Source organism: Macrotis lagotis, chromosome 1 (assembly GCF_037893015.1).
Source record: "Macrotis lagotis isolate mMagLag1 chromosome 1, bilby.v1.9.chrom.fasta, whole genome shotgun sequence".
NCBI classification, from domain to species: domain Eukaryota; kingdom Metazoa; phylum Chordata; class Mammalia; order Peramelemorphia; family Peramelidae; genus Macrotis; species Macrotis lagotis.
Genome location: NC_133658.1, coordinates 320,181,053 through 320,253,141, shown reverse-complemented (window position 1 = coordinate 320,253,141; position 72,089 = coordinate 320,181,053). Strand labels below are relative to the sequence as shown.

General features: G+C 41.2%; 1 protein-coding gene across 4 annotated transcripts; it reads right to left on the bottom strand.

Moving 5' to 3' along the window:
- Positions 1-38,398: 38,398 nt before the first annotated feature.
- Positions 38,399-65,574, bottom strand: KCTD15 (potassium channel tetramerization domain containing 15). 4 transcript variants are annotated; one of them, XM_074211495.1, is made up of 5 exons: positions 65,509-65,574; positions 60,141-60,316; positions 51,022-51,166; positions 49,813-50,118; positions 38,399-47,099 (listed from the first exon to the last, which is right to left on the bottom strand). In XM_074211495.1, the coding sequence occupies exons 1-5, from the start codon at positions 65,515-65,517 to the stop codon at positions 46,941-46,943; spliced, it is 795 nt and encodes a 264-aa protein (XP_074067596.1). In that variant the 5' UTR covers positions 65,518-65,574; the 3' UTR covers positions 38,399-46,940. The 4 variants fall into 4 exon arrangements, with proteins under 4 accessions (XP_074067596.1, XP_074067597.1, XP_074067599.1 ...); XM_074211496.1 differs by lacking the exon at positions 65,509-65,574 and adding an exon at positions 65,240-65,308; XM_074211498.1 differs by lacking the exon at positions 65,509-65,574 and adding an exon at positions 63,691-63,851.
- Positions 65,575-72,089: the final 6,515 nt, after the last annotated feature.

Here is a 72,089-nt window from a genome sequence, read left to right as displayed (position 1 = left end):
GAGATGAATTCCTTCATGGAGTATAGATTTAGAGCTTAAAAGGACATTGAGTCCAACCCCTTCACTTTACAAATGAGGAAACTGAAGCATCTGGATGTTAAGTGACTTGCTGGGAGTCACAGAGTTAGTAAATGAGGTAGGATTTGAACCCTGGCTTTTCCTGATAGAGGCTAGTATTATATCTCTAACTCTAAGCTACTTCTCTAAATCTGTCTTTGGTGGAATTATATTTCAGAAGGTCTCCCTTCCGGTACTTTCTAAATCTCATCCTCTAGGCACCTTCATAGCCTGCCTGTGCACAGTCAGCTTGACTGGGCCGGTGAATTCTTAAGTTCTCATCAAGGAAGCCCCTCCTTTTGGCTCCCTTACTGTATTGAAGACAACTCGACAACTGGTTACATGGTGAGATTTCTTCCTTGGGGGCACATATAGACTCTGCCTTCTGGGTAAACACTGCTGTGTTTGGCCCTGAGTGCACACATTTCATATTTCCTGTCTTTGAGTAGGTTACCTTGTATATGAGTGCCTGAGGAGGGACAAGAAGTAGTTTTCCTATATCATTTTTCTGCAATTTTGTTTCTCAGTGGTTGCTGTACAAAAGTAGTTCAGACAAACTTCGCTGCCTAGAAAGCTTCCCTTTGTTTCTTTCATCCTTAGCTTCTCCAATGCTTCCCATTGACCTGGAACCCAAAGGAGAAACTATGAGATAAGTTAAGTCAAGTCAAGTCAAGCAGGTCAAACAACTGTCAATAAGCACATGCTGAACACTGGGAATACAAAGAAGGATAAGAGACAATCCCTGCTCTTGGGGGACACACAGTCCAAGGGGGTAGGCAAACAAGCAAACTACTGTATACATATAAGCAACATACAGAATAAGTGTGAACTGATTGATGGAACACATAAAATTAATGAGGAAATATTTCCTATAGAAAGTGAGATTTTAGCTGGGATTTGAAGGAAGTCAGGAAAGTCAGGGGGCAGAAATAAGAAAAAAGGACATTTCAGGCATGAGGGAAGACAATGAAAACACCCAGAGTCAAGACAGAAAGCATTTATTAAGAATCTACTGTGTACCAGACTCTGTGCTGGTGATATAGAAAAGATAAGCATCCCTGCTCTCAGGGAACTCACAATCTAATTGGGGGTAGTGCAAGTGGAGGGTATAGCATGCAAACAAGTACAAACAAAATATGTACAAAATTCATTGGAGATCATCTCAGAGGGTATAGTAGAAAGAGCTCTGAATTTAAAATTAGAAGAGTTATTTTTGAATTTGAGATCAACTCCTTTCTGCTTGTGCAACCTTGGACAAGTCCTTCACTTCTCTGCTGCAGTTTTCCCCTGGAAAATAGGAAATAACATTTATACTACTTAGCCTCAGATTGTTCTGCTATAGAATTGGGAGTTTTGTGGACATAGTAAAAGGGTGAACATGCCCTCCTAGGGGTTGCTTTGCTCTGACAGAGTCAAGTTACATACCCCACTAGCACCCAGTGCATCAGTGTTTATTGAAGTGTTACTCCTTAAAGAATCTTTTATTGAACTTTATCCCCTCTGGGATCAACCAAAATGGAGTATCTTTCTCTGACCTAATGGAGCAACAACCTATATTTATTAATAAAACTATTTCTATTGTTCTTCTGAATGCTTTACTAAGTCCAGTGTTCTTTCATCCCACTGTTTCAAATCGGGTTTTCTATCTTCTCCCCCAAATTACTTTTCTTTTCCCCCAGATTTGGTTGCCTCCATCAGCCTTCATGGCAGAAATTGTCCCTCTTTCTGCTCTCCTCCAATTAGGCCATCAAACCTCACATTTATACCAAGACCTTGTCTTGTTTGCTATCTTTGCAGCTGGGAGCATGCCTCCAGGATGAATGTGATGGTGGATTTCTATGAACCTAGATAATTTTTTTTCCAAGATGCATATTATAGGTAGCTGAAATTGTTTACATATTTCCCCCAGAGTTGGCATATTCCCAGCCCATGTTAACATGATGTTCTTTCCTGAACTTAACATGCTTTTTAAAATTTCCAAATATTTCTCTAGAAAATTCAGTGGTATTGTTCTTAAAAGGGTCCTGTTAAAAGAACACTTTATTGAACTTTATTTTTCTTTGTTAACTACACACTAATTTTAAAGGTCAGTGTGGTTAGTTACCATAGCAGTGACCTAAAAATAACCTTTCTACTGTACCTGTATATTTTTGCTCTGTAGTGTTAGCATTCAGAAATGTTTTTTCCCTTAGAGTTTCAGCAGCTAAATAAGTTGCAGCCCCTTCAGCTATACTCATAAAAATTTGCTTCCAGACAACATGGTCTGTTTATTGTGTAATAATCGAAATGGCACTAAATTGCAATGATTGCCGAACACTTAGGAATTGCATTAACCACTTAAGTGCTAAACAGTTTTCTCTTTTCTTCCTCCCTGAGAAGGATTGTATTGATTTTTTTCTTCATTAGGGCTGCTTGCTTAGCCTGGGAGGGGAACAGAATATTTGAGTTACCTTCTTCATCCAGTGACATACTGATATGTCACATACACATCAGTAAGTGACCTTGGCTTAGGATTTTATCAGGATTTTTTTCTTTTCTGTTTTTTTTAAACAGATGTGAGACAAAATAGCTTATGGTGATAAGCCTTGAATTTGCTCAGAAAATGAAAAACAAAAATAAAGCCCTGGCGGCTAAGTTGCTTTAGAAAATTGCCAATAGAAAGAAATGTTCATGCTTTTCTACATGAGCAGAGAAATGTCCTGCCCTGTGACACTCCCTGGCAAAGTCACTCCATCTCTATGGAATATGCCTTGCCTGGCTTTGAGGTATGGAGGGACGAAGTTGTTGGGAGTGGGGGTGGGGGTGGGGTCCAAAATGGACATAAATCTCTGCCTTTGGAGTGTTAGCTGAGATCCTTTTCTCCTCCCCTAGCTGTTGAATATTTTGGTCTTTCCAATGACTTGCCTTGCTCTGTAACTTGGTTTTGAAAGAAAAAGGATTGATGACTCTTGGAAACCAAACGGAACTTTAAAGAGCTAAGACAAGAGTGAGCCAGTTGCTTTGTTAGAGATGTCTTCTTTAGGAAGAAACCAAATGAACCTGATACTCTCGGTAGCAAACGGTCCAGGGGAATGAGCACCGCTCCCCCTGTGTTTGGGCTGGCATTCCAAAGCCAGCCCACGGTTTAAAATAGCTTTTGGAAAGCCTGCTCCTCCCCGAGAGCCACTGAACAGGGAGCCCGATGCTGGTAAGGAAGAGTTAACCAGAAATTGAGCGGGGCTGCTGGGGGGCAGCAGTGCTGCAGAACAGAGCAGCGTTCGTGCAAAGGCAAGTCATTTCCCGAAACACTGCAGACACATGGCCTCGGGCTGTCTAAAACCTTTGGAGACCAAAATGGCTCGCAGGAGTTAGAAGTAATAAGGTGTTTTTCCTTCTTTCTCCTTCACTGAAATTCTGTAAGGTTGCTATGCATTACCCGGGAACAATGGCACTGGTTTTTGTGTTTTATATGGGTATTAAGATCCATTACAATTTGACATTTTTAAGATTGGTTATCCTGTAGTTTGGTGTTAAATTGAAGTTGTTTGTTTTGAATTTAATTCTTTCATTTTTCAAAGGGGAAAAAAGGCAGCACTGCTGTGCTGATAGCTTACTGAAGTATGCCTGTACTTGCCGTTTGATTCAAATCTGTTTGCCATCACCAGCCCTAGACGGAATTATCTGTAAGAGAACTCTGATATATTTTTCCATTATAAAGTCTGTAAGACCCCTTCTAGATGGCTTCTTAAAAATCAGAATGGAGGAGGTAGACACTGTAGCATCTTTCAGGACGGACAGGATCTACGATTGTTTGTAACAGAGGGTTATAGATCCAATCTGTGTTATGCCTAATGCAGCCTGCATAGAATTATTCTCTCTCTCTCTCTCTCTCTCTCTCTCTCTCTCTCTCTCTCTCTCACACACACACACACACACACACACACACACACACACACACACACACACACACACACACACACACACTTCTCCTCCTCTTTCCCTGCCTCTATCCCTTTGTCTCTATTCCTTTCTCAGTCTGTCTATCTGTCTGTCTGTCTGTCTGTCTGTCTGTCTCTCTCTCTCTCTCTCTCTCCAGCAACTAAATAAACTCAACGTCCAATAAATGACCGGCAGTGGTATTAGGCCAGCAGCAATGGAAAGGACATCTGTTAACTCTTTGTCAAAAGACCTGTCCTTATTCCTTTATTCCAAATACTTCTGTTGTTAATTACTACTTGAAGTATATGACATACACAGTCCCTCAAACAGAACAGCAGAGACCTGTTTAGGAGGAAAAATCTGGCTTCAAGTAATTCCCTTCCTCCTACCTCCCTTAAAAAAAATCCATAGCAAATCATTTTAAAATAAACAGTCATGTAAATTGTGGCACCAAAATAGGCTGTTGGAATATGCTTTGATTAAATCCCAAGATTATAGGGCACTGTGCAACAGTGCTGTATCTAATAGCATCATTCTGCAGTCCTTCATGGAAAAAAAAATCACTTGAAATTCATGTTAAACCATAGAAAAGTTTCCACTCAGAATATAAGAATGGTCAAAGTTGCCTTTCGGTATTTTTTTTGGTTGGTATTTTTTCAACATTTGTGTCATATCAATTTTGAAACTTTTTTGATTACCACAATAAACATATATATATATATGTATATATATATATATGTATGGACATATACATATAATTAGCAAAACTGCATTTTACAAGTAATTTGGAATTGGAAAATGCTATTCTGATAAATAAATAAAAATGACGACTTGAAAAACTCACAACCAAGGTAATGAAAATGAAATTCTGTTTTGTTAGTCTTACAAGAGTAGTGGGAGTGGTACAGATATTCCTATAAGTATTGTATCTTCTGTAGCCTTCATTTGTCTGCAGGGCTGTGGGACACTTGAGTAGACCTTTGTTTGAATCATTTTAGTCATATTACCTTTCCTTTCATAGTGGTGAAGAACTCATAGAAGGGTTTTGTTTGAGGGCTAGAATGGTTTCATTTGTACAATACTGAGTATTGACAAGTAGGTCATTAGTAGAGTGTCTCTTTTCTCCCTTGCTAAAACCAAGGTTTCAACCAACTTCTCAATTGTGGTAGCATCTTGTTGAACTAATGATTTCAACCTGATCTTTTTGCTGATAGCCCAGTGAGTTCACTAGGAACTAGGATGACCTTTCAAATCTAAAACCAAGAACCATGGAACTTCCTAGTCACTGTCTGGACACAGATCATTACCTATATTCAAAAGGATGTATATCTCTCCCTTACCAAATTTTATGTTATCTTCTGGTTGGAGTAGATAGAGAAGGTAACCCCTTTTCCCAGGATTATAAACAAATGAGAGTTTAGGAAGAAAGTTTTAGGGACTATGAAGTCTCAATAAAGAATTTCTCTCCTCCACTTCCTCTATTCCTACCCTATAGCCAATTGTTTATATTATTATGTTACCCATAACTGATTTTGGAGCCCTATTTATAATATAGTTCTGGCTTCTCAGGCATGTCTTTGGTACCCTTCTTGACCTTTCTGATTGAGTGATTTTATCTTCTTGTTTTGAGGAAGCATGGTGTAGTGGACACAGAGTTGTTCTGATTCTAAGGAATCAGGAAAACCTGGGTTCAAATTCTGCCTTGGATATGTCCAAAAGCTGTGAGCCTAGGTAAACCACTTAACTTTGAGTCCTTTAGGCAATTCTCTGATTAGAAGTTAAGATAAGTTGACAGTCTGCATTGATAGAGGGAGTTTCCATATTGCCAATTCTTTATATAGCTGAAATCATGTGTCTGGAATTTAAAAAAAAAAACCTTCTTCCTTCCTGCCTCTGAGGGGTGGGGAACCTTCTTTTAGAAGCAGTTTACCTCCCCAACTGCTGCTGATACTTATCTAATAAGATCCCTCCTTAGTCATACCTGTTTGGAGGAAGATGGACTTTTCAGTTGCTCCAGACTAGAGAGAGCACCGAGCTAAGCAAAATGCAAGCCTGGGAAATCTCAGTGATTTGCAAAATCAACTCTCTGAAAGTACTGATTTGACTTTGGAAAAGGAGACCTGGTGAATCAGACCAAAGCATTCCTATGTAAGTGGGGAAGAAATAAACAAGAGATCATTGTGATATATCCATTAAGTCTTTCATCACTCTTCTTTCTGAGAAAACCTCAACCCCACAGTTCACCCAAATTTCCCCAGCAAGATCCCTTGAGAGTCTAACATGCACCCCAAAAGTCAAACCCTTTAAGACATAGGAGACTTACAACTGCAGAGACTGCACAGCACTGTTGAACATTTTCATCAGCAATAACCAAATAACAAATGTTTCTACTAGAAAGTTGTGGGTTAGATTTTCTGTAAACCTGTGTGTCTTTTGTTTGTGCCTTGAGATAGCATTGAATAATATTTAAGTTATTCATGTATGAGAAATCAAAATTATATCTCACAAGTTGGTTTCCTCACACATTGGGATAACATAAATCTCCCTTTTGCTTAGAAATCAAATACAAAGCATATGGTAAAGATGGTTTTTAAACTGGCTTCATTCTGGATACCAAAACAGCAGAACAGCTATTCTGTCCAAAGAGGGCATTTTTGCCTGTGGAGCTGCTGTATGGTAAGACATTAGTTTCCAGGCTGTAGCCTACTTCTGTATTAACTTATTCATTAGTGTCTTAACTGAGCATCCCAGGAAGGTTTGCAAGATAATGGGTCACCAGTAAAATGTACTAAAGTGTTATAATTCAATGTCCTGTCTGGATCCTTGAAGGGGGAGGGGAGAAATCTGCCTAAATCAGATCTCCTTTGCAATTTTTTCCCATCCTTGAAAATCAAGTCTTTCAAATAATGTTATTTGTATAAATTAAGAGTTATGTATAGTTAGAAGAATTTAGATGAAATTTTTAAGTGGCCATAATATTAATTGCATTCTTCCCTGATTTTCCCATCACCTTTTTAATTCTGTTTCCCTTCTTCTAATTATTTTCCTATTTATAGATTTTTGTATATATTTGTTTGTCTTCCCTTGTTGTCTTCCCTGTTAGATTGTGGTCTCCTTGAAGGCAGAAACTATATTATTCTTTTTTCTGTATTCCGAAATTTTAACATAGTTCCTGGTATATAGTGGGGCTTAATAATTGCTTTTTGATTGATTGACTTTCAGTCTGTACAGTTTAAAGGGGACTAATTTCACAAGTCATATTTGAATATTTGACTATAGAGCTATATAGAGCTCTATAGAGCTACACCATATATATGTACCTCATGAGTTGTTATGAGGCTCAAATAGCATAACATATATGAAGCATTTTGAAAATGTAAAAGCCTTAAAGAGTCATGTAAATGCTAGCTGTTGTTATTCTATAAAATCTGTTTTTCAAACTTTTCTTATCCACACTACAAGACAAAAAAGTCCTCAGTACAGGCTGAGTATACTCGGATTTATGGGGTTGTTTATTTTGAGGCTATTAGAATATGTGACTTGCCCGGGATTATACAGCTAGTAAGAACCTGAGATCAAATTTGAACTCAGATCCTCCTGACTCCAGGACTGGTGCTCCATCCACTGACTCACAGGTGTTTGATGTCATCCAACACTATGGAATGATAAAGGCTGATTTCACAGGATAGAAAGGGTACTCCACAATGCAGAATGATGAGGGATGGTAGATTAACTGTGTAGTTGCCTACACAGGCAGCTTCTATGCTAGGAATCAAAAAGCTACTTGAATGCTCTGAGTATTTGGAATCAGGAACTCTAGGATCAAGGCTGAAGAGAAGATACTGTATAAGGTTAAGCAGTTGCATAAACAAACATCTACCTCAGATTTCTCATACTTGCTCTACATGCTACATAGGATTTCCTATTCCCTTCTATTCTGAGGTTCAGGCCCTGAAGTCAGAAAGGCAGAAGGATAAGTCTACAATACTGAAGCTCGATGTAATCCATCCTATTAATTACATGTGAATTTACTTAGAGAGATACCTTAGCAAAAAACCAAATAAAGAAATTAAACAAAAATTAAACAGTATGTGAATGAAAAAGCTATTGAATGACTGATCCAGTCTCTCTTCTCCCCATCCCCACACTCCAGTCCATTTATCTTGCATTCACTTCCTGAGCTAATCCAGACTTTTCGAGCAGTCTTTCCAAATTGTTCTACCTTTCTCCACTCTCTCTCTCTCTCTCTCTCTGTCTCTCTTTCCTTCCCTCCCATCCCTCTTTTCTCTCTGTCTTTCTGTCTCTCTTCCTTTCCTCCTTCTCTTCTCCCCCATCTCTCTCTCTCTCTCTTTTAAACTCTTCCTTCTCCCCCCTTTTCCTCTCCCCTTTCTCCTTCCATCTGTCTCTGTATCTATTTCCTCCCATATATCATATACACATTGCCAGAATAATTCTAATAAACCCAGCTCTGAGTCAATTATATATCTGCACAAAAACCTTCAGTGACTGACTTCACTTGGCATAGAAATCTGGACTATACATCCTGGCTATATTGATTCAACAAGCATTTACTAAACTTTCTACTTATAATGTTTTGGTCTAGTAGCTTGTGAAACTAAGATGAATAATAGGACATGGCCTTTCCCCTCAAGGAGCCTATAGTTTGTTAAAAAGATGATGTTTGCACAAACATATTACAATTATGTATAATAAAATAATAATATAGCTTATTCATAGAATAGCATAATATTTCACCATATCTTAGGGAGCAATAGAAATTCATACTTGGCTTAATTTATTCTCTAGACAGCTCCATCTCCTTCCCAAACTTGTCCCATATGGGTACTACTCTTTTCCAACAGATTTGGGCATTGTCTTCATAGAGGTGATTGATAATTAAAGCTCATGGGAATAGATGAGACTGTCAAGAGACAACATATAGACAGAGAAGGGGGCTAAAGGCAAAGCCTTGGGAGACACAGTTGGAAAATAGGAAGAACATTATGAACCATAGAAGGAAATGAAGAAGTTACAAGAAAACCAAGAGAGAGAACTGAGTTTCAGAAGTCAAAGGAGGAAAAATGATTACAAAGAAGGTGGTGGCCAGTAGTGTCAAATGCTACAGAAAAATCAAGGAGGGTGATATCTGAAAATAAGTCAATGGATTAGGAGATTAGGAGATGACTTGAAGGAGAGCATGATCATAGAGTGGTGGGGATGGAAGCAAGATTAGAAAGGGTTGGGGTAGCTAGGTGGTACAGTGGATAGAGCACTGGCCCTGGAGTCAGGAGCACCTGAGTTCAAGTCCAGCCTCAGACACTTAATAATTACCTAGCTGTGTGGCCTTGGGCAAGCCACTTAACCTCATTGCCTTGCAAAAAAAAAAAACTAAAAAAAGAGATTAGAAGGGGTTGAGAAGGGAATGAATTGTGAAGAGCTGGAGAGAACAAATGTAGAGTACATTATCTAGGAGTTTGACTAAAAGAGACAAAGAGAGATAAGAGGATAACTTGAGGGAATGATAGGGTCAAGGAAGGAGCTTTTAGGATGAGGTGGGGCAGGGGGAATGAACTTGTTTAAAAGGAAATAATGAATAGGAAACTTAAGTGGAAGAGGGTCCCAGAAGAGTTGGGAGAGAGTGGAACAAATGGCATTCTGAGAGAGGTTATATAAAGTCATAGAAAGATTTTTGAGCTATGAAAGATAAGAAATGAGGGAACTCAAGTCAGATTTGTCTTTCTAGTTTTTTTCTTTTAGTACTCTCCCACCTCACTTTCTCCTACAACCAAGCTGATTTATGCAATATTCTCCAAACATGACTTGTGCTTTCCAACTTTAGTGGCTTTGCTCATTTTGTTCCTTCTGCCCAGAATATTCTGCCACTTTTTCCTTTGCTTCTCCAAATAAACTGTCTCTGGTTTTCAAGTCCATCTTAAATCCAGACTCTCTCAGAACTTTTACCTAATAAGTTTAACTCATAGTTAAATTGCCCTTTACTGTGCTCAGGTGTCAGACATTTGACCCTTACTATTTGACATTACCCATGTTTGTCAGTATGTATCGACTGCATTCCTGTGAACCACTCCCCTGCCACATCTTCTGTTTCTAAGGCCTTGCACATAGAAAGAATTCTGCAAGTTGCTTGGTTGAAAGTAGATGATCAAAAGTATTTGGGGGTTGATTGATTGAAGACATAAAGTATTATTTTGTAGGAGCAAAATATGACAGGCATCTCTAATGTGAGCAAAATCAGTAAGTACTGGAAATATAGGATGGGTCTTCTTGCAATTTTGTTTTTTAGGTTTTTTGCAAGGCAAATGGGGTTAAGTGGCTTGCCCAAGGCCACACAACTAGGTAATTATTAAGTGTCTGAGACTGGATTTGAACCCAGGTACTCCTGACTCCAAGGCCAGTGCTTTATCCACTACGCCACCTAGCTGCCCCATTCTTGCAATTTTTTAAAAGACCATCCTTTCAAAAGTGGAGATTAGGGTCAGGGATTGGACTTTATCTGGAAAAAAAACCAGGGAGTTCTTTCTGAAAGGCTGTTAGTTCTGAGATGTTCATTAACTCTCTTGAAAAAGCCTTTGTCCTTGGACATCTGCTTCTCATTAGTTAAGAAGATATAGGTATAGTCTGGGTTTTAGTTTTCTTACTGGTGTACTGGTTTCTCTTGGGTATCTTGCTTTAACATTCCTTGTTAAAGGAATTGGTACTTCATCCAGTAAAAAATCCATTCATTTCTATTTGCTCTATAAAATAATTGTGTATTTGGAGGGGAGTGTTAGTGGAAAGTTGTTTTTAAAAGGTGGAAAATCATTTGTATTATCTTCCTTTCCCTAAGAGTGCAGAAAGTCTCTAATTTGAATGAAGGGCTCAACTAGTCCCCAGTTTTTGGCAAAGAAGGTTTAAAAGTAGGAAAGGTATACAAAAAAAGCAGAATTTAAAAGTTTTAAGGGATTGTGGGGTCACCTACTCTGTACATGAAAGGATAGGATTAGTACATGCAAGCAAATACACACTCAGTAGCTTAGATACCCTAGAAAGAAACCAAGTTGTCCACCTGAAATTCTCCCAACTAAAGGAAAGCCTGGAAAGACAGAAGTCATGTAGTCTCAGAACTACCACCCAGTATGGGTCCAGACATTCAGTTGCACTTCAGTAGCATGATATATTTCTTGAAAGTATTGAAAGTGCTCTGGCCAAAGGTAAATATGGAACACACAAATCTCTGTTACTTGAAATCTTTGCTAATGAGCAAAACTTGTGTATTAATTGTTAGCTGTCCCTTTATTTTTTTTTTCAGGAGTCAATTTGTACAATATTATACTATGGAAACATGGTAGTAAATTGGAAATACTGAAAAAACTGTCACTCTCGAGGACCTCATAAGTCATCTACTTCACTCTATACCTGAGCAAAAGTCCCTCTACAGCACGTTGAAAAAGGAGCCATCCCAGTTTTCACTGAGGGAAGAGGATCCTTTTTCCCCCTGGGCAGTCCTTTCCACTTTTGGATAGTTATGTTAGCAATATTGGCATGAAGGGCCAATCTTGGTATTTACTTCCTGGTGTTTTAAAAGTAATAACAATAATATTTTATAGTTTTTGGTTTAAGATTTATAAAACTGTTTCTTCACAACAACAGCTTAATGTAAAAAACAAAAAACTTTGTTAATAGAACTATGGACTGGGTTGAACTTGATGGCTTCTGAAGTCCTTTTCAATTTGAGATTATTGATTCTGTATATAGATATAGATATAGATATAGATATAGATATAGATATGGAAACTGAGAGATGAAATATTTTGTTCACATGACTAACTTTCCTCAAAGACTAGGAACCTATTGGCTTGTTAACTGAACAATGCTTAGAAAATATCTTTTCAATATTAGCAATTCTACCAAATGGTTTGGAAAGTTAAAGTATGATCTTGTAACAAAGAGGACTCTCCTAATCTCCCTAGTTACAATTGACTGCCCCACCAAATTACCTTGTATTTTATGTTGTACAAGTTTCATTCTTACTTTGTATATAAGTGTGTGTGTGTGTATATATATATATATATATACACACACACACAAATATATAAATATTTTCTCTCCAATATAAGTTCCTCAAAGATAGGAACTGTTTCAGTTTTGTCTTTGAATCATTAGTGCCACAAACAGGGCCTGGAACATAGTAGATACTTACCAACTGATGGATTGGTTCAGTCAATCACTTAATAATGTTTGCTAACCTTAAATTGCTTGAATTAAACTATTTTGTGATTTGTATTTTAATACTAGTTTGTTTGATATTACCTTCAACATTCTGTGAGTGCATCCTTTCTTTATATGCAAGCATCTTTAGGATAATCTCTTCTTTCTTATAATCTAATTCTACAAAGCCTTCCCAAACCACAGAACTCTCTCACTCCTCTGTATTGCCTTTGCACTTGATGGTTGCATCATTCATTTGATACTTAGCACACACATAATTTGACAACTTTAGACCTTTCTGGATGCCTATATCTTATCTCCCCATCTCTATTTTAAATTTCTAAGGATTTCCTTTTTATATATGTGTATACTTATATACACACACACACATATATATATATTTATGCACATATATATTAAGGATACATATATTTTGCAGAATTCTACACATAGTAGGTGTTCAGTCTGTCTTGCTCAAATAATTGATTCTTATTTCTTAGGAATAGAAGATTAGATCATTACTTTTAGTATACTTATGCCTGTTTTTCCTTTTTCAATTTCATGATAGAAAAAAAAGCATTGAGGCCATCTTACAGAAATAGAGTAGGGACAAATGAAATATAAGGAATAAGTAATAAAACTAGGAACAACTAGTCATTGATAATACATGGTTATTTCTTTTGTGCTTCCTATACCTCTTTTTATTCTTTTCATTTAATTTTAAACATAACAACATAACATAAAACATGTTATTAGGCTCTATTAACAATGTTAAAAATTATAAAGCACCGGCCCTGGAGTCAGGAGTACCTGGGTTCAAATCTGGTCTCAGACACTTAATAATTACCTAGCTGTGTGGCCTTGGGCAAGCCACTTAACCCCATTTGCCTTGCAAAAACCTAAAAAAAATAAAAAAATAAAAAAAAGTTTTATTGATATTTTTTATCTGTATCACATACATTTAAAAAATATTCTTCTTACCTCTCTCTAACCTGTTAAGCCTTCTTTCCTAACAAATACATAAAACAAAATAAAACTGTTCATCAAAACCAACCAATACATCAATTGCATCTGACAACACAGTTTGTTCTCTCTCTAATGAAAGGAAGATGATGTTTTTTCTCCTTTCTTCTCTGGGACCAACCTTAGTCAGTATAATTTCATAATGCTATTTTGTTTTACTGTTCTTTCCTTTTTAATGTTATAGCATATATTGTTTTCCTGGTTCTGTATCAGTGCAAGAAATTCTTCCTTTGTTTCTCTGAATTCTTTATTTTTATTGCTTCTTATAGCATCGTAATATTTCATGTCATTCATGGAACACTGTTTGTTTGGGCATTTCCCAATTAAAGGATTCCTAGTTTGTTTCCAATTTGTTGCTATTACAAAAAATGCTATTATGAATGCTTTTGTTTCTGGGGGGTATTTCTTTCTGTCTTTAAAATATCTTGGGGGGATATGCCTAGTAATCAGCTATCTAAGTCAAAAGACATGGATATTTTACTCATCATTTTAGCATAATATTAAATTATTTTTTGAAATGGTTAGAACAATTCACAACTCCACCAACAATGTATTAGTGTACCCATTTCTCTGAATCAGTTCCATCATTATCTTCATCTTTTGTCACCTTTCTCAATTTCCTGGATTTGAGGTAAGATCTTAGAATGAGAATTTATCTTATTATTAGAGGTTTGGAGCTATAGCCATGAAAATATTGCAAGTTTTTGATAACTATTTATTCCTTTCCTTTGACCACTTATCCATAGAGGAATAGCTTTTAATCATATGGATTCATGATATATAGCAGACTCTTCTCAGATTTATTTAATGTAAAGATTTTTCACACTCAACAGTTTCCTGTTTTACTTCCTTTATACATTTATCTGTAGTCATATTTCTTCTATTTTTTGTTTCCTTTTTAAAGCAAGTTTATTATATGTTGAGAACAATAGCACTAAGGACTTGGTTGTGAATTCAGAAGAAAGCAAGTAAGACTTTAGAAGTATTGTAATATCAAGTCCTTAATAAAGGCACAGTCTGAATTGCTTTTAAATATTAGGCAAAATTTTAGGGATGAGGAGGCCTGCCTATAGTTGATTATTTTTCCTTAACTCTGAAAAGATAAATAAACCTTGGCTTTTCTGTGAGTATATTTTGGCCTGAATGACTTGAGTACCAGTTTACCATGTTAAATAATAGAGTACTTAGTGGTTTGTGTTATTTAAAACAAACAAAACCCAAACATTCTGGCTTAAGCCATCTTTCACTAACTTGGGGGATAGTATAGGAAAAACTCAGAATTCAAATCAGTCATCTTTCTGTAGTTGCAGAAGCTAAAAGTCAAACTTTAAAAATCATGGTGATTAGTGTCAAGTGATGATTTGAGATTATTCAGATTAGAGTTCATAAGGGAAAAAACTTTAGTTTAAAAAAGACATTAATATAGGATTCTCCCCACCCCCAACCTTCCAGTTATTCCTAAATAATATGTGCTCTATTTCTGTTTTATATTCAGAATACACAAGTCAAATATTTTAAAAAGAAACCCTCAAGAGTACCAGGCTCTAGATGGCTATAACCTTCACAAACCATCTTGAATTAAAGGACTGATGAAAAATTAGTTTTTTGTTTCTTTGTTTTTATCAGGGTTTGCTGCTGTTTCTTAAGAATCTAAGTTTATATCAGAATTTCGAAAGTGCCAAACAACAAAGGGAGTTCGTTGAATCAGAATTCTTGGACAGAGAATTGGAATGGTAGCAAAGAAGAAAAACGAAGGCAGAGAGTTGTGATTTGGAGCAGTGCTACAAACCCCGTGGGCTTGTTCATCTAGCATTCTGTAATGCTCGGCCTGGGTTGGATGGTAATGCACTTGTTTCAGCTCCAGCTTGCTATTTCTCATATCTTATCGCCATGGGTAAAACGGCCGACAACAGCATCCCACACCCATTCCAAAGCCCCAGTTTGCTGATAGAAAGCCTGGAATCGAAACTTCTTTCAAGGATCTTAGAAGAGCCTCTTATAGAATCTTAACTAAATCCAGTTGACCCATGTCACCTGTTCCATTATCCTGAAATGCTGTGGCTCTTGGACCCAGTCTGCCTTCCTAGCTTATGTGCTCCTCTGGGGCCTCTCTGAATATCTCTGTTTGGGCCAGTATTTGGGAAACCACCTTACTTGGGGGAGGCAGGAAAGGGTGGAGTAATAGTTTGCATGAGAAATTTCCACAAAGAGAGGGAAGTATCAGACTTGGACCCTCTGTGCTAGGTGAGTCTCCAGGCAAGCCTGTGGGCACCTGTTGGTCTGTGTGTTGCCTCTTGGGGGCTTGTTTACACTGACATGTCTCTATCAGTTTTAACTGTTAAGCAGATTTATTTGTTACTACTGGCTTCTTTGACTTTGATAATCTTGCTTTTATCCTCCTGGGTAACAGGAGCAGTGATGTCTGACTACGTAGTGTTTGAAACTGAGCTGTGAGAAAACACAGCCGGTACTGTTAGGTCCTTGCGGGGTTTTCCTGTTTATGCTTTGCTCCAGAACTTTGTGCTGCTGGTGTTCAGGTAAACTATTCCCTTAATTATGGTTGATCATCTTGGGGGTGATACTGAATTTAGCTTTCAAAAATAATCCTGGAGAAACTGTCTCTTTTCGAATCCCTGCTTGCATTTTACCAAAAAAGAAACCCCCTAGCATTTATGGGTATGCATTTTAACTCATTCCTTCCTTATTTGCTATGTCTTTGTTGGGTGGATCTCAGTTTTCAGAAATAATTACTATATAATTACCATATGATAATTGTTGAATTTTGGACTTTGAGGATAAAGGTTCCTTTTGGGGTTCCAGACCTTCATTGACTTCCCAGGAAGTGAGACTGAAGATTATTTGTTCTTGTTCTCCTGATATGAACTGAATCTGGGGTCTAGAAGCCCCTGAAAAGGAAATAGGAAGCAGCCTTGAGCTTCACTGCCTCAGACTACAAAAGTTCTTCCAGGTGCATAGGAGCATTGTCATCTTAGGATCTGAATGAAATAAGGAGGAAGGAGGAAATCTTTTGCAAAAGCACAGAAGGATTTCTGGCATCTCCTGATTGAAGAGTTGGTACAAAGCAAATAGGTGTGAGGTGACAGGGTCAGAGGATGCTGTAGCTGGGAAGGAACCCTGAAGGTATTTTCTGTGGTTTAGAAAAGCACATGAGCTTGTGATTTAGGAAGATGGAGTTCCCTGGAAGTGGTTCATTAAAGGAAGAATGGAATTCTGTTGTACATCCCCTTATTAATTCATGCTGCTAAGACATAGAGAGGAAAGAAAATGTGGACAATGGATCTTTTGGAGAGAAAGAACGTCTTGTGATACAGAATGCTATCTAGGATGTTAACATTCCAAAAGATAGGACATATACAGGCATACCCCTTCATTCATTGATTATTTCCCTGAAAACACAGTATTGGGTAAAGTAGCAGTTTGGGGGCTAGACTTTCATAAAACCAATGTACAATTGGTAAGCAAAGTAGCAATAGTACAAACTCTTTTTAAGAAAAATTGACACCTCCAGGACTCAGGGTTAGATGAGTTGCACACTGACTGGTGAACAGAAGGCTTTACTTTTAATATATTAATAATATTATGAATAAAAGCTCACATATATAGGGTACTTTAGAAATAACAAAGCACTTTCCTTTGAAAAATATTGCAAAGCATACTTCTGTATGCCTATAATTTTATTTACCTGAGACAATGTCTTCTCATGTGAATTATGACTTCAAACAACCCTTTATTTATATATGAGTATGAAGAGCTGTAAGCTCAATATCTAAACTTTGTATCTCTCCCAGCACCTAGAATGATTCTCTGTAGGTGTCTAGTAATAGTTGTTGAATAAAATTTAGTAAAGCTATTTATTGATAAAAACTAGGTCTGAGGTTGTGGGAGTTATAAAATTATATAGCAGGAATAAAAAGACTTTTTAAGTGACAAAAGGACATGGAATCAAGGTATAATGGAAAAAGTTTTAGATTTGTAGTCAGAAGAGATAGCAATCAAAAACTGGTTAGGGCTGGGTGCAGAACAACCCTGGAGCGGCTCCCAGATTCCAGCTATTTATCTGCCTGAACCTCTGCAGCATCAGGGACTTCTGATGTCCACCACCAAGCTGGTTCTGCCATTTGCTAGTTTTGTGACTTTGGACAAGTCATATAAACTCTCTGAACTTCAGTTTCCTCATCTATAAAATGAAGGAGTTAGGTTTGATGCTCTTTAAGGTCCCTTTGAATTCAGAATTCTATGACTCTCTAAAAAAGGTGACTTTGTAGACTAGAGGGAAGAGTGGTCAGATTTTAACATCCAGAGTCAAAGACCCCAGCTAACTTAAATCAGACTCAGAGATGTGATTTAAGCTAGCTGGTCCTTGATCAACTCATCTGATTATATCTTCGAGATTATCCTCATAAACTACACATTTTGCAGCAGTCTACTCCATTTCCTCAGCAGATATGTGATCTCATCAATAGGATATTCTTTCAACAACAAGAATTATAACCTCTCTTTGCCTGCCCACAGCCACTGGTAATGAAACTGATCCATATGCTCTCATCAGTTTGATGAGTACATTTAACATGCTGGGGGCCTTCCTTGAGTCGATGCTGCAAGGGACATCAGTGGGCATAAAGGCTGCCCATCTTTTGGTTGCTTTTCTCTTTGCTAGATAACAGGCCTGTCTTTTTTATTTTTTTTCCTGACCATACATTTATTTAATAGCATTGTTCATACCATTTTTCTGAGATAATTTCTCAGTTTGGGGAGAAATTGTGTGCAGCAATCTTCTCATACTTATTATGGATCACCCCCTTCAAAGTCCTTTAAGGTGAATTTTCATCTTGAGTTCTTCAGACAGATAGAATTAGAATACTAATTCTATGATTAGCAGTTATAAAACATTATCTGAAGAATTTAGGGAGCAGTCCAGACTAGCAAATTTATTAGTGCAGGGAAATGTTAGTGTGGAGATTTCATCCAACAATGCAAATTGGCAACTCATCTGTTTCTTATAATCCTAGAGAGTTGTTATGTTAATATAAGTAATCAGGACTTGAAATAAGTTCTTCCTGATTTGACCAAATAAGACTGTTTTTTTTAGCCATTTTAAACATCCTGCCTTTCTTGGAAGAATGTTGAAGAGATAGAGGAATAGGACATCAAAAGAACCATGTAGTATCTCATAGGCATCCAGGTCTACTCTCCTTCTGTTCAATGTTGGGCCCAGCTAATTGTCCATTTGCAGTGTTTGTCCAAGATGTATGTATTTATTTATAGATAAACTCTATATGTTTTTCATCTCATTGTATTTCATAATTCAAACAATAAGCAACTCTCATCTACTTGGAATTTCCTATGTGGATAGATAAATAGACCAAATTCTTTTAAATGACTACTTCCTTTAGTAAGCTATATCATATTCTGCAACTTGATGTAATCAGTATGTTTTCTACAAATAGGAGCTTGTGGAGGACCTCACCATACACTGGGAATCCCTTATCCATTTGGACTTTGTGTGGAATCCACTCCATGATAATCACAAATGCTTTGGCAAATATACATCTCCCTTTTAAAATTCATCATGGATACTAGTAATAATCAGTCAACAAACATTAAGCCATTAGTATGTGCTAAGTGCTGGGTCAAAAATAGTGCTTTCCCCCAAAGAGCTCACATTTTAATGTAGGAAACAATATACAAACAACAGTGCACAAATGAGATAGAAATAGGGTAAAATGGAAATATTCTCAGAGAGGACACTAACATTAAGAGGGATAGGGAAAGGCTTCTTGCAAAAGGTGGAATTTTAGTTAAGACCTGAAGAAAGTCAGGGAAACCAAGAGGTAGAGGTGAAAAAGTGTTCTAGGATTGGGGCATAGTCAAGTGAAATTTTGTGCCTCTCCAAGCATGGTGGTGAACATTGAAGTCCCTGATGCTGGGGAGGTTCAGGCTGGTGGATAGCTGGAGTCTGGGAGCAGCTCCAGGGAGGTTCTGGACCCAGCCCTAACCAGTTTTTGATTGCTAAATTTTCAGGGGAAGCATTTATACCTCAGAAATGAAGATTGCTATGAATCAGGACTTGACTTGTTTTCTTAGTTGTTCAGTCTTAAAGTGTTAATAGTGAAGATTAAATTTTAAAGTGTGTATTTATACATTATTTTTTGAGGTAGAGAGCCCAGTTGTTAAATATTTACCAGCACAACTTTGATTAGGATTAAAGCTAAATCTACTACCAATATAGAAAGGCAGGATGTTTAAAATGGCTAAAAAAACCAATCCACTAAATCTACTACCAATATAGAGAACCCTTGGAAGCAGAGCCACCAGGTTGCTTAAAGAGGGGCAACAGTATTAGAAACAAGAAGGAAGCCCCTCTCTGGGTCAAAGCATAGTTGGAAGGGAATGAAGGATAAGAAGTCTGGAAAAGTAGAAAGGGCTTTAAAAGTCAAACCAAATTTTCTCTTTGATCTTAGAAGTAATAGAGAACCAATGGAGTTTATTGATTGAGTGTAGAGATAGGGGCAAGGTGAAATGATCATACCTGAACTGGGAGACCAATCAGACGTTGGTGAGCAAAGTTATCTCTATTGTTATGTCACTTTAAGTGTGATTCTGATATTGTGCATGGTAATGCACATTCTCCTTCTTGTTGGAGCAGAACCTATAAAATTTTTTTGTCCCATCACAGAAAATGCTGGGCGCGGCTAGGTGGTGCAGTGGATGCACTGGCCCTGGAGCCAGGAGTACCTGAGTTCAAATCCAGCCTCAGACACTTAATAATTATCTAGCTGTGTGGCCTTGGGCAAGCCACTTAACCCCATTTGCCTTGCAAAAAAAAAAAAACCAACTAAAAAATGCTTTTTCCCCCCAAAGCATTTGATTTACAGACTCAGCCTACATCAGCCATAAATTCTTGGGACCTGAAAATAACTTTAGTTTAGATTTTCCAAATTCTTATACTATTGATAGAAATGTTTGGGAAAGGTTTACCCTTCTTATCTATTGAGTGTGCTGAGTCATTTTTTTTTGTTGTTGATGTTGTTGCATCCCTGAAGAAAACTTTGCAGGGTCAGTTTGTCCCTGCATTTTTTTTATTGGTCAAATATTATTGGTTAAAGCTTCAAGGTAGTGCTAACAGTCTTGTTGGTTTAAGGAAAGTCCCAGCTAGTTAGGAAGTCCTTTTGAGAGGAAGGAGGAAGGGAGAAGGAAAGGGAAGGGGCATTTATTTGGCAATGTGATAATCACTTTTACAAATAGTATTTTATTTGATTCTTATAACAACTCTATGAGGTGAGGGGCGGCTAGGTGGCGCTGTGGATAGAGCACTGGCCTTGGAGTCAGGAGTACCTGGGTTCAAATCCGACCTCAGACACTTAATAATTACCTAGCTGTGTGACCTTGGGCAAGCCACTTAACCCCACTGCCTTGAAAAAATCTAAAAAACCCCCCAACTCTATGAGGTGGCATTGTTATTTTCATTTGACAGCTGGGAAATCTGAAGCAAACAGACATGATTTGCTCAGTCTGGAGTTGAACATGGGGTCTTCTTGGTTCCAGGCCCAATAGTCTAGTTCTCATTGAGAATTCACCTAAGGGAGAATTCTCTCTCTCTCTCTCTCTCTCTCTCTTTTTTTTTTTTTTTGGCAAGGCAAATGGGATTAAGTGGCTTACCCAAGACCACACAGCTAGGTAATTATTGAGTATCTCAGGTTGGATTTGAACTCAAGTACTCCTGACTTCAGGACTGGTGCTCTATCCACTGTGCCACCTAGCTGCCCCAGAATTCTTTCTTTTTTAAATATACTTCAAAAATATTTTTTTTAAAACAGGTCACAGGGGCAGAGTACCTCCTGGAGTCAGGAGTACCTGGGTTCAAATCCCATCTCAGACACTTAATAATTACCTAGCTGTGTGGCCTTGGGCAAGCCACTTAACCCCATTTGCCTTGCAAAAGACCTAAAAAAACAAACAAACAAAAAAACAGGTCACAACACTAAACTCAATCCCATTCTGACATTGCTTAGCAGCTGAGGGGTAATCTTTAGAAGCATATTTGAAAATTGATTAAAAATACATATAAAACAGGTATTCAAACAATTTCCATAGGAAACCAAATAAGAGTGATCCATCTCTTAGTCTTCCATATTATTGCATTTATGACAACTCTAATCTTAAAACATTTTAAAACTCTAGCAGGAGTTAATGGTCCTCTCCCCCAAATTCTTTAATACAAGCTAAGCTTGCAATTAATGGCTACAAACAGCATCTCTACATTAATACTAGCTGAAGTTCGAGTTGTCAAATGATGTGCCATTCCACTTTCCCAAAATGTTGATATCCTGATCCTCTACTTCCTCAGGAAAACCTTGGTTCTTGATTTGTTGCATGCATTGCCATGCTGCCCCAGACATCACATAATAGATAGTAGGTCTCTGGAATTCAGTGAAAGTTGAAGCAGCATATAAGCGCCCATGTTTTCAAATGGGATCCAATCTTCCAAGAAAGAATTCTTAACCCAAAAAAGACTAGATATTATTCAAGAGCTAACATGGACAATTCCAGTTAAATGAAATTGAAAAGTGTTTAAACAAGCAAAATCAATGGCATTAGTGTAAGAAGAGAAGTTGTTGGTCGTGGGGAAAATCTTTGTATCAGATTTGTCTGATAAAGACAAAGATGAATGAATGGATGAAGAATGACTCACAGCCTTGAGCTGTGGTCACTAGGCAATAGTTGTTTAGTTATAGCATCATTGATATAGATAGAGGGATCTCATAAGCCATCTAAGCTAACATTCTCTTTTGGAAGGGGAGTTTTATTTTATTTTTTATTCTGAACTTCCTAAACAAAATATAATAAACATTTCCTCATGCAAGGTAGAAAAAAATTGAGTGCTATACATGAAATCACAAATCTCCATTATGTATGTTTTGCTTTTTCTTTTAAGAATATGATAATTTCAATGCTCTGCCAATTATCTGTTTCCTTCTGTCTTGTTCTCTTTCATGCATTTAAAGAAGCATTTCAAATACCCTCATTTCTTCCTTCCTTCCTTGCTTCTTTCCTTCTCTTTTCCTCTTTTCTCCCTTCATCTGCTCTATTTCTCTTCCCACCCTCCTTTCCCCAGAAATTGGGGGGGTGGTGGAAAGAAAAAGAAACAACCTTATAACAAATATGCACATTGAGCAAATATGCACAAAGCAAATTCCCATATTTCCTGTGTCTGAAAGTATACCTTATCCTGCACCTGAGGTCTATCAAAACTCTATGAGGAGACAGAGTAGTATATTTCATTATATTTATCTTCTGGAATAGTGGTTGGACAGTACATTGATCAAAGTCCTTAATCCTTTCCAAGTTGTTTTTCTTTATGATGTTGTTGTTATGGTATAAATTGTTCTCATTTAACTTACTGAATCAGTTCTTTTAACTTTTTTCCGGGTTTTTCTGAAACTATCCTGTTTGTTATTTCTCATGCATTCTATATATAATAAATATACACATACATATACACAACATATGTGTATATAATGTATATTTGTGTGTGGGGAGGTGATGTTCAGGGTAGAGTGTTGTGGGTGAGGAACATTACCTATACTGTTGGACTTAATTGAAGTACTGTTTAGTTTTCCTGAATTACTTTTTTAAGCCTCTCTTTTTTTATTCTTTATTACAACCAAGAGTTCTTTGAGTAGGAGGAATGGATATATTTGGAAAATTAAGTGATATAAAAATGAGGAGAGAGAGAGAGAGAGAGAGAGAGAGAGAGAATAAACGAGAGCAAACATGAATGTAGGTGGAGCCAGGAGCCAGCCTTAAGGAGACTCCAGCACTTAGAATTCACATTCGTTTTTTATGAACTAGACTGATGGTCCCAATGTAGATAGAACTGCATGTTCAATGTGAATAAAGATGGAGTCTAATAGTCAAGTGTACAAAATTATTTGTTTTGAAGTGTAATATTCCCCTGAAATGTAAGTTACTCTGAGAAAGCCTTCAAGTCAACAAAGAATTGGTAGGATCCACATTTCAAGAGAAACAACACCTAATCAAACATCAATAGTGCTTCCTAGTGAGGCATTTCCAGGAATGTGAAGGTGCCTCAATTGTTAAGCAGTAGATTGTGGTGAAATCAGTGTCATGAAATTAGTGTGGAGAAGAAATCACCTATATTTGAGCTATGCGTATTCCTTCTTACTTAAGATCCCATCCTAGAAGTGGAGTACTAGGAGAAAAGTTGCAACATTTGTAGGGAGGTTCAATTCTATGGAAAACATGAGGAATCCTAGTGCCAGCAAAAGCTCTGCTCTCCCCATAGACTTTCAGTGAATACCATGTGGGCAGACCAGGCATTGAGGATAGAGACACTCAGAAGAAAATGGCCATTTACATAAAGGTAGACCATTTGCTCACTGTAGCACTACCTAGGGCTAATTTGATGGATGAATTGTTTTGAATGGCCATGAATAGCCTAAAGTAACTATTAGATGAACAAGGAGAGAGGCATGAAAAAAGCATCACCTGCATAGTTGAGGATCTCAACTATGAGGATAGTATCTCTAAGAATTGGCAGGTGACATCCTTGGGGGTGCTTTTTTTTCAGACTCATAGAACAATGAGCAGGAAAAGGCTATAACACAGAGATTTGTTTGCCTATCTAGAGATACTCCAAGGAGATAATCCCAATGGATGGCATGGAATAAAAGGACCTGGGCTTTAAGAATTAAAGAAATTCTAGGGATGGCTAGGTGGCACAGTGGATAAAGCACCCGCCCTGGAGTCCAGAGTACCTGGGTTCAAATCCAGGCTCAGACACTTGATAATTACCTAGCTGTGTGGCCTTGGGCAAGCCACTTAACCCCATTTGCCTTGCAAAAGCCTAAAAAGACCCCCAAGAATTAAAAAAATTCTGTATGGGCTCTTGAAGGGCTCTGTGGAAAGAGCAGTACATGAGAGGATTAGCTGTGGGAGCTCAACTATGTTAGTTAGGTTATAGGACCTGAATATGAGGAGCAAGGAGCGAGGGAATGAAAAGTAGTGCATCTTTCACAAAAAAAAAAAATTCTGCCTGTGTCCAGATTGTGGCCATGTCAGGGACTTGGCTCAAAAACAATTTTGCCACATTGGGATCATCTGAAAAACTTGGAATTTTGTTATTGTGAATACCACAGAGTGTGTCAATTCTGAATCCTTGGGATTCCAATCTTCTCCCAAGGTGTGCTTACCAATACTGCTTGTGTTACAGTATATGTGGGTTTAGTTTCTGAACTCTACAGCAATATAGGGAATGAGGAACCTACCAGCTCCAAATTCTGGGAGTAGTTATTAAATTGCTCACAATGTCGCAATTATTTGTCATAGAACTCGTTAGTACCAGCTGAAACTTTTTTCCTTTTATTATCTTTTTTTTAAGTTTTTTTTCTTTTGCAAGGCAAATGGGGTTAAGTGGCTTTGCCCAAGGCCACACAGCTAGGTAATTATTAAGTGTCTGAGGTTGGATTTGAACCCAGGTACTCCTGACTCCAAGGCTGGTGCTTTATCCACTGCACCACCTAGCCACCCCTTTTATTATCTTCATATGACTAAGTTGCTTTATGAAATGTCCAGCAAAAAGGAACTTGGATGTTTTCTATTTCCTTCAGGGATCTGTGATTTCATCAATGATTATTCCCCAACAACCAATTCAGACTGCCTTCCTTCCTTCCTTCCTTCCTTCCTACCTTCTTTAGTTCTCATTTGAACTGGTTCTTCCCTTCTTAGGCATTTTGATGACCCTCCCATTCCCACAGGTTCATCATATTGGTGCCATGCTTAGTTCAGGCATCCAATAAACTTTAGCCCTGCTATCATTCAGAACTCCCAAACTTAATCTGCTAGCCCCAATCTACCAGCTCCAATCTAACCTAGTACCATATTTACACAAACACAATCACCCTACAGCTTTTTTCTTTACACTTTAGTTGGAAGTTTTCTTGGGTCCTTGTGGTTTAAAAAAAAGTTATCACCTGATGGGAAAGCACTGGATATAAACCAGCCTCTCCTTACTTAGCTATATGTCATAGATATATCACATGTTTATGTAAAAGTTCTGTTTAAGATGAAAAACCTCTTGTAACACACTGGTAAATTTCCTATAGGTCACCTTATCTGACCTATGAGGTAAAGAAAAAAGAGGGGGGTTGGGGTGGGGATGGGAAAGAGAATGTCTAAAATTAGACATAAATTCATGTCTTTGATTATTAGCCAAAGTCTCTTTTGCCTATTTTGGTCTTTCTGATGACTTCCTCTGTAATTTGATTTTGAGAGAAAAAGAATGAATAAGTCTTTGAAATCAAATTGAACTTTAAAAAGCTAGGATAGGAGATGTTTCTTTCTTATATTTCCTTGGGCATACTGGATGGATTAAAATGGGGAGAGATCAGAGAGAGGCAGGGAGAACAGTTTAAAATACAATTGTGTGAAAAGATGAGACCTGAATTTGGGTGTGGACAGTCAGTGTGGAAGGAGGGGAAGAGATAGATTCAAGAGAGGTTTTTAGTTAGTAGTCGATAAACATCTATTAGATGCTTTCTATGTGCTAGCTAGGCAATATGCCCAGCACTGGATATTTGAAAGAAGAATTTATAGGAACCTGGTGCCTGAAAGTAAATATGGAAGGCAAAAAAGAGGAAAGAGTAAAAGATGATTCTAAAGAGATTAGCTAGAAACAACTAAGGAAATATGGTCAGGCTTTATAGAAATGAGGAATTCTTCCAAAAATTCTTATCTTTTACACAGGATGCATTAGGATCAAAACAAGAGCAGTACCATCACCAACACAGAACAATTTTACTTTACGATTTTCACATATATTATCTTATTTGAGTCTCATAATAACTCTCAGTGGTGAGCAGGACAGAGATCATTAACCTAAGTTTAATTTTTTTTTTAATCCATTTAGGGAAAGTGAGATTCAGAGAGTTGAAATGACTTGTTTGAAACTAAGAGACTAAAAAAATGATGGCGCAATGACTAAAATTTGGATCTCCTAAATTCTAAGTAGCTGTTTTTTGTATTCACTTTCCAGGTAATTGGAGATAAAGGACTAGATCCCAGGAGGTAGGTCTGGGATAGAATTACAAACTTAGGGATCATCTGCTTATAAGAGAAAGTTGAAGATTTTTGTTAGTCTCTTAATACGTTTATGTTCCAGCTAAGCAATCTTAGTTCTGTAATACTTTCTATTTTCTCCACTATTCTGTAAATTGTTGCACATTCTATGATCTCTTAAACTATTTAAATCTTTTATTGTTATTGAATATTCAGAGTTTTTTTATATTCTTGTTTGAAATCTTTGTAAAGTGAAGGCTTTGTATCCTCACAGTACCTGAAACCTAGTAAGTCGTTATTAAGTATGTATTGGCTTAACTCCATTTGATCAAAGCATTTGGTAGATCTGGCGAGTGTTGGTGTGATTGTGAATTTGTTTTTTTCTGCATTCTTTTTCTTTTACTGATATAGACATTTAATTTTAGTTTTTAAAAATGAAAGCTACTGTTTTTGTACAAAGCTTTAATGTTTATATTTGCATTTGTTTTCATAGGTCAGGACCCACATCACCTTTTGTTTTAGTTATTAAAGGCCCATCATAAGATATCAGCTTCATAGTAGGAAAGTCAAAATAAAGGTGCTACCTAGTAATTTATCTAATCTGATCATTCACTTGTTACCAAAAATTCACAGGAGATAGAAGAAAACCCAATGGCTAGATACTTGAAAAAGAATTCCCACTTGAACATACTTATTACATGTTCATTCAGTCCCTTTTTAGCATTGCAATTCAAATACCTCATTAGAGAATTACTTGAATGCTGATTTCCTAAAAATTTGTGAAAAATAATATTTTAATTAAAATTAATTTTTGACAAAGTCAACTATAATAGTGCATTTGCTAAAAGAAGCCCATACTTGGTCCCAAAGCTGATCTTGACTATCTTCTCTTTAGCAGAGAACTCTGACAATGGATGATGTAAGGAGAAACAGTTCACCCAAGAGAAGGGAGAGCTATTAGGCTAGATTCACACTAAAGCTGTCACCATGATGGTAATGAATGAGAGAAGATTCTGAAAATGAACCCATGTAAGTCCCAGCTCCTGGGACTTAGTCCCCAGTGGATGGAAAGATGTTTTGTTGAATTAATCAATCTGGCTAGGCTTCCTTCAGGGATTTGAAGGTCAAGCTTCTCTGACCAACAGTGAAAAACTGATGGAGAGAGATGAGGCCAGAAAAAAAGTGAATAATAACCCTAACATCAACTTAGTCCAACCAAGTTTTTTCTTACTGACTCAGGAAAATGCATTATTAGTAGCTTTGACCTAGTGTTGACAAGGGTATGAAAATTTGGGATAAAAAAGAATTCATGTGATCACAGTAATTTTTTTCATCTTTGAAAACTCCAGTAATATTTGCTCACCCCAGAGTACCTGGGCTCACTTCCCACTATGGCTAGAGGCAGCTGTGACAGGCTGGGACTAATTTCTCTTCCTGATTCCTTCAGAACATGCTGTGGGTCCTGTCCCTGCCATCTGGAGAAGTGACTTAAAAAAAAAAACACAGAGGGTCCATGAGAGTAAGAGGGCTAATAAAGAATGGGACCAGAGAGAAACTTTCCCAGAAATGAGGCAAGGCCAGGTCCTGAGTATTGTGGGCCTGAATGGGAGTAGTTGCTTCTAAGTCAGGTTAGGAAAGGAGCTGGGGATTTTGCATTCCACTGTAATCTGGATAGTTGGCCCCACCTCGATGGTGACACTGTCAGAAAGAACAATGATGCTCACACTTAGCGCCACTGGCAGAATGAGGAGAAAATCCCCCAAGACCCTGACAAGTAGCAACTCTATTAGGATCAAAGGCAAAGAGAGGTGCAAAGCCAACTAGAGAACAAAGAAGTCTTTAAAAGGAAGGCGGCACTGATGACTAATTAAGCCATGGAGCAACCTAATGTAGGAGAGACTGGGCAGTGATTCCTATCTTATCGGGCCTACTGAGTTTGAGGTAATGAATAACTGAGAGAAAACTGGTCAACTGATCCACTATCAGGACTGTGTATATTCTCTTCCTTGGTGCTGGACAAAGTAAAACCACCCTCATGCATTGCTTCCAGTTTAAGTGTTTCTAGAAAGGGTTTGCCAGTACCCAACCTCAAGATCCCTTTGCTTAGGCCCTGCTGAGTAATCAGAGAAGGTATCATTATCATCCACAAGTATTTATTAAAGACCTGCCATGTGCCAGACATTGTTCTAAGTTCTGGGAATACAAAGAATAGTCCCTGTCCTCAAGAAGTTCATAATCTAATGAAGCGAGGAAGCCAACATGCAAACAACTCTACATTTAAGCAATATATTATACTATATATGTATGTATAGTCATATATGTATGTGAATATTGTATATATATATATATAGTATCTATCTCTATCTATCTATCTATCTATCTATCTATCTATCTATCCATTCATCTGTTGTTCAATTGTTTTTGACTCTATGTGACTCCATTTGAGATTATTTTAGTAAAGATACTAAAGTGTTTGCCATTTCCTTCTACAGCTCATTTTACTGGGCAAACAGGGTTAAGTGACTTACTTAGGGTTACACCGTTAGTGTCTGAGGATTTGAATCCAGGAAATCAGGAAGACTCCAGGGCTAGAACTCTCTCTGTCTCTGTCTCTGTCTCTGTCTCTGTCTCTGTCTCTGTCTCTGTCTCTGTCTCTGTCTCTCTCTGTTTCTCTCTCTGTCTTTCTGTAGCTAGATATAGAGTTAGAAAGATAGATGATAGAAAGAAAGAGAAAGATGATGGATAGGTGATAGAGAGAAAGATAGATGATAGAGAAAAAAAAGAAAGATAGATGATAGACAGACAGACAGACAGATAATCCTTTGCAGCATTCAATGGCTGCTACTGCTTTCCTTGAAAGGTCACTTCCCTTTCACAGGGCTAGTTGGAACTGCCTGGACAGAAGATAGCTTGCCTACTACCCAGGGTGTGGACAGAGGGTGTGGTGGCCCACTCAAGATACCTATAGGCTCACTCTCTCTCTCTCTCTCTCTCTCTCTCTCTCTGTCTCTCTCTCTCTCTCTCTCTCTCTCTCTTTCTCTCTCTTCCTCTCTCTTCACAGAGGTCAGGCTACTCTTGTTTTTAGAGACAAATCAGACTCATCCCTGACAAGATTCCCTAATCTCTCCCTCTCCTTGGATCCCCTCTTTCCCCAGCCCGATTAATGAGGACTTTTGCCTCCGCTTGTGGCTGTGAGCTGCTGCCTTCTGCTATTGCCTAACATTCACATTCCCAAATTACAGCGCACCCTCTGTTTGGTGTTGCAATTGTGTTGGTATTCCAGGCGCTTGTAAATACTCGTGCAAATCAGTTTTTCTGATGTTTGACTGCAGGGCGAGGTGTGTGTTTACAGGCCTCAGGAAACCAGGGAATGCTTTAGCAGCCAAAAGGGAGGAGCAAGCAAGCCAGCGCCAGCGCTGAGGAGTTAGGAGGGGTTGCGCCAGCCGACGCTGGCTCAAAATGTTTGCACATGCAAACCACAGGCTTCCTGAGATTTGTAGGATCTCCTTTAGAGTAGAAACATTCCCCATTCTGAGGCAGAGGTCAAGGCTTTGGCTGACACTTTTAGAAAGACTTTAAAGAGCAAATTTGGTTTTAAAAAAAAAAGATTGCATTGTAACCTTGGAGAGATTTTTGTGGACTCAGTACCACTCCTGGTTTCCTATGGAGTTCTTTGTTCCCTGTCACCAAACCTGTAGTGTGAATGATTCACTCTATCCCTCTGGCAGTTCCCCTTTCCCTTTGGCTTTCCCCAGGCTCCAGGGCTCCTACTGGCCATTCTCCTGGGAAGGCTCCTTCTTCTCTGCTGATGGTTCTGAGGCACCCTCTCAGACACAAAGGCCCCTCTCTGCTGCTAGTATCCTTGGCTAGGTGTCTCACTTGCCTCTGTGCAAGAAGTTCAAAGGAGAGATGTCACGAGTCAGTTGTTCTATGATAATAGGAATGAAAATAAAATATTAAATGCTGCTATTTGCCCTCTTCTTTGTATTTCTCAAAAAAGAACCTGGCAAGCCCATTTCCCAGGGTCTTTAATTGGCACTTGAAAAATGAAACAATCTCTGTTCTTCAGGGTTTTTTTTTTCGCGGGGGGGGATTTTTCTGCAGAAGCTCCAGTTTTGCTGACTGTTTCTTAATTTCAGTGTATTTTTATGATGGGATTGGGAAAATAAGTGTTTGGAATATTATAATGAACTGAAAAATTTTGAGATATACCAGATATTCAAATTTAAAATTAATATTTAGAGAATTTAGTTAGTTAGAGGTTATCTAGATCCATCCTCCTATGTTAGAGATAAAGAAACTGAGGCCCTAGGGAGAAGTGACTACCCTAAGGTCATAGAGTAAGTTAGAGGAACATCTGAGACTAGGATTCAGGGCTCCTAATCAAAGATTTCTTTCACCAAAATACACTGTTTCTAGTTTATCAACAAATATCAGTTATTAAAAATGGAATATAGGCGTTTACCTTCATAGCAGAAGATACTGATCTTTTAATTGAAACAGAGACTAATGCTGATATATACTGCTCAGAGTCTTTGTCAGTTTGTTTTGCCAAAAGCAGAATGATTACTCTTATAAATGAGTGAATCCCTCATAGCCTCCCCTCAGCATAATGGGGGAGGAGACCCAATCTCCTGAAGATGTTTATTTTGCAGTCCATAAGAAGGCCCTGGCTTTTTGGTTCATGGCAGGGGTGCACCGGTAAATATTTAACCACCAGCTCTGGGAGGAAGAGAATATACATTAGACACATTTAAATTTAACTTCATTAACATTTTCTCCATCACTTAAGTCTAGACAGTTAACAGAACAATAAATCAAGCCCTATATGTAGCACTAGCCAATTTCCAAGGTATGAATGCTTACACCAAAAATTTAACAATTGACTCTTACAACCTGGTTTGAGATGGATCCAGGACACTCCTGATTGCAGATCTCATAATTACATGCCACACTGCAAATGAGCTCTGGGCTCATACACATCTATTTACTTTATCAGACAGGAGATGGAGATCTTACTGTACTATCTCACCAATCTAAAAAATCAAACTCCCAACCCACCATCAGGAGTGGGCATGGGTAGTGCTGGGCTTTCATCTATAACATATCTCTCAGCAGCCTTGGGACCAGCAGCATGGACCTAGGGGATTAGCTAGAGATGAATCAAGATTGTGGACCATCAAATGGGATATATAGTGATGAGGGTCCCTAATTTTTGCTCCATCAATACAGTGCTCTAACTACAAAGTCAAACAGTCATAGAAAGGAGAACAATCTTTTTTAAACTTTTTTTGAAAATCTTCATTGTGCATGTGCATGTGTATATGCTCACATGTACAGAAATGGAAAAAGTTACCATCAAGAAGGGAAGACTGTAGACAGAATCTCAAATGTTCTGTGTTGATGAGAATAATAAAATGTAATTCTTACATATAAAAATCTGAGGAGGAAGCATTCCATCCTATATAACCAAGAAGAGGAGAAAGTGTTTATTTACGTATATTTTTTAAATAAAAGAAATATATTATTTATTTTGAGTTTTGCAATTTTCCCCCTAATCTTGCTTCCCTCCCCCCACCCCCCACAGAAGGCAGTCTGTTACTCTTTACATTGTTTCCATGGTATATATTGATCTAAGTTGATGAGAGAGAAATCATATCCTTAAGGAATAAAAATAATGTATAAAAGATTTTACATAATAAGATAATTTAAAAAAATTAAAAGTAACAGTCTTTGGTCTTTGTTTAAACTCTACAATTCTTTCTCCAGATACAGGTGGTATTCCCCATTGCAGATACCCCGAAACTGTGCCTGATTATTGCACTGATGAGATGAGCAAATCCATTAAGGTTGATCATCACCCCCATGTTGCTGTTAGGGTATTCAATATTCTTCTGGTTCTGCTCATCTCACTCAGCATCAGTTCATGCAAATCCTTCCAGGCTTCCCTGAAAAATTCCTCCTGATTTCTAAAAGAACAACAGTGTTCTATCACATACATATACCACAGTTTATTGAGCCATTCCCCAATTGAAGGACATTCATTTAATTTCCAATTCTTTGCCACCACAAACAGGGCTGCTATGAATATTTTTGTACAGGTGATGTTTTTACCCTTTTTTCATAATCTCTTCAGCATATAGACCCAGTAGTGGTATTGCTGCATCAAATGTATGTTTTATGTATATTTCATGTATATTTTTACTATATATATATTAAGTCACTAAAATCATAGGAATAAAAGGACTTGATCCTTAATATAATAAAAACTATCTAAAAGCAAGAGCTAACATTTTTTTAAATTGCAAAGCATTAGAGGCTTTCTTAGTAACATTGGGGTTTAAGCAAGAATATTCTTTGTCTCCACTATTATTGCAAGCTATAGTAATAAGACAAGAAAAGAAATTTAGGCACTAAGCAAAGGTAAAGAAGAAGAAAACTTTTCTCCAATTACAGGCAATATATTATGGTTATTTATTTAAGAATCCCAGAGAATCAACAACTGATCAATTGAAACAATAACTTATTAAAGTAGTAAAATGCTAAATAAGTCAGAAATCATTAGCTTTTTTATGTTTTGTTAACACATGAGAAAGAAAAAGAAATTCTATTCAATAATACATAAAATGTTTTATGAAGAGTTGATATAAATACAATTAATGAAAGAAGATTTAATTGAAGATATAGAGATGCTCATAGTTTGGTTTGGCAATGTAAAAAATGATTTTGTTATCAATTAGCATCCTAAATTAATAACAAAATTAATTGGGAAGAACATAAAAGTCTAGAATAGGGGTTCTTAATCTGGGGTTTACAGGTCTTCCAAAGGATCCATGGATAGATTTCAGGGGGTATCTGAACTTGGATAGCAAAAAAGAATATTGCTTATTTTGTTTTGTGCATTTAAAAACAATTCTAAAAAGATTTCCATAGTTTTTATTGGTCACCCAGAGGGTACATTATATAAAAATTGTTGAGTTCTAGAATCTTGAGAGAAATAATGAAAAATACAAAGATACTTGTTAAAAAAAAAGAAAAGAAAAGTCAATCCCTGGAACCAACTAGATAAGGAAGATTCAGAAACAATTAAAAACAGTAGCCTAGTATTTGATAAATGTGAAAACACAAACATTTTGGGGGAGTTTTCCTATTTAATATGAACTTTTAGGAAAACTGGGCAGCATTGGCAGAAATTCAGTTTAGATGGGTAATTTATTCCTCATGAATGTGCAACTCCAAATGAATGTGCAACTAAAATATTAAAGTTGAACCATAACAAAAATTCGGTTAGGTTGTGAGTGTGACAGACTGTATAGAGGCAACACTGGAGTTAAAAAGACTTGATTTTAAGTCCTGCTTTTAACATATTTATTGATTGTATGCTCCTGGGCAAGGAACTTAATTTCATAGTTCCCTAAATAACTCCCTAAGACTATTAAGTACAAAGCAAGTATCCATCTACATTTGATAGAGGGAACTCCTTTTTTCCCGATGTTCCCTAAGCAAAAAAAAAAAAAAAAATTAGAGTCAATTGGAAAAAGATAATGCTTCAGTATCTATGACTTGAGGTAAAATTCTTAACATGTACAAGTGATAGATTTTTTTTAACCAAAAGCTTTTGACCAAAGACAATTCAACTAGAATAAGAAGAAAACATTGTCAATGGAAGGGGGCCAAGGAAAGCTGTAATCAATTATTTTTGATCAAAGAATGATATATAGACTATAGAGAGAATTGGCACAAGTATATAAGACAAAGAACTATTCCCTAATTAATACATGGGCAAAATAAGAAGAAAACATTTTCAAAAGGAATGCAGATTATAATATGTGGGGTGGGGGGGAAACTAAATTTATGTCAATATATTAAGAAAAATATAAATTAAAATCTCTTATTCATCAAATCAACAGATGATTAAAAGACAAACATTTGAAAGAACTGATGAAAGAAAGACAGGCATATTCTAATACAATGTTGTTAGTATATGCATTGGCCTAACTGTTCTGGAAAATGATTTGGAATTATGCAACAAAAGTCACTAAACTGTTCATACCATTTAACTGGCACTCTCAATGTTGGACACATACTTATTATAGGAAGTTGATGACAGAAAAAAATCACAAAAAATCTCATAGAAGTTAAAAATAATTTTAGTAGTTTGCTAGGCAAGTCACTTAATACCAATGCCTTAAATAAATAAAAAATTTTTAAAAAGAAGCTATGAATCTAAGGAATTCAAAGAACTATGTGAAACAAAGCAAAATCAAGAAAACAATATCTAGTACACACTATGTACATGAAAACAATATTAAAAAGCTCTTAAACTTAGATTAATTACAACAAACAGTTCAGAAAACCGAGGGAGAACCATAATATCTCTCCTCCTAGGAGAGATAGTAGGTTATGGTCTCTCAAATGTGATTGTTTTGATGATCAATTTTCCTCTATCCCTTTTCTTTGTTATAAGAAAAGATTCATTTGGACTGGGAATGGTAGGTGGAGAGGGGGAAATGACCAGGTACCAGGAACTGTGATTTTCTTAATGTAATTAAAAAAATTGTTGTTGTGTTGTTCAGTCATTTCAGTCATGTTAGAATCTTTGTGACCTCATTTGGGGTTTTCTTGGCAAAAATACCAGAGTGTTTTAACATTTTCTTCTCCAACTCATTTTATAGATGAGGAAATTGAAACAAATAGGGACAAGTGACTTAACCAGAGTCAAACAGCTAATAAGTGTCTGAGGCCACATTTAAACTCAGGTATTCTTGACTCCAAGCCCAGTATTCTAACTACTATACCACCTAAAAAAAGAATACTTCTTTGTGTAGTACCCACCCAATTGGTTACACAAGTTCAGCGAGAGTTGAGAGTGGTTGAGGTTTTCTTTGGTGGACGCTTGTTAAAAAAGAAAACTTCTTTAACAATTAGCCCTATCCAGAATAGAATAGACTATCTCAGGAGGTAATGGCTTCCCTTTCACTGAAGATTTTAAAGGAAAGTCTAGATAATCACTTGTTGAGTATGTTGCAGGCTCTCCGGAGCTCAGGTGGCTAATTTACCCTCAGAGTTCTAGGGGGTAGCCCTGAGGAGTTGGGGGGTGATGGGTTTCTAATACTGTAAGTCAAAAACTGCTCACCTTGATTATTAGTCAAGCAGATTGAATCAACTTTTAGAAGTGAGTATATGCTTTGCTTTGTTTGATTTAAAAAGGTCTCTCTCCTTCACCTCACACACTCTCATAAATACAAAGAGAATCCAGGGAAAGTGGGCTCAAATGCAGACTACTTGGGGCAAAAGGGATGACTCACTACCCTTCCAAGTCCTTATACTATAGCTTTCAAGATGTTGTCCTTAGGTATGAGTTAGCTTTTCTATGGAGATCTCTATAGAGTTTTGAGCTCAGGGAAAGATCACAAGTTTGGCACAGAGAAATAATACAGTGATAGGAGACTTGAATTATCTGAACACTTTCAGAATCTTTCTCACTTCCTAAAGCATGGCAGCTTTGAGTTGAGTTGCCTTAATGATGACTTCATTTTCCAACAAAGGGAAATTTTTAATCTGCTTCCTACTAAAACAACATGGATGAATTGATTGCTGAAGAGGCAATAACAGGGACCTAGGGGAGAAGCAATCATTTTATCTTGATCTTCTTGAGAGAGGAATAGAAGAAAGCCGGGAATGCTCAGATATGACTTCAAATTTCAGGAAAAGCATATTTCAAAGGGTTCAGATGAAGGAGAGGCAGGATACCATGAACTAAAATTTTATAGGAAGATGTCAGCTTATCAGAATGGGAGATTCTCAAGAATGAAATTCCAAAGATACAAAAAGGATGGAGTTCTAATGAAGAGGAAAAGTAGAAAGTATATAAAAAGACCAATATGAATGCACACAGAACTCACCAACTACCTTAGATTTTTAGGAAGCTTAGAGACAAGAAACAAGAATAAAAGAGGATGAACAAAAAAGAATGATGGTTTTGTACAAATAGATTTAGGAATAATAAACCTCAAGACTAGCAAGGAAAGAAAAATATAAATTTTGTTTGTTTTTACCTATCTTGGGGAAAACAGTAAGATTAAAGAAGGGATCTGACCACTGCTCAGGGTGGACGGATGATTGTATCTATTGATGAACAGAATATCTCAGTTTTTCTTTTGCTTCTTTTTTTTTCAAGTAAGGAGAATGACATTTAGTCTATGAAGGACAGAATAAAAATTGGCCAGACAGAGCCACTGATACTGAGATACATAAGGAATGAGTAAGAGGACATTTGGCTAGATAGATGAAGCAGTGGATAGAATGCTGGGCCTGGAGTTAGGAAGACTCATCAACCTGAGTTCAAATGTGACATTTATTAGCTATGAGACCTTGGGCAAGTCACTTAACCCTGTTTGCCTCAATTTCCTCATCTGTAAAATGAGCTGGAGAAGGAAATGGCAAGAATCTTTGCCAAGCAAGTCCCAAATGGATTCACAAGGAGTCATATAGGACTGAAATGACTGAATAACCATCAACAAAAAGAACATTTAGTGGTCTTTGATGAATTCAAGTCATCTGAATCAGATGAACATCACCCTCAATTACTGAAAGAACAATCAGATAACAAGCAACATAGTGCAAGGGAAAATGTATTTGATCTGGAATCCAAGTTCAAATCCTAGCTCACTTTGTAACATTGGGTAGATCACTTAACCTTTTTCAGGCTCAGCTTCACCATTTGTAAAATAATAGTTGAACTATTTGACCTTTAAGATACAGTCCATCTTTAAACCTATGATCTGGTGTGATTGTTGTTTGACTATCAGTGGCTTAGATTGTGGAGAACAGGAATTAAATTTAAGAATGGAAACTGTTTCCTGATTAAAACGAATAAACAAACAAACAAAACAGGGAAAGATAATTTTTTTTGAAGACCATAGGCCAATGGGCTCCAGAATGTGGTGAGTTAACAACAAGAAAACAAAGTGGAAATCACTAAGAGCTAGCATAGCAACATCAAGAGATCATGTCAGACTAACCTCATTTCCTTTTGTGATGTGGCTACTAGATTGGTAGATTAGAAAATGTAATAGATTTAGTTTACGAAGATTTTAGCAAAGCCTTTGACAAAATCACATTGTCCTTGTGGAAAAGACAGAGTTGTAGACTAGATGTTTAGAAAGTTAGACTGAAAGTTTCTCTGATAGGAGTCTTGTTTCTTAAATATATGAGGAACTGAGCCAAATTTATAAGAATAAAAGCTAGTCCCCAATTCATATCAAGGGATCTGAAATGGCAGTTTCCAGTGAAAGAAATCAAAGCTATCAATAGTCATATGAAAAATCACTAATAGGAGAAGTACAAATTAAAATAACTCCAATGTATCATTTCACACTATAAGATTTGTTAAGATGACAGAAAAGGAAAATGACAAATGCTGAAGGGGATATGGGAAAATAGGCATACCAAATGCACTGTTGCCCTGGTGTGAACTAGTCCACAACCATTCTGAAAAGCACTGTGGAATTATGCCTAAAAATCTATTAAATTGTGCATGCCCTTTGACCTAATAATACTACTTCTAGGTCTGTGCCCAAAGAGATCAAAGAAATAAGAAAAGGACCCATATGTACAAAATATTTATAGTGGTTCTTTTTATAGTGGCAAAGAATACAAACTGAGGGGAAACTATCAATTGGGAAATGATTGAACAAGTTATAGCATAACAATGTAATAGTATTGTGTTATGAGAAATAAAGAATGATATAGTTTCTTTCTTTTGGGGGGGGCAAGACAATGGGGTTAAATGAAGAATGATATAGTTTCATAAAAACCTTAGAAGACTTGTATGAACTGATACAAAATAAAGTATGTGGAAGCAGGAGAACAATTTACAGCAATATTGTAAAGATAATCAACTCTTAAGATCTAGTAACTCTGGTCAACAAATTGACCCACCAGAATTCCAAAGGACTCATGATAAATAAAAAAAAAAATTCTATCCAACTCTAAGAGAGAACTGATGATCTTGGAATGCAGTTTGGAGAATATTTTTTCTCTCTTTTGCTTGCTTTTTCCTCTCCTATTCTCCCCCCTCCTGCCCCCCCCTCCCCATATGGTTAATACGGACATTTGTTTGGCATGACTTAATTTTTGTAATGACTTTTGTATTTCTTGCTTTCTCAATGACCAAGGGGAGGGAGAGAATCCGGAATTGAAAACAAAGTTAAATTTTTTTGAAAAAGCAAATTGAGCAGAGCCAGAATTGATTGAAAGGCTAGACCTAGAATGTAGCCCATAAATAATTCGATGTCACCTTGGAAGTTTTTTTTTTAATCATTCACTTCAGATAGCTAATAGTAGAAAAAATGCTGGGCCTGGAGTGAGGAAGCTCTATATTCAGATCCATTTCTAAACAGTATTTGATTCTGAACAAATCACTTAACCTCTGTCTACCAATGTTTCCTTAATTGAAAATAGGGAAAATGGCAATGCCTACCTCCCAAGGTTTCTGTGAAGATCAAATGAGATAAGATTTGTAAAGCATAGTAGGCACTTATCCTTCCTTCATTTGGATATTCATAGATGGTTTATTTATCAGCTTTGTGATCTCACAAATGGGAGGCATTGCAAACATACTGGATATTGGATTCAGATTACAAAAGTTCTTAACAAACTTTGGGCCAAATATATGATAACTAAGAAAATAACCTTCATAAGCATAAGGTCTGGAAAGTATGACCAGAAAGTAGTTGTTTGTATAAGATCTGGTTTTAGTGGGCTGTGAACTCTCCTTGTCTAGTGTGAGATGAGAGCCAAGGAAGCTAATGCCCTCTAGCTACATTCAGAGGAAGCAGTATCCAGTACTAGGGAGGTGATGTTTCTGTCCTTCATCCTGGTCAGACTCCATCTGAAGTATTATATTGCATTTTATGAAGAACATTAATAACGTGGAAAGGGAAAAGTCCAGAGAGGAGCAGCTAGGATAAGGAAGGACCTCAAGTTCATGCCATCTGAGAATGGATTGAAGGAGTTGGGAAAGTTTAGCCTTGGGAAGACTGCATATTCAGGTTTTTGAAAGAACATAGCATGGAAGAAAGTTTGGAATTGTTTTGATTGATTGATGATGTTTGTCTTCATTCTTGAAGAAGACCATGATATCATGGAGGTGATGCCATTGTAAGGGACTGTTGTGTGGGGGAGTATTGTAAATTTTCATCACCTGGCACCAAAGCTTTATTTACTGGTTGATTGAAGAGTACAATGGGAGTGGGAGTGGATCAGGGACTGGGGGGGATATTTAAGCACTTGTATTTGGTCTAATAAACAGAGATCTTGGAGAACTTTAGGGAGAACCTAAAGGAGAACTTGTCATCCTTGTCTCCCACCCCTTCAATGTTCACCTGGGTAAGGATAAGCTAGCTGGCAGGAACCTAACACTTCCTGAGCAGCTATGACATGCCATGACATGCATGTGAAGTAGATTTGAGAGAGAGATGCTGTGCAAAGTCACCAAGTCACCAGCCTCACTTTCTCCTCCAGAGTCATCTGAGTCCATTGGAGGAGACAACTGGAGATGGCCCTGGATTGCAATGACCTTTTGAAAGCTATGTCTTTCCCAGGTCACTGTGTGACCAAGGCAACTGCTTGGGCCACAAAAGGTGGAACCAGGAGTAAGGAAGGGGAAGTTGAAAAGAGGAATATTTCAGTTTGATGAAAAGAAAAACTTCCTTACAACTATACAGCTATACAAAAATACCTTAGGAAGAATCTAGGTAGAGCACTGGTCCTAGAGTCATGAAGACCTGAGTTCAAGTATGGACTGATACACTTACTAGCTGTGTGACTCTGACCCGTAGTTTCCCCAACTGTAAAATGAGAATAATTATAGTACCTATCCTCTCAGGGTTGTTGTGAGAATCAAATAAAATAATACTGTTTTTGTAATGCACTTAGGACAATGTCTGATCTGCACTTGGTGCTATATAATGCTATATAATGTTTCAAAGGTTGAATGAACACTTTGAGTATGATATAGTGGGAATTCTTGTTTAGATACAGATTGAACTAGATATCTGCTGAGGTTGTGTCCAGCACTAGGATTGTGAGATTGAGTCACTAATGACAATTCAACCATTCACTTCCTATGTAACCTTGGGGCAAGTCTCAACCTCAGTCTCAGTTTCCAAATATGCTGCCTCCCCCCCCCCAATCTCCCCGTCTCCTCCTGCTAAAAATAGATGTTGGTCTTAGAGGGTCAGAGCTCTAGAATCGGTGTCTAGTTGACAGGCTGTGGAAACTCTCCCTTCCCAAGAATTTGGAGCAAAACCCACTTCAGAGGGTTCATGGAATGGAGATGAGGTAACTTATCACAGCTTTTCATTCTGTTCATGCTCTAAAAACTGCATAGGAGGGAAGTAAGACACCCCATGCTTTCATCTTTTCTGACTAAGCAAGAAGACCCAGGTGTTTATATCAAGACCATCCTGGTGATGAGCCAAGGTCATGTAGGCTGAAAAGCAGCTAAGCTCACTATGAGACAACTGAATGAGGGAAAAGCAGGGGTTAGGGAGGAACTAATAAGAACAAAGGGAACCTTTTTTTTTAGGTTTTTGTGAGATAGTGGGGTTAAGTGACTAGCCTAAAGTCACATAGCTAGGTAATTATTGTCTGAGGCCAAATTTGAACTCGGGTCCTCTTGACTCCAGGGCTGGTGCTCTATTTATGGAGCTACCTAGCTGCCCCAGCAAAGGGAACTTTTTGTAATGATCTCCTGGTAAAGGCCATTATAGAGAAAATATTTCTTCTCTTGTCTCATAAATACCTAAATTTCATCTAGTATACACAGCTTTTGTTAAGCTTGTCTCTGACCATAAAGTAGCAGATTGTTGTCTTGTGTAGATCCAGAGGACGGGGTCATGAAATAAGGTGTACAAAACTATTGGAACCTTTTCTATAAACTCCTTTGTTGGTTACCATGGATACTGACAATACAATGCTTGTTTGGGCTAATGAAAAATCTATCACTCTGATAAAGGCTGAACTGTTTCTGACAACTGTGCGTTAAATTAATCCTGCCATTCTTGACAGTCAATTTGAACTACGTAGATTTTCTTGTTGATAATGTAAAAAGTGGTGACAATATTGTTTTTTTTCAGGAGGTAATCCAGAATATTTTCAGTAAATATATACCAAACTCAACTTAGTACTAGGCTTCTAATATAGGTTGTCTGTGAAAAACCACCCAACCAATCAATCCACTCTTCAAAATGAACAGCCTGAATGTGAGTCTCTGGTGAAGTTGGGTACATACTATAAAGCAGAGCATGCAATTCAAACCTAAGCATGGGAGGGCATGTGGGGGGGGGCTGGTGAAGCAAGGCCCATATTTCATTCATTTCATTCCTGGGCATTACTGTTTGGTCAATCTAAACATTTACTTTGATGTGCATGTTCAGAGAGGCTGGGTCTATAGTAACTTGGTTCCCCTCCTATGATTTTTAGTCAAGTTATTTCTATTTGAGTATCAGGGAACAAGTAGAATATTGCTATGTCAGACACATATTGCAATCCCATTTCATCAAAAAAATGTCAAAGCAGGCATGCCTGTTTTGGGAGAAGTCACCTGGAGAATGCAAAGATGTCACTGGTCTCTGGCCACCATAAGATCAAACAGGAAGCATCTGTGGACTCTAGGGACAGCATATTAATGCAGCCTTACTGGCAGAATTGTTGGGTGAGGTGGTAGGTTTTAAATAAAAAAATATTCTGCCAAAATATTTAAATGAGAATAATCTCTTAAAAAACTGCCACAGTCCTGGAGATGGAGAGTAAGAATACTGATTAACAGTAAATTTGGAATTCAAAGACTTTCTCATATCCCTTCTCACAGATGACCAGGACAATAATCCAGCTGGAAAAATGGAGCATTTCTGGTTACCAGGCTTTTCTGCCTGTGAAGGAGGTGAGCTTAGGGCTTAACCAGATTGGGTGGAGCATTTGGCGCAGGCTTCTTTCACCATAGCCAAAGGACCTTTCTTAATTGTACTCCTAGGAAACAGCTTGGAAATCACCTAGCACACCTCCCAAGGTTTATTTTTCATAGGATCACAAACAAAAAAAAAGAACCCATTAGGTACCGAATGAGTTTGTCTGTCTTTGATAATCTGTCTAAAGTACTTTACAATCCGTGAAAAGCCTATATATAAATGTGAGGCACTTTGTATACTAGTTCTATCAGATGATCCAAGTGCTTGTTTCTCTGTGGTCTCTAGGCTGTGAGAGCTGTCAGCCATATCCAGGCTGAAGCTGGAGCCCCCTTCTCCAGGCTGTACTCAAGACAGAAAATCACAAGAGTCAAACCTTAGGGATTTCATCTTCTACTTGGAGCAGGAAAGAAAAACAAGTCACTCTCTTTTGCTCTATCGAGTCTTGCTAAATAAAGCCAATCATTTTCCTAGCTTCCTCAGAGGGAAGCTCAGTGCAACATTTAAAATCTGTCATTTTCATGTCCTTTCTCTTCGTTTTCTTGGATGTCAGGGTTAGGTTTGTGTACAAATTAGGATGCAATAAATCCTTCCAGCCAGAAACCAAGGCAAAAAATAAAACAAAAAGAATGTGCAAAAGGTTTCCAAGTGCTGAAGCCTGGCTGGGTCTTGAACACCTCCTTATCCCTCTGGGGCTGGGGCTCTGGACACTTCTGCCAATGGAGCATTTCCCCTAAGGCTAAGCCCCTTCTTACCAATTAACCATCGCCAAACCTAGCTTGGTTTCAGATACATTTTTAATTTCAGCTTTATACCATTCTGAGTGGTCTGCATTGTATTCCCCACACTAGGACAGGGGCTAGGCCCTCAGCATGAGTTCTAAGCATTGGTGGTTTAGCTGTGGACCTTCTGAGCTGCCTTATTACCTCTTTCCCCTAGTTGTCTATTTCTACATAACTTTTTCCATATTCCCAACAGGTAGTTAGTAATAGTAATCAAGAGGGGATGGTATTTTTGGTATAAAATATCTTTTATTTATTGTGAGGAGTACAGGCTAACTGTTGAAGGATGGATTTTAAAGTTGTGTACTGACTTTTAAAGTCATCGTCACACTAATTGGCGGTATATTCCTGTGTGAGGACAACCATGCCCTTTCAGGATGCTGGCAGAGTGATGTGGGATCCCTTTGCTCAACCATCTTTTACATTTTTGACCATATTTTGAGAATGCCTCATTTGAGAGGCCAAGTTTTTTGAGAGAACAATTGTAAAAGCATAGGTAGAATTCTGTCCAATAGTTTTAAAACAATAATTTTTTTAAGGTTTATGAAAAGTAGGGGGGGCAACAACCCATTGATGTTTGCTGTTATTTAGCCAAAAGATTATTCACAAGGTATTCAGACCAGTATGTGTAAAAATATGTTTTAAATGTATTGATAATTTGTACATATTGTTTACAAAGACCTTATGTTTATTAGAATTGTTTTTTGACAATTTCTGTACATTATTCAGAAGTTCCCCAATTTATGTGAAAAATGTATTTCCATGTTTGTACTTACTTTTATAAAGAAATAAAACACATTCAGTGACATACAGTTATTTGTTCTCAATTATGATTGTGTCACATTTTCTTATTTTACCCACTGGTCAGAAATATATTTTCAGATCAAAAATATTAAGACAATAACCACAGCATAATAACAACCCTCAAATCTTTAGCAGTTGAAGTTCTGCTGGGCTTCAGTCTTTCTCTAAGCCAGATATGGTCTCACAAAACCACCAACAAAGTTGGGTGCCTGAAAAGTCAAGGAAGACACACAGTGCCGCCTTATCTACAGCACTCCATCCAATAAACATGGGCCTAATGTTCTCTATTCCTCCTTCTCCTTCAGACACTGGAGTCAAGAAATGGGAGATAGGGAAACCAGAGTTTTTTTGTTGTTGAGTAAAAAGAAAATCCAAACAATTTTGTTAAGAAAATTTTTTTTTCTGCAGAATTTGAATTATTGTGGGCTCTTTAGAATAGCACTCTGGTCTACACTGTCCTTTCCCGGAGGTGTTGACTGTTTTGTGTTAATAGGCAGGGAGCAAGACTCCTAATTCAATCTATGTTGCTATCACTGAGCACAACTATTATAAACATGGAAATTAGCTCTGGTGGGCGTGGCTGTTAGAACAGGAAAGAGATAGGAGGGATAGGGAAAAATGGAGATTTAAAAAACAACAAAAAAAAACCCTCTTAAAAATAAAAAAAAATACAAAAGCATTCAAAATCGGTGAACAGAACTGCTAGCTTAAATGACCATATCCTAGTTTAAACATTTTTCCTTGGAAAAAAATGTACTTCTCCTAACGGAGTAATTGCTTCCCTACATCTTCCTCTGTGTTAGGGCTGTTTGCAGCTAATGTTGGGGTGATATGGGCCAAACCATATGCACAATGTGTGTGCTCTGACTAACCTAACTGAGCCCATGAGGCTTTATGATGAGCCTTCACACACAGAGCTCTAAATAGCTGCTCTGTAGGGCCAAAAGAATACTGTCAACACCAACTGAAAGAAGTAGAGAAAAAGCAAATCCCAAATATTTTAAACTTACTTTAAAAAAATTAAACACTGTGGAAAAAGTTTTCTGCCTATTGTTTTCAGCCTGGGTTTCCATTTGCCTTTTCCAAATGAAGTACTGATGAGATGTAGTTAACCTTTACAGCTTCCCAGAATTTCCTTTTTTGGAGCAAGACTAGAATGCAGCACCTCAGTTACCACAAGATAGGAGGGGGTGACTGGAATGAAGGGAGTAGACTGAAGTGTACCTCAATACTCAGGTCTACGAAATAACACCAAGAACACAATACCCACCACCCCCACCCAGCGGATGGATGAAGCCAATTATTTCTCTGGTTAAACCAAACAAATCTCAAGAAAATTCAACCTACACTGATTTCTGGGACGGAACATGGGAGACAAGGGTTAATCCTCAGGACTGCATTTCAGTCTGTTAGAGAAATGTTTATGGCATGAAGTATTGTGTAAGGAATACACGACAATATACATTAGGATCTTTACAATATTAAATGCATAATATACAACTCTACAGGTATCTTACAGAGGAAGGTGAGTGGTGTGCCATCTGTTCAGCTATGGAAGGATGGGGAAGCTTTTTCCATCAGTGAGAGTATAAAGTATCACACTATATAAAATCAAAGAAGGAGCAGCTTAGCTTTACAGCCCCCAAAACACCAGACAGGGCTGGCTCAGTACCTGTTTGCACAAGGGAAGGAACAGGCCCTCGAGGGGCTCGTTTGTTTCCATTCTAGGTCTACATTGTTTCTGTCAAATTCATCTTCCGGACTGAGGGGTCCGGGATCACCAGAAGAGCTCAGTCCCTCTCCTTAATGACCACGTTTGTCTAAGAACAGTTTAATTAAAATTCAGTGTCTACAACAGGATTCTATAAATTAATGTGGGAGAAACTAAATTGTGATTAGCGCACGAATTAGTGACTGAGGCCCCCAATCATGCCACACGGCAATGAGCAGGATTTCACAGAACGCTATTTATAGGCTGGCACCTGCAAACATAGTGCTGTCTCCTGAGTTACAGAAGCGGCTGCTGCTCAAGTCAGAAGAGATGATAACTGTTTTCATTAAAGAAACATTGTAGGGGCCAAATGAAAGGGGTGGGGAGAGACCTTCCCTAAAGAGACAGATACATAGCAGAAGGGCACGGATGCCATCAGTATTTCAAAAATACATTTAAATTAAGAGAAAAAAAGAAACAAAGATATGTCCTGTCCTGCAGTGCTAGAGCATAAAGGGCGGTTCTTTTGACTAAAGCTCAAGACAGAGTGTGTGCTGACTCCAGCCCCCCCCACATACATATACACCCACCCCCCTTCTCGCCCCTGCAGGGGCACCAGGACCTGAGATGCCCACACATACAAGTATAATGTGGAGAAGACAGGATTGGCATCTTCCTTGGTTTGCTTTGCTAATATGAAAGCTTCCATATTTTGGCCTTGGTTTTGGGGCCGCTCCCAAGGTGGATCTTACTTTTGAAAAACAGGCCACAATTAGTCACACTGACAGTTTCCTTTTTTAAAAGTATTGAGCACCAGATAAATATGCATTGGTCATTGTCTGTTTCTCCAACCTCGGCAGAGAAGCCACTTTCATTTTAAATATTGTAGAAAAATAAGCCATTTACTAGCATGAACAATCACAGACATCAGACACACGCATGGAGATGTGGAGCATGTCCGGTGAGACAGATGCCTCGGATGAGGCAAGGTGCAGCACAGTGTCACACTGGCCTTAGCCCCTCCCAGGCCTTTCCGCACGGGTCAGGAGGGGGATGGGTATTCGGAAAGGCTGTCAACTGGGCTCCTTCCACACTGATCTTGTCACCAAAGCCCAATCAAACACCCCAGAGCACTGGGTAAGTGCTGGTCAGGTCCAACGTCGCCGATGCTCTGAAGAAATTGCATTCGATCACATTCCTGCAAAAACTCTTGTCCATCTGCCAGGCATGCTCTGGGGCTTTACAGTGAGGACTGAGTGGATGACCACCATTTTGCTGGCCAAGGGCTCCACACCCAAGTTGCTAACACTGTTTTCCGACCTTTTGGTGCATCCCATGGGGTGACTCAGCACCAAGATGGCGATGGAGGGCCTAGTCCAGGGGCTCCTGCTTTATCCGAATTGTAGTAGGAGCCTGCTGAAGCCGTCTGTCCTGCCGACACAGCATATATTCACTGAACTGAGAGGAATCCACCCCTCCCCCACAGCTTGCTGCCACGCTAAAGCCCTTCTGAAACAGTCTTTCGAGGACCTGTGAAATCAGAAACAAGACAGAATCAGCACTGCCCCATGACCCACAGACTCACTACCCATGACCCAGAACCCAGCACTGAGCTCTGGAAAGAAACCCAAGAATCAAAGTTCTAGGGTCAGAATGTAACACCTCATTTGAAATGAGGACACTGGGTAGAAACCCAAGTTAATCCAACACACAAATCCTGTATCTGACAGTTGGAGGCTTTTGGAGAGTAGCTCCAAAGTGTAAGGAGGTGTGTGTGTCCCTTGGATGAGTTTTAAGGGTGTAGGGCCTATTGGGAGCAGGACCTCACGGGCTGGCCCCAAGGAGCTAAGGTAGCATGTGGCTATACCAGAGTCTCTGAAGCCCTGGGAGCAAATTACTGTCCAGTGCTTATTAGTCAGTGATTTCACAGGTCCGTGGGCCTCTGGCTCCTTCCGAGGGGGTCCCAGTCAGTGTTCCTGGGGTCTCCCCTATGAGCTGGGCCTCTCTGCCTGAGTTAATGACTTGGAAATTCCAGGGGACAGCAAAGCTCCCAGCCAGGACTAGCCTTCTCATCCAGAACTCTTTTCCCCAGACCCTACCTACAACTAGTCAGACATACAAATTCCAGACAGTTTTCCCTGAGCTGAGAGGGGAGGACTGACGACCCTGCCAAATAATTAAGGCTCATATAAACGATAGAGATGCTGCCCAGGGCTGCAATCTGCACTCAGCTGTGAGCTCCTGGAGCCACAGCCGGCAGGGCCTGGAGGCAGGAGGAGTCCAGCTGGTGCCCGGGGCCGGAGGGAAGAGATGTCCATGTGTCCAGACACTCAACTCTTCCCATGAGAGGCTTGGGGGAATCCAGGGCACTTCACCCTAGGCAGTGACAGACGCTGGGACCGGGAGGGATAAGATGGACAAGCAGAAGGAATGGTCAGAGACCCTTTTTACTGGACCAAAAAACCACTAACCCTCCACCCCCTTCTTCCCTATTCTATTTCACTCTCCAGAAATGCCTCAGGCCTGGGCTCAGGAAAAGGATTATCTAACAAGGCACCAATTCAGCAACTTATCATCCTCTGACCTTAGAAACTCCTGACCTGTCCTAGGAGATGCAGAATTGGTCAGGAGCCACAGGATGCACAGGCTGCATGGGCAGATGGCCAGACAAAGCCTCGCAGAGACTGGGACCCTGGGGTATATTTCCTCAAGTAACATTTCACACACACACACACACACACACACACACACACACACACCCCTCTGAACTACTGGCTCCACACAGAATTTACACACCTCCTTTCCTCCCCTAGAAATGAATGAGGGGCTGAAGACATCAGAAGGCATTTCAATCCCTACTAAGCAAACCTCCAAAACCATCCTATTTCAAACCTTTTACAATCTCTATAGGGACAGGGACTGAAACTATGGTTTCATAGATCCGAGAAATTCCCTCAACCAATTTTTGGCCCATTTCCTGAAACTTATAGTCAGGGAGATACCTAGAGTATTGAAAGGTTAAGTGATTTGTCTAGGGTCATGCACAGGCTAGTATGTGACCGACGTAGGATTTGAACCTAGTTCTTCCTGGTTTCATATTAAAAAAAAAGATTTGGATGAAGTGACCTCAAAGAAATCGACTTTATATGCATGTGTGTCTCTGCATGTATATGTTAGATGTAGGAATACATCACATATGTCTTAAGGACTTCATCTCCATAAGATGTTCCACATATGTCAATGAGATATAGTTGGTGTGTAATGTCCATTAATAGTTACGGTGCAATGCTATGACTAAACTAAAGAATGTAGGCCTTAACTGACTTAAGTATATCTGCTGAGCAGCACTGACTCACATGGCCTGAACCCCAAGAAGTCAGATGCCAGGATGTTCCCTGGCAGATCCCAAGCTGAGAAATTTCAACCTTGAGGAAAATCTAGGATTAGATGTCCTGGAGGCAATCTGGGGTTATGAGACTTCCCCTAATTCATCTTTCTTTGATTCTCTTCCCTCACTTCCCCAGAACTCCCCAGCCGTGGGCCTTGAACTCCTTCAGTCTTGTCTCTTCCCAGTTTTAAAACCTTCTTCTGTTTGTTCAGTTCAATCTCCATGTTCACGTCTAGACTCTGTTCTATCCTCTTCCTGGTACCTATTTAATTTTGAACCTAACATGGGGCTCTGAGTGTCAAATGAAGCACATTTGGTTGAAAATACTTTGGGCCATTTTTATAGAACATCCTTTTGCCAAAAAAAAAAGTGCAGAGATCAATTTTTTTAAGTCCATCCCGCAGGCACCATCACTTAATTATGAGGGAGACATAAATTATGCATCGACACATTGTTGCCTTCTCTGGAAATGGCACAGAGGCTTCTGGGGTTTGGGCAATTCAGTCTCTATCTCTGTCTCTCTGTCTCTTGCCTTTCTTTCTCAGTCTTCCATCAGGTTTGTATGGGAATGAACAGAACCCCAAGACTCTTATTCAGAAAACCTAACTCTATTTCTTATTGGGGTGGGAGGAAATGGGAGGGAGAAGAATGGGAGGGGGCCTTTTTGATCAGTTTATATCAAGATGGGCTGGGGGGAAGGAAATATGTAAGTCACTGTGGGGTCAGACAGAGCAAGAAAAGCTAATCGCATTGCCAGGAGGCTGAGAGTGTCACCAACAGAGCCTGGGGCCAGTGACAGGGTGAGTGACCACCAGTGGGCATGTGGTCAGCACAAGTTGTGTGCCTGGGTCTCACCTGGACGGAATTGAGGCGGCAATAGCCATTCAGTGGGAAGCGGATGACGTGTGTGGGGTCCTGGTTCCAGCCAGCATTGACAGAGTTGCACATGACGTCGCCGGTCTCTGGGAAGACTTCCTCGATAAGTGCCTTCTCCCCACTGAGGGCGATGCGCTCGCCGAGATCAGGGGTCACCCGAACCACAAGGCATTCACAGGCTTGGCCACGGCGCCGCTGCTCTTGTTCCTGCTTCCAGCGGTCCAACTCCCTTACCATTGGCTGCAGTTGGTAGTAACGTGCCTCTTCATACAGGAGGCTGAAATCCTGTAGACCAAGGGGGAAGGAAGGACATGCATTGTTCTGACCTAATTGCCATCCAACCCTAGGGTCAGTAAGGGGCTTCTGGGAAGGCTGCTCAAACTAAATTTTACAAGAAACTAAAGGTGATTCACCCACATCAGATCAGTAAGAGACTTAAGATCAAATAGGTCCTGTGCTATGGAAGACTGATGGGGAGGAAAGGAACAACCTCTCTGTTTGCTGGGACCCAGCTCCTTGGCCATGAGCCTGCTCTGTGCCAGGCCTATATCTGTCAAGGGAAGAGCCCTGAATGAAGTGGCCTCCTGGGATGCTCTCAGTCTTGGTGCTCTTAATTTGTGTCTGAAAGTTAGGCCAGTCAGAGCCTCCAGGCTACCCACACCCTCCCAAAGTCCCCTGAATATATATACCTTCCTAGATAGGCCCCATCACAAAAAAAGCCTTCAACTACATAGGTCCTTTTCCTCATGGGGCTCTGTCTCCAGAATAGTATTTCCTTTGTTAGGCAAGAGCTTTACAACATTTAAAAATGATTTAATTTGGATTGTGATCCTTCCTCCCAAATAACCTGGGACTTCATACTAGGACAAGCCTGAGGCCACTGCCTATTGGGTGGAGGTCAGTGTTGCCACTCCCAAGATTACCAAATTGTGAGGACACCCTGATAAACAAATAAGCTACAAATATGAGAAAATAGAATTAGTTTAGAAAAAAACCAATTTAGCTTTTGGCTTCATCGTTTAACTTTTATGGTATCCATGACAACCAGTGGGCCATTTATTAAATCACAGCATCCCTGTATTGTCTTGTGTCGGGCGGACCATGATGGAGTTGCCTGAGCACACACAGGTCAGCAGCCAGCCTTCATTCAGTCATGTAGTAACCCTAGCCAACCCCCACCCACCTCACCTTGAAGTCATCTGGCAGTAGGAGTTTTGATGTTCGAAGGAAGCTGAGGACATATCTGAATATCTCCCCATCCCGATCAATGAAATAGTGTTGTTTCAGACTGTCTAGTACGATGGGCTCTGTGCCATTGAATAGACGACTTATCCTGAGATAAAGGAAAGAAAAGTGGTTGGAAAGGAAGACACCAGGATGTATGAGTTGGAATCACAACTTGAACTATGAAACTGGTAGGTCTGAAGATACTGAAGATTAAGACTTGGAAGGGACCTTAGAAGTCGTCTAACCTAACACCTTTCATTTTACAGAATGAGGCCTACAAGGGACATTTGCTCAAGTTAGAGACCATCCAGAATTGAGTTCCGAACCCAGGTTGTCCAACTCCAAATCCAATGTTCTTCCTATCATGCAACATTACATCCCAAGGTCTTGGATGACTACTTTGGAGGAAGGTATGGCAGAATATAGGAATGGGAGCAACTCTATTTATTTGTATATACCTGGAGATGGACAACATTGCTCCCAATAGACACATTCAAATGCTTCATGTACACAAAGAGGAAGAGATTGAAAGATGTTATGGTGACAGAGGTTGGCATGAAGGAGGATGAAGTGCATGTCCTTATTTGTGGGCATACTTAAGGATACTCAGACCATGGATGCCAAAACAGAGAATCAAAGACTACCTGTCATACTAATAAGTAAATTGTTCTCCTTAGGGAGCATCGCCTCTGACTCCAATTGGAAGGAATCGAAGTAGTTACAAGGAAGAATTTCTTCAACTCTGTTCTATTTGTGTAGAAGGGTAGTGACCAGGGTCTAGCCATAGAAGAGCATTTACTATCCTAAAAGGCTCCCTTCTGGGATATAAACCCAGAGAGTCAATAATGGAGCTTTGGGGAATTCTTCAATAGCCTTTGTACCACTATCTAAGCCTCCAATTCTTTGGAGAAAAGAGGGAGGTCTAAGAGACATTGGATTTTTAGGCAAATCCATTTTTAATGAAGTGAAAATTAAAGTTGTAAAAGTCATCATTTGATACCAACTTAAATGTGAGACCAAAGCCTTAGAATGAGGCTGGCCACACTTTTCTAAGTGAAATACTTCTGAGTTCAATTTATTGAAAAATAATTTTCTGGGTGGCTAGGTGGCACAGTGGATAAAGCACCGGCCCTAGAGTCAGGAGTACCTGGGTTCAAATCCAGTCTCAGACACTTAACAATTACCTAGCTGTGTGGCCTTGGGCAAGCCACTTAACCCCATTTGCCTTGCAAAAAAACCTAAAAAAAAAAATAATTTTCTAAAACTTCCACCAGTAAACCTTAGAAAACAGCCACTTCAGGATAGGGCTCTTGCACAAGGTAATTTAACAAAAAAGACTAACTTGAGATTCAGAAGGCCCTAGTTAGATCCATAATATGCCAAGATAGGAGGGCAAGATCTTTGATCAGTATTCTCCTTGTATCTCCCCCTGCTCCATGCTGGGAACAGACAGATATTGTGGTCCATGACTGCCCTCCCTACTTGTTCTCCCCTGCCACACTCACACACCTTCAGCCAAGCTAGGATCATGTACCTATATTAGTGTCTTTACTTTCCCCTCAAGCCTCGCATTTGGGAAAGTAGGTTTACCAGATTATCCTGGGAGAGGGAAGCCCTGGCAAGTATAAGGACAGACCAATGGACCACATGGATGGCAGGCACTTCTGCTGTCATGGAGACAGCCTCTCAAGACTGACTAGGGCAAATGTGAGAATGCAGAGTCACTGAAGAGCAGAAATTTTAACTCTCATTTCCTAAATGCATGTTCCCCAAGGGGCTTTTGCCTGCTTCTAAAGAGGCCCAGCTCCCACATGCAATGGGAGCTCCAAATAACTCAAGGAAGTCTTTCGTGTCCTATTTCCTTCTCATGAATCATGTCCATGCATACCCAGCCAGTCAGCTTCTCAGTGGCTAGTATGTTCTGCTCTATGCATGTTCTTTCTAAGTCTTTCATGGGACTCAATGCACCCCATAAGGTTGAAGACAGAAAAACGAGAGGGATCTGGGCTTAGTCCTTACAGTGAAGGGGGTATATAAGAGCTCAGTGTGTGTCTGAATGTAGGGAGTTCAGTTCTGACAACAGTGAAGGAGTGACCTCTGTTCAGTCCCTTTATCTAGTGAAGGAAGGACCTCAGTTCAGTTCACCTCTACAGTGTCAAATTAACCTCATGTTTCTGGGGAAATTACCAATACCTGGATAAGACCCAAGTTTGCAGAGCCTGGACTTACAAGGCCGGGGCAGATGGGTCACAACCTTGCTTGCTATCATATCACATATTTAAGACGGTCTTTGGACAGATGCCTCTCATCCATAGAATCTTATGAGTAAGAAAAAGCCCAATGAAACCATATAATTCAGATAGTGGAACCAAAAATCTAAAACTAATCATGGCCTCAGAAACCAACTACCCCAATCCCTCCATTTTACAGATGAGAAAACTGAGGCCTGAGAAGGAAGTAACTTCCCCAAGGTCACATAGGTAGTAATCATCAAAAACAGGATTTGAACTTAAGACATTTGAACTTTTACTTCAATTCTTTTTTTCTTCATATAGAGGAAAAATGAAATCCAGAGACAGGACATAACTAGATCAGAGTCGCATGCACATTAGAGGCAGATCTGGAATTTGAGGCCAAAGTGTCCTTACTCCTAGTCTCTACCACAAGGCTCCATCTCTGCTTAGAGCATCAGTCTTTCATCAGGAGATAAGGCTCATCTGGCGGGGGTGGGGTGGGGGGGGTAACTATTTGAGGATTGATGAGCTTAGCACTGATTTTTGGGTATTATAGTCAAGTCCTGCCTCCTAAATATTTTACAGACATATCAAGAATATAAACACCAGGGAATAAGCATGCCTTATCATTCCCTAAAAAAGAATACCAAGGCTAGTGAGTGTAATGCCCAATGAAGGAAAAATGGCTCAACCCTAGGGAACCTATCATTCATTCACTGGTGTACATTCTGATGGGGAAGGAGGTAACAGTAGTAAAAGATAGCAGCCTGGGTTACTGATGCCAAAGTCATGGATTTTCCATCTCTAAACAGTACCCGAACTGAGCCTAAAACCCCAAAACAGACTGACCTAACAAAGGCTACTAATAGAGGTTGCCAACTCTGCTCCCATGTGCAGAGAAACCCTTGTCCAACAGACTGAGCCTTACCCTCCAATATCATTCTAGACTCTGACCCTGGCTATAGAATGACTCTTAAAAGAATTAAGTTTAGAAGGGACTTTCAAGGTCATCTAGTCTAATTTCTTCATTTTGCAGATAAAAAAGTAGGCTCTAAGGGGCAGTTAGGTGATGTAGTGGACAAAACACCGGCCCTGGAGTCAGGAGTACCTGGGTTCAAATCCGGTCTCAAACACTTAATTACCTAGCTGTGTGGCCTTGGGCAAGCCACTTAACCCCGTTTGCCTTGCAAACACCTAAAAAATAAAATAAAATAAAATAAAGAAAGTAGGTTCTAACCACTGTCACAGACTTGACTTGCTACCTTGTCAGTGGTCTTGTGAACAGATGAGTGTGGATGACCACCGGTAATGCTATGGGGATGCTATGAGGAGATAGGGGGAACACTCTGGGAGAATTGAAAGGACTGAAAAAAAAAAACTCTTAGAGAGAAGCAATGAGAACCTTACACAGGAACAGTAGGGTTGTTATTGAGGATAATGGAGAAATTTGAAAGAACAGTGAGGATACTATGTTGAGACACATGGAAGATATGGGTGGGCAGCAAGTGGATTACAGGAAACCAGAGTCATAACAAGGAAGATGGGGCAGGGCTCTCCCTTTGTTACTTCATTGACTACTCCTAGGACCTCTGGGGATCTATGGGATATAAGAGACAGATGATACACAGCCAACCTGCATTCAAGTTCTTGTCACCATGAGCATACTATAAACTAAAGTAAGAGGACTGGGAGACTTGTGAAGTTGAGGGCCAGTGGAGTCTCCCTTGATTTCCTTCTTCAAAGAAGCCAGATAGTGTTGATGGTCCCCATAAATCCCTTCTCCCTCAGTGGGTTTCATTGCTCTTTATTCCCCAATTCTCCAATCATTATTGCCATCTCTCACTCTGTCTCATTAACCTTCTTTAAAAGGCATTGATTCTTTTTAAGAATTGGTGCAGAAAGAATAAAAAAATAATAATTGAATAAGGATCAGTTTGAAGGAGATCTGAGACTCCAAAGAGAATTCCAGGGAAGTCAAAGTTTCTATAAATACTCAGTTAAACTTTGTCTTGAGTTCATGGCTATAAGAACACACAGACTAATTATGTGAGAGGGTACATGGTCATAGCATGATGCACATATTGGCCATTTCACAGGGGTGGACAGTCCCTGTGTAGTACATAGACTGATCTGCAGTCATGACAATAACTGGGAAAGAATGCTGGCTTTGGAGGCAGCTGAACTGGGTTTGAACCCCAGGTGCCCCACTTTACACTCATGTGACAAGCAGCAAGACATTTCCTCTTTCGAGGCCTTCATTCTTTCATCTATAAAGTGAGGGTGCTGATCTGGCATCTCTAGCTTCCTTTCTATCGCTAAATCTATATTCCTATATTCCTAATAAGCCACTAGTCATTAATAAGCCACAAAGCCAAGTGAGGTTTCAAATTCTATTCATAAAATAGAACCTGTAGAGAAGGAGCTGCTGGTTATCTGATCATCCTCTCAAAAAGGGATCCATTAACATGGGTTGAACTTTTCCTCAGTGGATAGATTCTTGCCCTAGGTTTCCTGACACCGGTCCCTTTCCTTCTACCAATCAGAAAAGAGAAACCAAAGGTTAACCTTAAGCCAGACACTTGTTCCTAGTATTCTCAGTGGAACCATGGAGGAGAAACTGACTCTGCCACCTCTGAACCCTGCTCCAATGCCATCCCATCTCATCGTCACCATTTAGCCTTCTTAACTTCCTTCAAAGCTCAGCTCACACATCATTTCCTAGAGAAAGCCTCTCCCTAAACCTCAACTTTCAATTCCCAGCATCCATCTAAAAATTTTGTTTTTATTCTTGAGTGGATATATTGTTTCCTCTTTTAATCGAATATAAACTGGAGGGTTAAAAACTGTCCTATTTTTGTCTTTGTATCCCTAGTACAAGGTAGACAAGGGGCATATAGTAAATGCTTGGTGAATGGGTGAATTGAATGAAGTCCAAGTTACTGACTTCTTCACTGTGCCAGTGACACTAACAGGTAGGTGGACAGGGGCAGAAAGCCATGCAGGATGACAGACCAATAGGCAGACAGGCAGGCAGATGGGCAGGTAGGTGGCCAGGCACACAGGTGGCACTTCAGGCAATAGGCTGGGAGGCTCATGGAGGGGAGGTCTTACAAATGTGATCAGTGTGCCTTATGGCAGTGACATCGCCCCAGTGGGCAGGCAGCATTTGTAGAGGATTCATGAATTTGCAGCCACAGCTGCCCACATAAAAAGAAGCAGTTAAGAGGAAAAACATAATCTGCTATTCTAAGGTTTCCCCACAAATGCAGGCAGGTAACCTAGAGCTTCACTGTGCTTGCACGAACATGTGGATTCCTGTCACGCTGACCAGGAGCCATGTGGAGGCACCTACATACGCTATTATGTCAGCATATATATATATATATATATATATATATATATATATATGTATATATATGGACATGGGCACACCTATCCATGTGGCTCCTTATTAAGCCACAGTATCTGCAGGTAGTCCTGTGCCCTTGTATGTGTGTGTATTCACAGTTAAAACAGTTTGTTCCCTCTGTTACAGCCTCCCTGCTCATATGGGACCAACCACACACCAAAATTCATTAGTTAGCGAGCATGCTCCAAAGGCTGAAGCCTCTTAAAAATCAGCAATAAAATCCCCTCCCAGGGTGGCTAAGTGTCATAGTGGATAAAGCACCGGCCTTGCAGTCAGGAGTACCTGGGTTCAAATCCGGTCTCAGACACTTAATGATTACCTAGCTGTGAGGCCTTGGGCAAGCCACTTAACCCCATTTGCCTTGCAAAAACCTAAAAAAACAAAAACAAGAACAAAAAAAGCCCCCCCCCCCCCCCCCCCCCACTGCAAGAATCTCTCAGGCTCTCAGGCTGATGATCTAGGGCAGAGAGAGAGGGAGGGAAGATCTGGATGTCAATATGAGTTTCAAATCCAGGGTCACTGTGAGTGAACATTCAACTGACCTCATCTCCTGGATTTAGGCTCAGAGCTTCTGTCCTCTTTCTTGCAATACGCTCTCCCTCTGTAGCCCCCATCAGCACACAACTTGAAAACTCTTCCCATTTCCCCTGACTACTCAGTTGTGATTATATCACAAAAGCAGTTTTGCTATTCTCAGGGAAGCTATTCCACAGAGCGTTGTGGGCAAAGGTTTTATTAATTTAACTCAAAAACGTCGTCAACTGATTAAGGGTTGATCTATCTAAAACAACTCGGGAAAGCAGCAGACGGCAAAATTGAAATTAAATACCTAAACTCTGTCTCTCTTTATAGACACATCTCACTATGTGTGTGGCTTTGCACAGATCCAGATCACCTCTTCCATTGCTTGTTGACATGGGTCACAAAAGGAGACTGCTATCCTACAGGGCAGCTATAAATGATTCCCTAACAATCCTTAGAGTTCAGAACAACCACTCTGGTCTAAGTGAGAGGCAGAACTGAACCAAAGCCTTTCTGATCACCAACAAATGAGTCAACAATCCCCTAGGTTTCATCTCCAGCTGACATACTTTGATGGGATACACCATGGAAGTTTCTATTAAATATGCTTATTCCTGGAAGTGTCAAAAGGGATTTCCTCAAAGCTGTGGGAACAGATGTGAGGCTTGTCACACAGCCACTCTAGTGCCAATGCACGCTCTCTCATCTTCTCTGCAAATGTCCATCCTCATGTGCTATAAATTCTCCTTTACTGGGAGGAAATAATTCTTTGCAATCAGACCTTCAGAACATCCCACTATACAAGTTTTCTAAGCAAGTCACTTGGCATTTGGGACATAAATGAACAGACATCCCAGGTTAATTTTTCTTGAATAAGTAACTCAAGCAACCTATTGATTAATTAATTAATTTTGCAAGGCAATAGGGTTAAGTGGCTTGCCCAAGACCCACATAGCTAGGTAATTATTAAGTGTCTGAGGCTGGATTTGAACTCAGGTACTCCTGACTCCAGGGCTGGTGCTCTATCTACTGTGCCACCAAGCTGCCCCCTACTTTAATTTAATTTAAATTAATTTAAATTAATGAGACTCTCCTTTTGTGTCCAGACTTGGGAAGATTCTATGTTGCCCTACCTGGGCACCAGAGCCTTCCTGGTCCCTATGATGCCAGATGGGGCCAGGGAAAGACAGTGAACTTGCTTACTACTTGTAAGGACTAACCCTTTGGGCTTCGGTTTCTTTGTAAAACAAGGGGATTAGATTAGATAACTTCTAAGTTATTTTTCCAATTCTAGATTGATGATCCTATGACTCTGATCCCAATGTCAAAGGCTTTAATCTTCAACTTCAGGGAATGGGCTTCCATGGACATTCCTATTACTATTGATAAGAAGGAAATCTCAGGCCCAATGTGAGGTGCAGTTGTACTCCCCTGGCATAGGAACCCAGGAAACATTTAACAAGCAAATTTTGGATAAGAAAAGAACATCTAGGGGGCAACTAGGTGGCTCAATGGACAGAGCAATGACTCTGGAGTCAGGACGACCTGAGTTCAAATTTGGTCTGAGATACTTAATAATTACTTAGCTGTGTGACCTTGGACAAGTCACTTAACTCCATTGCCTTTCAAAAAAAAAGAACATCCAAAAGAATGCCAAAGAATGGACCTAAGAAGAGGGACAGGACTGAAACAGAAATTGTGCCTCAAAGGGTTCATTTATCTCTTCTTCTGAAAAGATGAGGGTGATGATGGAAGTCAATGTTTATATGGTTTGCAAAGTGCTTTACAAATATTATCTCGTTTGATCCTCACAATAAACTTCGGGGACAGGTACTATTTTCCCCATTTAATAGAAAAGTAAACTCAAGCAATCAAAGGTGAAGTGATTTGCCCTGGGTCACTGTTATAATAGGTTATCTATTTGAACGCCGGTCTTCTGATTCCAGGTCTAGCACTCTCTACTAATTGCACGCCTGTAGATGATCCACAATAATTTATTTTAAATGGTTAAAGTTTTTGTTGAAAACTGAATATATTCTGGGTATGTGAGGGGACAATAGGGAAGTAACTTCCCAAATGTTCCCATCAAAGACAGACCCAAGCAGCTAAATCCAAGATACAATTCTGACATTTCCTCATCCGTCATCATGGCTTCTCCAAATAGTCAGTCCTGCTTTTTAGAATGATGCCAAAGATATCGCACCAGGGCCTCAGCATCCCACCTCATTTTTCTGTTGAGATACCATTGAACTTTTCAATCACAAAGATTTCTAGCAAGTAAATGTTTACCAAAAGAAAGAAACTTGGTTGAAGTTCCCCAAAGGGTTAAGTTCTGCAATGGTATGAAATGACCTTTGACAGCTCAGTAATTAGCATGTTTTACAAAAAAGCATACACAATGGTGAGTAGAGTTCAAGACTGCCCAGTGGGTGTTGAGTAGCACAAGCTGCTCAGAGGAGTGTGTGACTGGCCATCTAGGGCCAGAAAAGAATGACAATGCAATTGCATAGACAGAGTGATGTTCAAAAGAGGCTTCCTCCAAGTGATGCAGCCCCAATGGCAGGTACCATAGGACCTATCAGTTCTGATGCAAAGCCACTTTTCAAAAACAAAACTTTGTTCCCAAAGAACTATCTTTCCTCATGCCAATAACCACCAGAGCGTCTGTACCACCAGGTGCTCTAAATATTGTCTCCTATAATACCCAATAATGGGGGGGGGGGATTACTTGTCTGAGCTCCCAGGACACAGCTGTCTCAAGAGGATGTCCTCAACCCCAGGCAGATGTAATATATGGAAGAAGAAGTTTCTCTGACCCATCATTAAGCACATGGTGAAAGAGAAAAGTCTCCTTTCACTTGTTGCCAGCCAGGTATATGGCCAAAAAAAAAAAAAAGCAGCAAGGTTTTCCTTACCTGGAGTCCGGATATTTGGTGAGGGTAGCCAGACTGCTGGTGTACATGTGTCCCCCTACGTCAATATGCACAGGAGCGTTGGACTTGGTAAGCTGAGCTGGGAGAGGGATTCCCTGAGCTGCCAGGGGAGAAACTGGGGACCGTGTGAGAGAGAGTCGGGACATGCTTCTTCCCTCCTATGAATACAAACAAAACAACAGAACAGTTTTTCTTTAGTGTAGCTGCGGATTTCCTTTATTTCTGGTGTGATCACAGATCTAATCAGATCACTTTTGCATCTGCCTGATCACATATTCAGCTGACAAATTATTGCCACCACTGTAATTAAGTGTATTTGCATCATTTTCTTCAAAGTACCAGAGGGTAAGAAAAAGATGCTTATTAGCAATAAGAAATCAAGAAAAAAAATTTTTCAAGGTGTCAGCCTCCAGGGGCATAAAACAAACTGCAAAATCCTAATTAAAGGTCGCGGGCTTATGTGTTAGATGTGAAATATCCCCTGACAAACGAATCACCAATTTGTGAATTGGGATTCAGGGGTTTTTGCAAGTTTGTCTCAGTAACGAGACACCTCTAAATTAGTGACTTCCTCAGCACCCCAGGCAGTGAGTTTATATATGTAGTAAATTTCACATCAAACTAGGAGTATTTTTGTTTTAAAAATATATATAATAGGCATGCCAGATCAATACCTATCGTTTGGGTTTCACCACTGAATGGAAGGAAAGAAAGCACAGAGTCCTGAGCAGGAGGGAATCTTGTGCTTCCACTGAGACAAGAGATAGAAAGAACCAGGCATCTTCCTCCTTTCACAGCCTTTATCAGAACTGACATGGGAAAAGAGAAATCATCATACCCAATAATCATTGAGTATCTATCCTTCCATATATAGATTCCAGAATATTTGTGGTAAATTCTAACAAAATAGAAAGGTAAGTGACTTGTCTGCAACCATAAAATGGAGCTCTGTCTTTAGAAAGTCACTCTCAATTTTGTGGAAATCCAGACACTTGCATTCTCTACTACTGGGAAGTCTTTCCTTCCACCTAGTGCAGTCCAGCAGTGCAACTCCTCTCATTCTCCATGCCCATTCACCACCCCAGGTATCGGAAATGAAAGAGAGCCGATTCTCCCCTTCATCAGATTCCAACAAATATTTCCTTCCCCACTGCAGATACCACTTACACAACATACAATAAGATCTGTCACAGAGAACATATGAGCTTCACACAATATCGGATCCATCACAGGCAACATGCATGTATATGTTTTAGAGAGTCTCACGTCTATCATGTCTGTTACCAACTGTAAAGCAACATATGCTCAGCATTATCGTTATAAAACATTTCAGAGCCTAATCTAATTTTCCTGGTATTTTGTTTTGCAGTCATGCTCCCAAGCATGGACTCTCTTACATCAGCAAAGGACTTTACAATCCACAGTTCACCGTGAATATCTACTTCTACTTTCCCACCTCTCAGTGAAGCCCAAGCTGTCACCTGGAATCTGGATTTCCCTCTCATTGGGACAGACTTTTCTCAGCACACTCCTCCATCCAGACTTCTGAACAATCCCATCAAAAGACAAGACCCAGGGTAGAAGAAAAAACCTCACATGGGGCCCTTTAATGAAGTGTCAGAGCAGCTGAGAAAATGTGACTTTTGTCCCCAGAACAACTCCCCCCTCTTTCCCAATGACAGCAGTCTTTCTCTTCATATATAGAGAGGGAGATCAGAACAGCCTCCAGCACTTAGTCATCAGCAGCACCAAATCTAAATCCATTGTCTTAGACACTGGCCTCTCCCATAGGGGTACCCTAAGGCAGAAGGTACAAAGCTTGCCCTCCCTGCCCATCTCTAGCAAGGTCATAATCATAAAGTAGAGGACATTTATAAACAGGTCCCATTACATACAGAAATACTAGATTAAAGCAGAGACAAGGCAAACAGCAAAATGAAAACAACAGATGCCTGGGAAGGCATCTCTGCAAGTATAGCTGGTTTTTCTCTTCTGTGCCCTATATCCTCACCACTGCTATCCCCATTTCAAGTAGGGGGTCTATGGGGTCTGCAGAGATGTTGTTTATTATTGCTAAAGATACTGAAGGCACATACGATATTCACACACACACATATACACACCACATATCTGTTCCAGCATTAGTAAAAGATAAAACCTTGCTTGCCTTCTGACATACCTTTCAGGGTCAACTATACATGGGCTCTTTTTATTTTTTATTTTTTGGATTCCAGAAGGATTGGCCAAATAAGATTCAAGGAACCTATGAGAACTAACTTCCTTGCACAGTTTGACATCTAAAAGTCATAACCCTGACAACTAGCTTTAAAATAAAGATGGGGAGTCCACTGGCATGTAGCTGGGCATATTCAAGAATGCTTCACTGCCATGATTTGGCTTCATGTTTATACCAGAAGATCCCTCAGATCTAGAGATTATAGCATTCAGGACCTGTGCACTCAGCATAGAGATTTGATTTATGGGACTTCATTGGAGGGTCTTAAATCCCCAGCTCTGGCTATACATACCACCAGGTCTCCAGAAAAGGAGAAACTAAGAAACTAAAACAGCTCCCATTGGGGATGTAGAATTCTGGCTCAACCTAGGCCAGGGCTTTTAAATTACAGGGGAAAAGTACCAGATGAAGAAAGCTTTTATTTTATATTGCCATTAAGTCATTACTATAGTTCTACAAAATTATTTGTGTCAATTAAGTAGATCCCAAACTTTGCCTGCATTCAACAAATATGAGCTGACATTAAATTAAAATTTAAATAGGATGGGCCTAACCATCACAAAACTTCTTCAAACCCGATTTTCACTTAACCATTTTACAACTCACACACAATTCCCGGGTGGCCGCTAACCAGGACCTTTATGCATAACCCAGACATTATCAGAGCTCCCTCCTGCATGAAAGTTTAAGACCTCCAAGTCTCTACGAGCTATTTCTCATTCGAAATATTAAAAGTAGGTGCCCCAAAAGACAAATAGAAGCTGACTTAGAAACAGCCTCTGCCTGCAGGCTTGCCCTTGTTCCAACTGCAACACCATCCCCTCCCAGAGCACGAGGTAGCCGGTTCAACAGAAACAGAAGACCCTGCCCACAGCAGGCAAACTCGGTAGGGTCTCATTTCCGTAGCCTCCGCCCCTTCCTTTTCCCAACCTCAAACGCACACCTGGTCCCTGTACACCGGGCCTCTGCACACCTGATCACAGCATGCCCCACCACTGGGCTTGCAGGGATGACTGTGTAGCCACTCTCGACGACCATCATTATATACCCAGTCCCCCAGGCACCCGGGGATCGCCTGCCCACCCCCACCCCGTCCCTCCAATCCACCGTCACTCTACAAGCCAATGGCTCCTCGTGCCATCGCTGTAGCCCCCAAACAGCACCATCACTGCACACCGAGCTCTTCTGCCCCAGCTTCTCTTCTTGCCTTTCCAAGGCGGCTGTAGGAGCACGGCTTGTAAAAGCGATTTGCCCGAGCAAAGGGAAATAATCAGAACGCCACGCTCATTTACACACAAAATGAGTTTGTGTCCCATTGTGTTCACAGTTGTTCAGCTCTCTAGGGGTGATTAAACTCGCTGTGCGGCTCCAGCTTGAGATGATTTCACTGAATCGTTTCTCCGTGAAGTTGCTTCTTCGCGAAGCTGTTATTTTAACCATAAAAGGTAAACAGAAGGCGGCGGTGAGAGCGCCGCGGAGCTGCTGGCTGGCCGCGCTGTCGGGGCCCGGGGCGAGGCGCCTGCGGCGGGGGCGCCGAAGGCCCCCGGGGTGCTCCGGGCGCGGGCTCCGGGCCTGCCGCGGCCACCCGGCCGCCGCCTAGGGCGCGCGCCGCCGGATCCCACTCCCGGCAAAGTCCCAGAACTTTGGGGAGGGGCCGGCTCCGGGCCCGGCGGGGAGGGGGGTGGGCGGCGAGGCCCGGGGCACGGCCCGAGGGGGGCTGCGGGGCGGGGGCGGGGGAGGCGAAGTGAGATCCAGGCGCAGGCACTTGGAGAGGCTGCAGATGGGGACTCTCCTAATTAAGGACGTAAGAGCGCTTTGTTCCCAAAGTTTATTGTTGCCGGGATGGAGAAATTAATTGAAACTAATGCTGTTACCCACTCGTGCAGTTTAATTCCTTCATGCGCGTTGGAGACATAAAGAAAACTGCAGGTTTCAGGAGCCGCCTCCCCCGCCCCAGAGGCTGAGTGGGGGAAGGGCACCCCCGGCCGGGCGGCCTCCGCCTGTGTGCACGCGTGTCCCCGGCCTGTGTACACACACATCTGGGCACATGTGCGTGTCCCCGCGCGTGGGCGTGCGTCTCAGCCCGCTGGGTCTCCACGCGGAGACCGGGAGCCGAGACCGTGTCCCTCTTGGGTGGGCAGCCCCGCACCTGGGGTGCTGGTGTCCCCGGCCCTCCGCACTGCGCCCCCCCCCCAAGCCCCTCCACCTCGCGGGGCCCCCGCGACCTCCTCATCCCGCTGCCCCGCGGCGGCCACGAGGCGGGATGGTCCCGGCATGACCGCAGACTTCACTTCTGATCCCTCCCGCGGCAGTTTGGGCGCCAAGCGCTCGCCCAGGGTGGGCTCGGAGCCCGGCCCCGCGCGTGGTCACGGCCCGGGAAGTTTTGGGAGGGGGAGGGGGGGGTGCAGCGAGCCCCCCCCACCCAGCTCCCCGAGCTCCAGCCGAGCCCCCGGGATCGCGGCCGCCCGGGGTCCCCCCTGAGTTCTGCCCCACGTGGGTCTGTCCCTTCTGGCTCCACCACAGGCCAAGCCTTCCCCCCCGGCCCCGCCAGCCCAACTGTGCCCAGGGCCCCGGGGAGGCAGGGCCAAGGCGCTCCCGGGTCCCGCCTCGGAACACGAGTGGACCCCCGGGGGCTAGAGCCCTCTCCGAGCCGCCCCTCCCCCCGCGCGGCCGCGGGTGCCCCGCGCAGGACTAGGCGCGCTCCGGTCCCCGGGGAAGGGGACAAGCTCCGGCCGCCGCGTCCCCGCCCCCGGGGAGGACCCAGGCCCCGACCCCCTCGCCCTCGCCGCCGCCTCCCGCGGGCCGCGCGCCCCCGGGGCCCCTGCCCCGGCCCGGACCCACTCACCGCGGGGAGCCCCCCGCTGGGCCCGGCGGCCCCCGGCCCTCCTCGGCCCCGCGGCGCCGCCAGCCCCGCGCTAGCCCGCCCGGCTCCGCGCCTCCCGCCCTCCCCTGGGCGCGGCCAGGACAGGGGCCACGGCGCGGGCGGGGGGCGGCCCTGCGGCCCGGGAGCCGCGAGCCCCCCCGCCTCCCCCCGCCCGCGGCCTCCGGAGCGACTTTGTCCGAGTTGGGGCGCACGGTCTCCGGAAGGGGGGGCCTCGGCGCCCGGGTCCTTACCTTGGACATGGGAGGCGCGGCGGCGGCGGCGGAGGCGGCGGCGGCGGCGGCGCGGTCACGGGCCCCCCGGCCCTGGCCCCCGCCCGCCTCCTCCTCCCGCCCGCGGCTCGGGGTCTCGCGTGTCCGGGCCGCCCGGGCGCGCTTCTTTCCGCTGCTTTTTGGCTCCTCGGGTCGGTTCGGTCTCGTCCTGTAGTTACTTTCTCCCGAGTCCCCCCCACCCTCCCCCCACCCCTCCCTCCCTCCCCCGGCCCCTCTCTGCGCTGTCCCTCGCGGAACCGGGCAGGGCTGCGCCCCCCCTCCCCTTCCTCCCCCTCCCCTTCCTCCTCTTCTTCCTCTCCCTCCTCCTCCTCTTCCCCGGCCGCCTCCTCTCCCTCCTCCTCCTCCTCCTCCTCCTCCTCCTCCTCGCCTGCCTCCTCCCCCTCTTCCTTCTCTTCCTCTTCCCTCCCCCTCAGTCTCTCCCCCTGGCTCCCCAGCTTCTCTCCCCTCGCTCCCCGTCTCCCTCTCCGTCTCTCCCGGATTGCTGCTGAAGAAGGGGGGAAACCCCCCCCACAAGACCCTCTAAGCCCAGAACCCGCCGAGACCGTGCTCTGGAGAGAAAGGGCAGCAATCCGTCTCTAAATACAGGAGTGAAAGACAGACACACACGCACACACACTCAAACACACACACACACACACACACACACACACACACACACACACACACACACACACACACAGACACGCGCGCCCGCGACTTCTCGCTCCCGGCTTGGCAGGCGCCTTCGGGCCAGAGGATTAGAGCTACAATTAGCTCAGCCCTGCGCCCGCCCCGGCTAATTTCTTGATAAAAATGTGATATCCCCCCCTCCTTTTTTTAACTGGGAAAACCAAAGGAACCTCACCTCTTTGGCTCTCTTTAAAAACCAACCCAACCGGAGACCCTCCCCCTTCCTCTCCTCTCCTCCCCCCTGTGCCCGCGAGAAGTGCCCCCCACGGCTGACAACGGGATGCTCTCGGCCGCTGCCCCTCTCTTCCCCGGCCCTCTCCCGCTCCTGCTCCCTCTCGGCCCCCGCTGCGCTCCCAGGCCCGGTCCTCGGCCCTGCCTCTAGCCCTGGACCCGGCTGCTTCTGGCCTCCTTCTCTTCCCGCCCCCGCCCGAGCCCGGCCAGGCCAGGCTATAACGGTTTGAAACGCGCAGGGCCTCTGGCCCCCGCGTCCAGTCCTCCAGGAATCTCCCCGGGAGAGGAAGGGGCCGCCGAGGGGCCTGGGCAGGGGCGGGGGGCGAAGCTGATTTTAATCACTGTCATTTCGTCTGATGTCATATTCCCCCCGGCGTTCTCAGCTGGGCATAAATTTTCGGCTCCCGAATAAGTAACACAGGGCACGTTTCTCACATTTCTCTACTCCTGGGCTATGAGGAGGGAACCGCAGCCGCCACGGGGGTGACGGGGCGCGGGGGGGAGGGGGGACGACTTGTTGAGAAACTGGACTGGAAGTTAGCGTGGGGCTGGAGAACACTGAGGTGGGGGGGTTCCTGCTCTTAGCCTTCCTAGCCTCCCTTCTTCATCTATCTCCCTCCTTTCTTCTAATCTGCTCTCTTCAGCCTCATCCCCTTCTTCCTCTCATCTCTTCCCCCTTCTCCCGCTTTCCTTTCCCCTCCTGTCCCGCCTCCTCCACTCTCCGCTCTTGCCCTCTCCTCTCTCCTCCTGCCCCCCACTCACCTCTCCTCTCACCTCTTCTCCATCCTCTCACCTCTTTCCCTCCTCTCCCTCCACACTTGCCCTCTTTCCCCCTCTCCTCTCTTGCCGCCTTCTCCTCCTCCCTTCCCCCGATCCTCCTTCTCTCCGCCTTGTCCCCCTCTCTTGCTAACGTCTCGCCTAGTAAAGCGCCCGGTTCTCCTGAAGCCATTAAAACCAAATGACGTCTGTGGACACGCGGAGCTCTTGCGGGAGCGGGGGGTGCCTGGCTACTCGCCCCAGGCCAAACGCGCCATTTCAATTATAGCGCGCGGTGACGGGGAGATGGAGATGTCTGCGGCGAGGACTTCCCAGACCCACCGGGCTCGCTTCCACCGGAGCTCGGCTCCGCCCGCCCCCACGCCCCACGCGGCCGACGAGGCCCCTTCGCGTCCTCCCCCACTCAGCCTTCACCACTCCTTTCCACCTCCCTTCTGCTTTTTCCTCCTTGCAACCAAACCCTCAACCCTTCCAATGAGCCTTCAACTCCATTCTCTACTCCTCCCCCACTTCCTGGGGCGTTATCGGACAGCAAATAACGCCACGTCCATCTGCATCCCCGGTGGGGTCCACTCGGGCCCCCCGCTCTCTTACTTCTCTGAGTCCCCCGGCTCAGCTCTTGCCTTCCCTCACTCCATCCTCACCCCCCCCCCCAGGAGGGGAAAAACTTCAGCTTATTCCACATTCCCATCTCTACCCCCGACTTAGTATCACAGGCAATCTCCACACCCCCACCCGGGCCAGAGGTCCCCACTCCAGTGACCCATCACCTTCCTCTCTGTCCCTCCCCCAACGCGGGCGCAAGCAAAGGGCGACTAGTCTCAAGATAGTCTTCCTTTCACCGCCCCCTGGCGGCTGCGTGAAGTCAAGGCCGCGGGTTGGTGGCCGGAGTCCTGACCAAGGTCCGGCAGCCCCAAAGAGTTCAAAGCAGGACTGCCCTTGATCATAGTCTGCCGGTACTCGGAGACACCGGCTTCGAGTGGACGTGCAGGGACTGAGGTGCGAACTTTCCGACAGGGAAATGGCTGACAGGGGCCCAGGGACCATGCAAAGACAGAGTGACGGGTGGGCCCCCAAACAGGCATTTTCAAAGTTCTCATAGATGGCAGGAATAAACAGAAACTTTTTTCCTAAGGGTAGGTTTTATTTTTTTTAAGCACAAACTACAGGAGAAGAGGGAAATTTTCTCATTAAAGTTACATCCCTGCAGTTAGTTCAATTACTTGATATATGCAGAAGATGTTGTAAATTTAAAGATTTAAATAGCTTACAAAGATGCCGGGGGCGCCATCAGTTAATTTCCTTAATTTATGGATTTTTAGCTGAGCTTCTGAAATGAAAAGGGGAATGAGAACTAGGTCATCGGAGAGCTGGGTATGCACTTCCCCTCCTGCTCCCCTTACTGGGCTGGACTGGCCTGGCCTTGGTCTAGTCCCACCAGGCCAGCTGAATTACTGAGCAATCGTCAAAGCCCTGGGCCTCCAGCCCTGTCTGTGCTCACTCCCACTGTCAGGGTTCTTGGGTCATTGACAGTTTAATTTGTAGCCAGCTCTGAGGGCCACAGCCACTCCCCCTCACCTGCATGAGACTGGACATAAGGCATAGGTGGTTTTCTACCTCCCTGGAAAGTGTAGGAAGAGATAAGCCCAGTGTGACCCGAAGTGGGTAGTATTCTTAGGTCAAAGCAATCATTCAAGAGGGAGGGTAGCCTTGTGAGGCAATGGCCTTTTTCATTACCCTTCTGGGCTAAAGTCTCTGTATACAAACCAAATGGAGAATGGAGACAGTTTCTCCCATAAACCAGCACCCTCTGTCCCACCATTGCTGAACTAGCCATGTGAGGGAGGCAGAAGTGGGCCAGGACCTTAATTATCCCAATTATTGCTATAGTACTCTGCTCTGTTTTGTCTGGGTAGACCCAACTAAAGTGGCCGGAAATCCTGAAAGCCCTGGAGGAGATGCCTGTTCTTCTCAGACTACTGAAGCCAGAGGAAATGGAGATGAAGTGAGATCAAATGAGATAATGAATTTATAAAGTGCTTTGTAAATGGAAAACATTATATAAATGTGAATTTTTATGATGATTCTAAAAATCAAGGGATCAGACTGGACTGTTTTCTGAGCAGTGGAACTTTGCACTATCTGTATGTACTTCCCAGATGAACTGGACAAATCTGATGAAAATTCTTTCAGAGGAATCAAGATAACAGCACACAGGCAGGTGTTTGAGGATTAAAACCCTATATCTATTGAAATCTGTCTATTTCACACACCTTAATCAGATCGTGTCTGGTTTCTGGGAAAGGACACTATTCATTTTTCTGTCCATATTCCCATCCACCAGATTAGAAGATGCGTCTTCCATATGCATCAACTGGATTCTTTTTTCAAGGAAGGCCTGCTTTGTTTTTGCGTTTCAATATGTATGAATATATACATATGAATTAATACTTAAAAGATTGCTATAAACTAAACAGTTTTCGGAAGCAACATTGCAGCATGATTAGTATTGGTATTCACGATTTAACATTTCTTTTCCCACTAGATGAAGTTTCTAAGATTTGCAAGGTACATGTCAAGGACGGGTATATAAATGGATTTTTATTTATTCACAACTCCAAGACTAATTGCTTCTCTTTGCCTCAAGGCCAAGAGATTGGTTTTAATATGACACTTCAAAAGTATTCATAGAACTACAGAGATACTGAGTGTCATTGTTTAAGCGACAACCTCACTATGGTGCTGCTGACCCCAAAGCAAAAGCTTCCATTTTATTTTGAGTTCCAACATGGCCGGTTTTCAAAATTTCACTTCCAGTAAAACCTCATCCACACATAGCCAAGGAAAGTGTTAACTATGGGGAATGATCAGAAAAAAGAAAGAGCCATTTAAAGATACAATTAATTTCCTGACTAGAGCTATGCCTTTCATTTTCAAAATTTAGAATCTTGATGTCCTCTTCCTGAACATGGATGGACCAGTAAGGAAAGTAGTTTGGAGTATAATTGACCTCTTAGTGCTTTCAAAGCATCTGGTCAGACGTTGAACACCTCTTCTACTAACTTATTATATGTTGCATTTGAGAAACTGTTGATCATTGTCTTTGTGGAAATGTCCAGCCAGACATAAGATTTTTTTTGGAGACAATCAGGAATGGAGAACAGTGAAAAACCATCTTTTTTTTATATTGCTCTAGTCCTGTGGTTTGGATTTGATGTATTTATTCATATACAATTTGGGTGAACATCAAAATCTGGTTAGTGAGATTAACTTACTAACCTTGCAGTTCAAGTTTTCAAGCACAAATCTGAATATATTTCAAAGTTCTCCTGATAATGTGCTGTATGGATATCATGAAGGTTAGGAGGTTCATCCAATACCTCCTACTACAGGCTCTTTGTTTCATATTTCCAATCAGTCCTCACTTTGACTTTATATGGCTTCTGGTTAGAAAACTGTCTGAAAAACAGTGTTCTTTCAAGGAAAAAGAACCAAGTTCAATTTAAGATTGCATTATCTACCCAGTCACACCTTCCCTAGAGTATAGACTTTGCCTTCTGGCTTCTGAGAGCAGGCAGGGAGCATTGGCACAAATCCCTCAACCTATTCTCTAAGTCCTCCAGTTTTCATCTGCTATCTTGGTGGCAGTTGTGGGTGTAGCTCTGCCCATTTTCCAGGAAAGATGAAGATAATAATGTGATATAGTAGAAAGAAAATTGAATTTGGATTCAGAGATAAAGTTTAAATTCTGTCTCTTCTAATTACTATTTGTGAGACTCTGGCAAAGTCATTTTCTCTCTCTCATGTCAAGGACCCATGTCTAGGTCCCAGTTTTATCATTTATAAAAGGAGGGTATTATACTAGAACATCTTTAGATTCATTTTACTTCACAAATCCTGTGAAAACAAAAGACTAGGAGTAAGGTTCCCTTTTTCTGGGCTCATATTCCATAATTAATTTCAATTTCAATTTCTCTCTGGCTTTTCTGATCATACTAAAAGTTATTTCCTTAATAAGTCAGAGTTCCTCTCCTCTCCTCTCCACTCCTCTCCTCTCCTCTCCTCTCCTCTCCTCTCCTCTCCTCTCCTCTCCTCTCCTCTCCTCTCCTCTCCTCTCCTCTCCTCTCCTCTCCTCTCCTCTCCTCTCCTCTCCTCTCCTCTCAGCAGTGTGTAAACATGAGTATATGTCTGTCTACATATAGGTTTCTGCATGTCTATCCTTTTCTTTCTGTGTATCCTTATCTGTGAAAAAGGTACACTAATTTCTGCTCCAATTACTTCACTGGTCCATTTTGTGGAAGTGCTTTGTAAACCTTAAAGTTCTATAGGAATGTGAGTTACTGTTACTATTACTTAGTATCACGGAGTAGGATGGAGTTAATTGATTTTACTAAATCAAGTCACCCTATCTTACTTCAATCATAGACCTTAGCCTGAGTGTGATGTCTTTTGTTGATGAAGTGAGGTGATGCCACACAGAGTCTGTTCCAAATGACTGAGAGATTTTTATCATGTTGTCTGAGTCCTACATAAAAGTATCAAGTTTAGCTATCATTGCAAAAATCAAAAAATTGGAGCTATCATGATATTTAAACTAAACACCTTTAACTGGAACCTTTTGGGGGCAGGAAAAACTCTGGCGTTGTCCTATGTCTCCTTTCCCCTCTTCTTAAGAGGAGGATATTCTAAACTTCAGAAGGGTCTGGAAGCTTTTGGATTGCCCATCTTCTCACCAGTGTTCTATTGCTGTCTTCCTGTTACAACAGCAGTTGGCATCAGTGTCCGCATCATGAGCCAAAGACAAGACAAACATAGATTCACCATGCTTAATGGGCAACTCTTGAGCACTCCATGAATTGGAAAAA

What these genes read in the sequence shown, in the direction of transcription:
- KCTD15 (XM_074211498.1), bottom strand. Translation starts at nt 63,834, where the DNA reads ATGGTTAAAATAACAGCTTCGCGAAGAAGCAACTTCACGGAGAAACGA. An exon ending in ATGGGACACAAACTCATTTT is followed by an intron (nt 60,317 to 63,690) that starts GTGTGTAAATGA and finishes TTGTATTCATAG; the next exon opens with GAGGGAAGAAGCATGTCCCG. An exon ending in TACTGCCAGATGACTTCAAG is followed by an intron (nt 50,119 to 51,021) that starts GTGAGGTGGGTG and finishes CTTGGTCTACAG; the next exon opens with GATTTCAGCCTCCTGTATGA.